Source organism: Magnolia sinica, chromosome 15 (genome assembly GCF_029962835.1).
Source record: "Magnolia sinica isolate HGM2019 chromosome 15, MsV1, whole genome shotgun sequence".
Lineage (NCBI taxonomy): Eukaryota > Viridiplantae > Streptophyta > Magnoliopsida > Magnoliales > Magnoliaceae > Magnolia > Magnolia sinica.
Window position 1 is genome coordinate 69,846,169 of NC_080587.1, and position 51,814 is coordinate 69,897,982.

Sequence of the window (51,814 nt, forward strand, 5' to 3'; positions counted from 1 at the left end):
AGTAGACCACATCACAGAAAAAAGTGGGGAGAATGATTTCCATCGTTGAAACTATTCTAAGGCCCACCGTAATGTTTATTTGAAATCCAACCTATTCAAAAGTTGAAAAATAAAGAAATAAGGGAAAACACAAATACCACGTTAATCTAAAACTTTTGTAGCCTTTAAAAGTTTTTAATGGTGGGCATCACTGTCCAGAAAACTTTCTATATTGGGGTCCGCTGGAGCTTTGGATTTCATTCATTCTTTGGATATTGCCCTGAAATGATCTCTCCAAATGGATGGAAGGTTGGATACATAACATACATCATGGTAGGGCCCAAATAACTTGGTTAAGCCACTTTAATACATACTCCCACAACCTACCGTATTGACTTGTAAAGCAAGTAAACAGCTGTTGCCCGCTATTGACGTGCCGTGCAAGTAACCCATTCTCAAATCTGAGTGAACTCTGCTGGGGCCCACCATGAATGCATGTGGTGTATCCATGCCGTCCATTTGTTTTCTCAGATTATTTTAGCTGTTGAACCCAAAATTGATGAATATTCAAAGCTCAAGTGGACCACACCATAAGAAAAAGTAAAAATATTGATTTTTATTTCGGATCTGGCTGGATTGGAACGGTCCAGATCTATTCAAATCGGGTTTTCGGATCAGAACAGTCCGGATTAACCACTATCCAATCTCGATCCGAAAACTAATCGGATCTCAATGATCTTACTCGATCCTACCCAATCCAAGCCGTCGGTTCGATTCGGAACGGGTCGGATCCACCGGATCGGGTCAAAAATGCCCACCTCTAAGTGAGCCTGATGTAGCGAAACATGATTGGTTGGATTGGCTACTCCCCCTGCCACCCGCCAATGGCTGATGGTCGGTGCTATGTGGGGCCCACCATGGTGTATATGTTACATCCATGCCATCCATATATTTTTCTAGATCATTTTATGGTATGAGACCAAAATTGAGTTATATAGAAATCTCAAGTGGACCACATTACAGGAACCATTGTTGAATGAACGTCAACCATTAAAAATTTTTTGGGGGCCATACAAGTTTTGGATCAAGCTGATCTTTGTTTTTTCCTTCATCTGGGTCTGTATGACCTGATAAACAGATTGGATGTCAGATAAACAGTATATCGGGCCTTAGGAGGATTTTAATGGTGGATATCCAATCACTATTGTTTTCCTGTGCTGTGGTCCACCTGAGATTTATGTTCCTCTCATTTTTTGCATTAAGCCTAAAATGATCTGTAAAAATGGATGAACCGAATGGATGAAACACATACATCATGGTGGGGCCCACGGAGCACCGACCACCAGCCACGGGGCTGGTGGCAGGGGGAGTAGCCAATCCGTTCTCGTATGATAGCTGGGTGACTCAACTTAGTGAAATTTGACTAAGGAGATGTGTCACTGTAAGAGGCATTAGCGAATAACTATTAAAAACTTTCCGTGGGCCACGAAAGCTTTAGATCAAGCCAATCTTTGTATTTATCCTCCATGTAGGTCCATTTGATCTCATCAAAGGGTTGGATGGAAAAAAAAAACATTATAATGGGCAATAAGAAGTTTTTAACGGTGAGCGCTCAATCTCCACTGTTTCCTCTGGTGTGGTCTACCTGAGATTTGTATCTGCTTAATGTTTGGTACCATATCCTAAAATGGGCTGAGAAAACAGTTGGACGGCCTGGATATAAGGAAAATCATCAAGGTGGGCCCATGGTAAGGTTAAAGCCTACTAGGGTGTTACCCATGTAACACCTGGTCCACTCCGATTCTAGATCAGGTCCAGCTCTAGCAAGGGTGCATGCCCAACCCATCGCATCGCATTGGTTCACCAGTTACAGCTGGCCCCGGCCAGATTTTGAACCCTGGCCCACTGGCAGCATAATCCACTTTCATATTTCAGGTATCTAACGGTTGAGAAGGATCACACAACATCCATGCATTAAGGACCATTGGATCATTGCTCTAAATGTCAGGAAAAATACAGAAACGGTCCACATTAACAACCATATAGGAAGTATAGAATCATCAAGTATGAAAAATATTCAGGAAATCACCAATCCACAGTGGGGAAAATATATCAACGGTCTGGATCACTGAAAAATGGGCCATAATTGGGAAAGTGGATGCGTCAGGATAATACTGATGACCTTACGCATCAGGTAATGAAAGTTTGTCCTCCGCTTCTGAGTCCCTATAAAGAGTCCGCCAGCTTGTGGAAAGACATGCAATCAAGTGGGAGAGCAAAATTCGCCGGGAAAAAAAAATGGTGGTGACGACGACGGTAAAGTCAGATTCCGGCGAGTCTCTGCCCTCGACCTTCGCTTCCAGATACGTCCGCACGGTTCTTCCCAGGTGGTTTTTATTATTTTATTATTTTATTATTTTATTATTATTTACTTTCAGTCGCCGGTTCTTGGATTTTCTTTACGACTGGAGTCTGGTGTGCATCTGTGTTAAGTGGTGGTGACTGGATAACCTTACACGCGGCACGTATGCGTGCCAACTGCCAACCTAGGCCATTTATACTGGGCGAGGCTTGGGTGGATCCCCGACTGTGGGGCCCACCTTGATGGATTTTTCTTACATCCACGCCGTCCATCCGTTTTCACAGATCGTTTTAGGGCATGATGCTAAAAATTAAGCAGATCCAAATCTCAGGTGGATGACACCACAGGAAAAGTGATTGACCATTACTAACTTCTTGTGGGCCGCAGAAGTTTTCGATCAAGCTTATATTTGTGTGGTCTCTTCATCCAGGTCTTTGTGATTTTATCAACACGTTGGATGGTAAATAAAACTTTCTGGTGGCTCGCAAGAAGTTTTTGATGGTGTGCATTCAATCACCTCTGTTTCTTGTCGCGTGGTCCACCTAAGCTTTGGATCTGCTTTATTTTCAGGATCCTTATTTTCAGGATCCTTCCGTAAAATGAGCTGTAAAAACGGATGGACGGTGTAGATGTAAGGCACATACATCATGGTGGCCTCACAGTCACGGATCAACCAACCTGGTAGCCGCGTCCGGTTAGTCTGGGAGCGGTTTCAGTCAGGTCGTCACGCGGCGACTCTGTGGCCCACCTTAACATATTTTTTGTATATCCACGCCCTACATCCATTTTTCCAAGCTTATTTTTGGACATGGCTCCAAATTTGAAGCAGATCTAGATCTCAGTTGGAACACACCAAAGGAAACAATGGTGATTGAACGCCTACCGTTAAAAACTTCCAAGGGCCCACCGTAATGTTAATTTGCCATATAACCTGTTGATAAGGTCACAAAGACCAGGTAGAAGGGACCATACAAATATCAGCTTGATCCAAAACTTTTGTAGCCCACAGGAAGTTTTTAATGGTCAATCACCACCTTTTCCTGTGGTGTGGTCCACCTGATATTTGGATCTGCTTCTGTTTTGATCTCACATCCTAAAATTAGCTATAAAACCGGATGGATGGAATGGATATACAACACAGACATCAAAGTGGGACCCACGGTTCCAGCAGGACCGAACTCTGTCTGGCCAATCCCCCTCCTGTTTAGACTAGGGCGTGAGCGTGTGGGCGTGTGTGTGCGTCTGTAAATAAATAAATAAATAAAAATGACTGTTGGGCTGTTTGTTTACCACTTAATATGCCCTTGAAACCTGAAAATCAGATTTCAGCTAATTAATATTCTATTTTGGGTGTTTATTTAACATACTCTCCATCCAACTGGAGAGATAATTTTAGGGCATGAGCTAAAGAATGAGGCAGATCCAAAGCTTAAGTGGACCCCACGAGAAAAAAAAAGAAATGGGGATTGAACGCCTATCACTAAAACTTTCCTAGGGGCTACGTAAGTTTTTTGATCAGGCTGATATTTGGAGTTATGTTCCATCCATAGTTTGGCCACAGTCTGGACGGTCTGGATTGAGGTACATGTACACGTCAGCACCATTTATCATGGTGTGGCAAACATATGGATCACCTCCTTCCCAGCGGAAGAAGTTTGCTAATACGGATTACAGACCACCTTCCCTAACATCTGAATGTGGAATAAGTATGGGTGTGATCGGGACCTTTGATGTGGTGGGACATCACATGGATGCTCCATGGCCCGAAAACAAAGGTGATCAGGCTATAATACCATCTAGTCAGTGGCCTGAGATGAACGGTTGAAAATAGTTGAGAATTAAGGGAGGAGATGTTCCACATTCAACCTGCAAGAATTGCATCTATTATTGTCCATGTGTGGTCCAACAGATCTGGTCTTCATCATTTTCTATGCCCGGTGGATGTAGTCGATCCAGACCGTGGAGATTGTTGACCTGTTTTTGAATCTACATAGCACAAACATGACACTGATTGGATGCTTCCAACTGTTCAATAGCCAGCCATCAGATGGTAACTTAGAAAATTTGCCAACAGTTCAAATTCATCAAGCAAATGTCTGTTAATTGGGCGGTTAGGATCGTCTGATCAATGTGACACGGGATCATAGCCTATCCACAAAGATGCCCACAATTTGGACAGTTTGGATTGACTGAAAGTCTGGCACATGTGCTTGAGGATTTTTTTGCTATGGCCCATCACATTGCTGCCACAAGATCAAGAATCCTGATCATGTGGTTGGATTTTCTCACAAAAAAGTCATGATGGAACCACTTAACCACCTAGTTACTATATGAAAACAAATGGTTGTTGGGAACCATGGAAGCATATAGAGCGGAATCAAGCAAAGCATATGCAATTGCACAAACAAACCCGAACAAAAACATTCATGTTTTTTACGTGCAAAAATCCTTGCTGGAAAAGACCACATCACAAAGTGAGAGTAATGCACTATAAAAGCATAATTACAATAAATAGATGATCTTACCTATTCAAACAAGCCTTGGATCTCTGTCAAATCCTAGCTATGCACTTGAACTCTTAGGAACGTTTTAGAAGTCCCTAATACTACTTCATTCCTCCTAATCCCGATTATACCCAATATATATACTATCACAACCGGAATATGAAATAAATTGCGCACTTACGTAATTTTGCGCGCAACTTCGATGGCATCGACATCCCTCAAGGACCTATCGATGGCATCGTAGCCTCATTCGATGCCATCGAGAAAACATCCAAAATGGTCTAGCAACCAACATGGATTTATTTTGATTTTTTCGATGGGATCGAGCATATGTCAATGGCATCGACATTTGCTTCATGGCATCGAGTGGTTTGTCGTTGGCATTGACAGACCCTATTACTGACAGATTTAAGACATTAACAACAATTGTTAGACTCAAAATTCACCAAAAAATTAGCAACGGCCGACATTCAATGGATAAATCTCAAAATAATTGGATGGTGAGGATTAAATGATCGCTTCGATACTTGGGCCATGATCCATTCATTATGGCCCTCCAAATCAACAGTCCTAATCAGTAATCTCCACATGAGGAGACCATCAAAATAGCATCTCTTTCAAGAATAGATAATCATGATTTTGCCAAGTTAGATGATGCAGTTGTTCAGTCACTCAGGTTCTTATTTATTTATTTATTATTTTTTGAAATTATAGATTTAAGTTGCCAGAAAATTCCATCCCAAAAGAGGCTGCTTATCAGATTATCAGCGACGAGCTTATGTTAGATGGAAATCCAAGGCTGAATTTGGCGTCGTTCGTGACAACATGGATGGAACCCGAATGTGATAAGCTCATCATGGCTTCTGTGAACAAGAATTATGTTGATATGGATGAATACCCGGTCACCACCGAGCTCCAGGCAAGCCATTCTCTCCCTCTCACTGCATCTTATCAGATCAGATGTTAATAGTTGTACATCGGTCCGGCCCGGCTTGGAGATGAGCAAAATAAACCGATGCTACCTAAATAACCAATCTCCTATGTTTTATGTTCTGAATCGTACTATCCGGATTATGGGTCATTTGCAATTACCAATCTGAAATTATGGGTCTATACTCCTAATGTAGATTAACTCATTGTGTCAATCTATATGCAAAACATAGAGATTTATATTGTAGCATATGTGTAATGGTAATATTCATCATTTCGTCCAAATTATGGGTTGTTTGCAATCTGAATTGCTATTTTTTTATCGATCCGAAATCATGGTTGTATACTGCTAGTGTAGATTAACTTATAGTGTCAATCTATATTCAAAACATAAGAGATTTATATGGTTTTAGCTGCAACATGTGTGTGGGGTCGTTTGCAATCAAAATCGCTATTTTTTATTGATCCAAAATCATGGTTCTATACTCCTAGTGTGTGTGTGTGTGTGTGCGTGCTTGTGTAATGGCAATATTCATCTATTCATCCAAATTATGAGTTGTTTGCGATCTGGATCGTTATTTTTACTGGTCCAAAATCATGGTTCTGTGGTCCATGTGTAGATGAATTTGTATTGTCAATCAATTCAAAACATGGAGATTTGTACTTTGATTTATGCAACAACATGCATATGTTGGTAATATTCATCATTTGATCCAAGTTATGGGTTGTTTGCAATCTGAATCGCTATTTTTACCAATCCAAAATCATGGTTCTATGCTCCTAATGTAGATTAATTTGTCTGTCAGTCTTTATTCAAAACATGGAGATTTATTCTTTGATTTATGAAACAACATGTGCATGCGCCTGCGCGTACACACACGTTTATTCACTATTTCATCCAAAGTATGGGTTGTTTACGATCTGAATTGCTATTTTTACTGATCCAAGATCATGGTTCTATTCTCCTAGTGTAAATTAACTTGTCTGTCAATCTTTATTCAAAACATGGAGATTTATACTTTGATTTATGCAATAACACACATGCACGCACACGCACGCACGCGCACACACATGCACGGTTGGCTGATGTCAACTATGAATGACTAAAGTCCCCTTAAAGAGCTGCTAGAGAGAGCCGAAGCGTGGTCGTAAGCAAAGCTTAGTCCATGGTTTTCGGACCCGTCGGTATATGGAATAAGCTTGGTCAGGAGAGAGATCCAAACGTACCACGATAATGGCAATATTCATCATTTTATCCAAATTATGGGTTGTTCCTGACATGGATTACTATTTTTACTTATCCAAAATCATGGTTCTATTGCTCCTAGTGTGGATTAACTTGTTTTGTCAATCTATATTCAGAACATGGAGATTTATACTTTGATTTATGCAACATGCATATATAAAATTCTATGCATGCAGGACCTATTATACTAATATTCATCATTTCATGTATAAATTACACAATCATTTGGTGTATTAAACTTTACTGTACAGGGACTTAGTGCTCCTAGAGCACTATAAATTATAGTAGTCCTTGTTGCATTGGGACACAGTCCAATCCATTCAACTAGACAGTTCATTAGGTCCAACACATTTCATGGTCTACCATGCAAACATTACACCAATTTGACAAATATCAACCATCTGCTCAATGGCGTTTGATATGATTTTTTCGATCTAAATTGAGCAGGTTTTACAGACAATGGTGAAGATTGTTTACAGAAAAATTGGAGCAATTAACGATTTGATCCATCTATTTGGTAGGGCCATCATGGATTGCTTATGATTCTAAAGAATCACTTTTGTTAGGCAATAGTAATCATCCCATCCATCGATTGCTTGGAAAATGGTTAAAATAAGGCTAAATCAAGGATCGATTGGATCATTCGATCAGTGTCATTTTTGAATGGCAGTCCATAAAATGTGTTATGGGCTTAATAAATAGCTCAAATCGATTGACTGGAATGTCCAAGTGAACCAAAGTAATTAGAACACTATAACTTATGATCGAATGCAACATGTATGGTCACAAAAAGCATGGTTATCTCACAAAATTCTCAAAATGCCCTCATCCAATAAGCCTGTTTCGAAACTTTAATATATCCTTCCGGGAAATGGCCAATTTTCAGCTTTCCCAAAATACAATTGTCTTGTTTTTTTTTTGTTATTTATTTAATTCTACTTGTTGTTTTCTCCAGAACCGCTGTGTGAATATAATAGCCAACCTCTTTAATGCGCCAGTCGGCAACGAGGAAACAGCAGTAGGTGTTGGGACGGTGGGATCCTCTGAAGCAATCATGTTGGCTGGATTGGCTTTCAAGAGGAAATGGCAGAACAAGAGAAAGGCTGAGGGGAAGCCCTACGACAAGCCCAACATCGTCACTGGCGCCAATGTCCAGGTATTTTCTGATTACTACAGCATATTGTTCTGATCTCAATAGTTTAAAGAGCTTAGCTCGACGTGTCCCATAAGTCCTGGGGCTTTTGGCGTATCCATTAGTTTCTTACAGTTGCTATCAAAGCCAACACCATGTCCTGTGTTTGAGTCATGGAAGGGACAACCTATGGAAAGGGCTACTTGGACCAGAGTGAAAGCCGTCACGGCTAGAAAAGGCTACTTGGATAACCAAAGTGCAGCCACTATGCCATGGAAAGGGCTTTCTGGAAAAGAGGTCAGAGGGGGCCACTATGGACACTGGCCGTAGAGCGGCGTGGAATGTTATGATACCAAAAATTTAAAAAGCCTAGCTTGACGCAATCCATAAGTCCTGGGGCTTTTGGCCCATTGGTTAGGTTCTTAACACAAATGCTCATTCTAAGTAATGCTAATTGCACACAATCTTATTATGCAACAAATGGAAGATGTGTATGATATGGGGACCTCTTATTTGGTGGGTGGGCCTCAGCATGAATGTCCTTAGCCATGGCCAATAGAACAATTCTGAATGCTTGATCAGAACAAGGCTGAAAATGGTGGTGGTCATTTCTTTCCTCGAATCATTAGGGCAATCCTATCAGCCTTTTTTGGAACGGTGATGAATTTTATTAAGCGGCACTCTCTAGTTGTCAGTAGATGTGGGGCCCACTTGATGCACGCGCAATATTAGGATGGCCTTAATACATCATGTGGGCCCCATGTCTGATGTTAGGCTTCTAGACAGGGTTTTATGACTTAGGACGATTCTGATGCAACCTGCCTGAGTCGACTCAGACTCGGACCTGACTTGGTTCGTTACCATGAGTCACCTCCAACTCAGGCAAATCCCGACTCAACTCAAGATTGAACAAGCTTGTTTGAGTCACCGAGTCTTTTAACCATGCTTCCTGGATTGTGAAACCAGGCCTGTGATTTTTCACTTATGATGAAAGGTGGTATTGGCATAGGTTTGCTGGGAGAAGTTTGCTAGATACTTCGAAGTGGAATTGAAGGAAGTGAAACTGAGAGAGGGATTTTACGTGATGGATCCTGTCAAAGCGGTGGAAATGGTGGATGAGAACACCATCTGTGTGGCTGCGATCTTGGGTTCGACTCTTACCGGAGAGTTCGAAGACGTTAAGCTTCTTAACCAACTCCTTACTGAAAAGAACAAGGAAACAGGGTATCCTACTCTCGTAGTGAATTATTAATGCTATTTACAGAGCTCATTGCTTGAACTGATGGGACCCTTCCATTTTGATTTGGTATCAGTTCAACTAATGGGAGCATGAGGACTAGTGGACTACATTCCTTCTTTAGACTCCAAAAACCATCTTTGAAATGATGTGATCTGCCCTTATTTCTGTGGGACAGCAATCAGAAATGGATGGTTAATGATCAGCCAATGGGAGTCCCACCTATGGATTGCATGAGTTTCCTACTGAAATTGGGTGGGTCTCGTCAGTTCAGCTAATGGTAGTATGAAGACTATATGTAGAATCTACTATGTATTGTATGAGAGTGCCATCAATTCAGGTTAAATGAGTCGATCAGATGGCCATTCAAATTGATAGAAGTGATTGGATCCAATCATGATGAGTGGGTTTCGTTGCTTCGATCAATAGAAGTCGTACATCTGAATAATCATTCAGCAGCCTGGGGACTTGGAAATCAAACCTCTTTATCTTATGCAAGAAATGGTCGCATCCAACTAGTTGGACATACGTTACTGTCCACCCAGTGTATAATTTTCAAGATATCATGTGTGTGCGACATCCAACCTGTCTAGTGTGATTTCCAACCTGTCCAACCGGTTGGCTGCATCATGAGGATTACATTACATAAAAATCAGCCCCATCCAATCATCAGGTGGATAACACTTGCATTTTGCTATTTGTTGACAGTTATACATTTTTTTCTTTGGCGTGGGTCAACTGATTGTTGGATATGGACCTTTAGGGCCCATTTGTGGGCAAATCACTAGTGCGTGGATCCCACACAATTCATCCGTCAGAACATTCTCACTTATATTTCTCTTTTCCTATTCCTCTTCTCTCGAAATTCAAATTCAAACAAGAGAGGATTGTGATAAGGGAGGGAGATTGGATGTGATAGAGATAAGCCCTGTCGTATCCGAACTCCTTCCATTTATCTCGATTCCTCCCTTTATAATAAAGGGAGGCATCTCAGTAAATGCATCCGATTTGAGAGATATCCGAGAAAGAATCGAGAGAGGAATAACATCCGTTATTTAGCAAGCACCTTCTCGATGATCTTAACTAATGATCATGTTTGGTGACTGTCCTAACTGTGGGATTAGAGGGGTGATTAGCTTCCTTCTATTCTCACAGTAGTTAGGTGGATTGTTGGATGTGGGCCGTCCATTTTCAGCCTTATAAAAGGTCCCTAACATCATGTAGATATAGTCAGATCCTGTGGGCACACACATCCAGGCTTTTCACTGATGAGTGGATGGAGCTGATTGTTGCAATAGTAATCCTCGTGGTGGAGCCAACCTATTGAATGGGTTGGATGTTTTTTTTTTAAAAAAAATTTAATTTTTAATTTTACACACGCACACATACCCCCACACACTCACGCCTTAGTGGAATTTCACCACCTATGGGTACTTGAACCCTTGACCAGGGTTGGATGTTGTATGCACGTGATATGTTGAAAAATTGTCCATTGGGTGGACAATAACTTATCATCCAACCGGTTGGATGCGAGCATATCTCATCTTATGCTAGGAACTCTTATATAAATGAATGAAGGAGCTCACATTTGTTAAATGCATGACATATCACATGTTTTTGTGAAGGTGGGATACGCCAATCCATGTTGACGCAGCCAGCGGTGGGTTTATTGCGCCTTTCCTTTACCCGGAGCTGGAATGGGATTTCCGGTTGCCGTTGGTGAAGAGTATCAATGTGAGTGGACACAAATATGGCCTTGTTTACGCTGGTGTTGGCTGGGTTGTATGGAGGAACAAAGAAGACTTGCCTGAAGAGCTCATTTTCCACATAAACTACCTAGGATCTGATCAACCCACCTTCACTCTCAATTTCTCTAAAGGTATGCAAAATGGTTTGAAAATCTAACATGGTGGTGTCTTTGCTTGATCTGAGCTATACAATTAGAGGCATTTTATTCGGACTTATTTTCAGTGGATCACCTAAAATTAGGCATCATGTTTATGGTGGGTTTACTTACAAAACTATTATTATCTTTTCTGATTGAATATGACTACTTAAAATTATTTACCAATTAATCCAATTAAGTGAGTCCAAGAATATAGACTATAAAAGGTAACAACTAAATAGGCAAAGAGTCTATGATGTGATGTAGGAAAATACCAATTGTATGTGCTTTAATCTAAGTACCTAGCATACAATCTCTTTCATGCATTCATATAAACAAATCATTCATAAGCATAAATGGAATTGCATCCACATAAATAATCGTAAAGACAAGGATGTATAGTGGTTTGGCTAAATGCCTACTCTACTCTTGGCGGACGCATTGAAACTCGAGTGTACAGGATTTCACTATCTCAATTGGTTTTCCATAGGTTCACTAAAAACCTTTACAATGGTTTTCAATAAAATTACCACCAAATTATATGTATGCACCTGTGTCAGTGGCTCATTTGGAGACTCACAAGGTTTTCTATGGTTTAACCAAGAACTGATGCGGTCCTACACAAGGACTCATGTATACTCCCGTTGGAGGCGGACCTACACCAGAACTTACACGTACACAGTTGTGTCGATGGCTCCCTCAGAGACTTTAAGGGTTTTCTATAGGCTAACTAATAACCTTCAATTAGTTCTACACAAGAACTAATCTTACTTACACTCCTGCCGGAGACGGTCCTACACAAGGACCTATTTGAGCTTGGGTTTCAAACTTGATGGACTCTAATTAAAACATTATATGTTTTGGATGAGCCCGCTTGATAGTGCCTTATTGAGATTCTCAATCAATCTTGATGCGACTTCTCTTTTTTTCCCCCAATATTTGATGTGGATCTTTTTCATCTCCAACGATTGGCTACCTTGCAATAATCTTTGAGAATGCTAAGGTAATGGGATTATGGTGGAATCTCCTACAACTAAGGGATAGTTGATTTCAACTGGGGATTCACCTAGATGAGCATTCTAGAGGATGATAGACATGGGGATTTACCTATAGGATTGATGTCTAATCTTTAGAGAATGTAAGAGAACATGTATGTCTTCAAATGGAGCTTGGAATGCTCATTATAGTGATGAATAACAAGGAAGATGACATAAATCTCTTTTGTTTTAAAGTCTATAACCATGGGATAAGAGTTGAATGCATAGAGCCTCTAAAAATACTAAAAAACTATCTAAAATGCCAAGGCCCAAGTGTCCATTTTATAAGAAAAAGGCCCCAACTGATCTATAACGACTAGTTTTTCGGTCAGACCTAAGTAGGTTCGGTTCAACCGAAAATAGCCAGGCATGGTCCAAAATGTTGCTACAGAAATTCAACAGATTTCAATTGGATCGAATCGAGAAAAAAATGTTGAGATGTGGAGCCACATCAAGGGGTCGCACGACCGGTCGTGGAGTCCACACGAGCAGTCGTGAGCAGTTGTAGACTGGCTTGACTCAAAGTTCAGCGAGCATCAATTTTTGGGGTCTGAGTTGCTCGACCGGTTGAGGGGTCCGCTCAACCGGTTGTGCAGTCTGCTCGACCAGTCGTAGTTACGTAGATTCGTTTCCGGATTTGATGCGGACTGCGGAAATTTGAGTCGGTTTTCGCAAGGGTGCGAAAGGAAGTTGCCTAAACTATAAATAGGGGTCGCTAGGACTTTTTTAGGTATGATGGGAAATAATTCTAAGGTGTGGACAAAGGGTTTTCTCTGTACTTCTGAGGGAGAGGTTAGTATATTGCCTTGTAATCTTCGTTTTTCTTCATAGTGGAAGTTTGCATCCGTAGTTTTTTACTCTTGTTGGGGTTTTTCCACGTATATCTTGTCTTGTGGTTTGTTTGGAATGCTTTGATTCTATTTTTAGTCTATATTTCTTCTTGTTTATCATTTGTGGGTGAGACCTGAAATTGGATCTCGGTTCATTGCGTTGTTGGCGTGCTGCGCAACAAAAAATTCTCCAGGTTAGCCTGAAAATTCCTGATTTTCTTGATTGCTTATTGGATTGATTTGGTCATTTACGGTTGGACTGAACATGGTTCAGGTCGAACAAAAAATCCCTGGAATATCTCTAAAGCTAAGCTGATCTTGATCAAATTAAATCCCAAGGCTCGGGATCTATTTGATCCAATCATCTAGATATAAGTTGTTTTGGAACTTAAAGGGGTATAGGGCTAGGGTCACCAAGGCACCTCGGTTTACCAGTTTTCTTTAAGCTTTGATGCTTAAAGTCTTCGACTCTTCAGTCTTCAATGTCTTCCAATAGGGGCTCAACCGACTAAAGACACCCTAGCACAAGTCATCAACAGACCGATGCACTTACATCCATCGGGTACCTATTAGGTCCTCGGATCTAGGTTTCAAGTTGGATTTAGGACAAATAAGAGCATTTGCATGGTTAGGCGCACCCAATGGATAAATCTTTTCACACACACGTGCCACTTTGACACTTGCATGGAGTCTAAACCGGCTCTTTTACATTTGTGTGGCTTAGGAAACCTCAATTGTACTATGAAAATTGACCTGACCTGCAGCCAACTAGACCTGACCCAGATGACTTTAATTGAGTCCATGGCGAGGACGATTAGGCCCTACTTTTATATGAGTTCAAAAGGTGAGACAAAAACCTGACCTGATTTCCTAATGGGTCTAAAAAATGGGACCCAGACCTACTAAAATCAGGTTGAGTCTATTGGGTACCTGTGGTTCCGGGTACCCATTGACAACCCTACTGGCTGGAGGACTTCTAAAGGCTACAAATTGGCAATCAGTTAAAAGTCAAACGTACTATCAATGCTTTGTGAGAAGAATGGCACAATTCTTACTAGCAGCTGGCCTATCCTTGGTAGGATGCACGAGATGAACATTTTGGATCATTTGTGTGGTTTCCACTTGTATGGATATTAAATGCTTGATAGGCAGTAGAGATGTGTTCGACACTCAATTCTTGCTTTATCTTTTTGTTCTTTATTTTCATTTGATGAATGTTTGTGGGAGATCATAACATAAATTTTTTTGACTATACAGGTTCCAGTCAGATAATTGCACAATATTATCAATTGATACGTTTGGGCTTTGAGGTAGCTTCAATGCTTTTGTTTTTTTACATTTTCAATGGCATGAAAATCTCACTCAAGAATGCTATAATGTGGATGTTTGGTAACCAAACCCACAAGGATCCCATCCACATCTAGCCTCTAAATAGTATGTGCTAACTAGTGTTCAGAGTATCAGTAAATATATATCGATGACCAGTGATAGGAAAACATCTCTATCAATATCGCTAATATGAACATTGGAGAAATGTGGGGGAAAAGATGGAATTTTTTAGTAAAACTTCAGGAGATGTTCAAAGACAAAGACGCATGTTTACACATGTAGGAATTAAAATATTTTAAAAAACAAATATACATAATAAGTTTTCATTTTATAAGAGTCTAACTATGTGTTGTTGAAAAAAGCAGTAGAAAATAAATATAAAAATTTGTAGACAATCAATAAATTGGCCATCGCCCATTAATATATAAAATTTTCGCATTAATTAACAATGAAGAATACGTATTTACCAATATAAAAATGGAAAAATTAGGATTTCCCTAAAAAAAAAATTCTATTTTTCACTTAAATGTTCATTTTTCGCTAGAAATCGACGTCAATGCATGAGAATTGTGCATAGACATGGACTTCCATTGCAATCCATGGTAATATTTGGAAAACAAATAAATAAATAAGAAAAAAAGAAGAGGAAGTTTTTATGGATTCTTCGTCTCCTTTGAGTTTTGGCTCGTTTTCGTTTCAAATTGAGATTTCTCCTAAATCCAAACTTTGATTCAATAAAAATCCAGAGTGATCGAAATCACTTAAAGAACAAGATTCCAAAAAAAAAAAAAAAACCTCCAAAAATGGAGAATTTTTGGGTTTTTGGAAAATTTTCCATTTTTCTATTAATTTTTGCCTATTTATAGATGTTTCCCTAATATCGGGGATGTTATCTTGGTGCTGCTGATACCAGAGAGCTTTTATAAGGGATTCTTATCTAATTATCACTAGCATCAATAATATTGCAAAGCATCACTAATATTATTGAAAATATCTGTGGTATTTAGAAATTTTTACACTTCCAGCAGTTCCAGTATTGCTGGCCTGATGATACCTGATAATATTGGCGATATTATTGATAATATCACCGATATTTGAAACACGTTGCATTCGAGCTGTGTATCAGGTGGGATCCACCATGCAGACCATGTGCCAGCCTTAAAACTAAAACGGTCCAAGCATCAGCCAGGAAACCTCTATAGCATGCAGGCTAGACTAAAATTTGGTGTATATAAACTGCATCTGTCATTCAGTTGGAGTGCATTCCATCAATCAGGACCGTCCAATCTGTGGATTCCTCTTGTACAGGTGATAGTCCAACGATCACCTTGCGATTGAATGCTGGATCTATCCGAGTTTAGGATTTATGCTCATGTCTATGAGCCAGGCCATTAATTGGATGGTTTAACAACCGGTTTCACATGATATTCGGTTTATGACACGTCGAAAAGTGGCCCATCAATTGGAAGGTTCACATTGATAAGTGGCCCTTCGATTGGAAGGTTTGGATTGATGGTGCTACCCAGTCAGGCAATTTCTTTCCATCTGCAACTAAATTGGGTTGTTGTATGCTTCTCTATAATCTTCAAGGGGTACAAAAACATCATGGAGAACTGCATGGAGAATGCAAAGGCCCTGAAAGAAGGTATAGTGAAGACAGGCCGGTTTGAAATCCTCTCCAAGGATGTAGGTGTGCCCCTGGTAGCATTCGCTCTCAAAGATAGCAGCAAACACAGCGTGTTCGAGATTGCGGAGAGCTTGAGGAGGTTTGGATGGATCATCCCAGCCTATACAATGCCGCGGGATGCTGAACACATTGCAGTCCTCCGAGTGGTGATCAGGGAGGACTTCAGCCGGAGCCTGGTGGAGCGACTTGTTTCGGACATCGAGAAGGTCATGACGGATATGGATAACCTACCATCGAGATTGGTAGCCCACATCACATCTGAGGTGGACAACAGCAATATGGCTGGTCAGGGAGATGGGGTTGTGATCAAGAAGAGTGGGAGGGAGGAGGAGATTTTGAGGCATTGGAGGAGGGTTGTGGATGGAAAGAAGGCTAGTAAGGTTTGTTAGGATCTAGAGTGGGCCATGATCATGTTTTCTGTGTTTGTTCAAAATTTTGGAAGTAAATGATATAATATGCTGTGTATTTTTATTTTATTTTTTTTCTAACATGCACCCTTATTCGACCTTTGGTATTAGAAATTTGGAATAACGATCTTGTTTGTTGGAACGCATGGCTAGTGGGGTTGAATCGATCTTGTTTGTTGGAATGCATGGTCATCAATGGCCTCGTTCCATAACGGCTATCACCTTCTCATTCAGAAGCAGATGAAACCCTTCACCTCTCCTCTTGTAACAGATGCAGTGATTGCACAAAATCCTCTTCTCCGGTGGTAATGGAAGATCCCAAATTTGCTAGAATGCAATTAGGCAGAAGTCCACCAAAAGCAGATGCATGATGGCCCACTGAATCCAACGACAGTGTCTGGTGTCCAGTTCTAAAAAAATGAATCAGCTTGGTGTGGAAAACACTTTCTTGAGTGTTTCAAAACATTGCACATTTCCTCTTTGTTTTCGATGCAAAAATGATTTGAGCACACTCCAAAACGTTTTAACCAAAGCAAGGTTTTGGAATTGGCATTGCTGCCATGTAACAGCAATGTCTTTGGATAATATTTCTTGTCATGATAGAGGTAGAAAAATAGAAAAATTAATCACCTAAAGATAGACTTAATGCATGTTACAATGTCGCTATCTTTAAGGTGATATTTGCATCCTAGTGGTGATTAAACCAATTTGCAAGAGGGTTACAATAAATCCGCCTTCAGGATACAATAAGCCTCTTCTTCAAACCGGAGGAATGTGGGTTTCGGCCTACAAAACCGAAAAACCGCACCCAGAACACACTTTTACAGCTTATATCCTTGACTTCTGTTCTGTTACAATTTACCCCCTGAAAACTGTTTGTAATTTACCGTCCGAAAAACTATTTGCAGTTTAGCGCCCGAAAAATGTAACTTTTCAAAAACCATCCGAAAACGAAAATGGAGAGGAGATTGTTGGAATTGTGATTTCGGATTGACTCAAATATGGGTTTATATAGAATCAGAAGAAATGTTTTAAAACCCTTTTGATGAAAAGACATATTCTTCCATGGTGTCTTTTCAACAATGGTGGTGTCTTTTCAACAATCGCATCCCTCCATTTCAAATTCAAATGATGCTCCATTTACCAAGAGGCATTACCATTTACAAATGAATGGTCACCAACAATCACCAAAAGCTATAACTCTTTTTCCAAAATTTCTTTATATAAATTAAAATTTTTTCCTTCTTATTTTGAAAAAACTCAATAATCCCCTACTCTTTTTCAAAATACAGAGGTCAAGGTATATAAGGAAAATATGTGCATAGGAGAAGGTGTCTTGTGAACTTGAACCTTCATTTAGTGTAAATAAATCAAAGTTGAATCATAATCCTTAGTCATTATGGTCTTGAACTAAGTATTCTATATGACACAACCAGATATATTACACACACATATATTTCAATTGCTATGTGTTCTAAAAATTATAGCATATTAACGGCCTTATGCTCTTTCTTGGATTCATGAGTTCATGAGAGTATGCAAAACTCTTGAACATTAGGAAGTGGCCCCACTTCTAATACTTATATAGGTGAGTTCTTATGAATGCCCTTTGTAATTATAGCACCGTTGAAAGGACTCAGTAAGAGCAATGACTCATCTTCCATTTTATCATTACAAGTACCCAACACTATACATAAATTCAGGAATAAGACAGATAAAAAATATACAGTGCTGCTTCAAACACTTATTGTGAGATATTTTGCCCATTGAAACTATTAACTTAGATTGGGTTTTCCTCATCTGGTTTCTGTGAAATTGTCTTAAGTCTCATTCCTCATGATGTTCTACTGACAATATCCTTTGTCAGTCCCTTGGTAAACGAGTGCATTAGATTCTGGATAGATGTTATAACAGCGTCGCCAAGTAATTGCCGTACAAAACTATGCCTTAGACTGATATGTCTGGATTTTTTATTATAAGTCTTGTTATATGCCTTTGATAGTGTCGCTTCACTATCACAGTAGATAGAGACCGGTGGTAAAGGCCTTACTAATAATGATATTTCTAATAACAGGTTTCTTAACCATTCTGCCTCTTTACTACTAGCTATCAAAGCTATGAATTTAAATTTCATGGTAGAGTGAGATAAGCAAGTTTGCTTATTGGTTCCCCAAGAAATGACAGCTTCTCCAAGTGTAAAAATCTATCTATTGGTAAACTTGAATTTATTAGAATCCGTGACTCAACTTACATCACTATAACTTTTAAGTATACTAGGATAACCAGAAAAATGTAAACCATAGTTAAATGTTTTTCTCAAGTATTTAAGTATTCTAGAGACAGTATTCTAATGATCTAAACTTGGATTACTTGTAAACCTACTCAATTTACTTACTGCAAAAGCAATATCAAGTCGAGTAGAAATTATAGCATACATAAGACTGCCAATTACCTTGGAATTCTCTAATTGAGATACACTATGACCTTTATTTTTAATTAACTTGATATTAGAATCAAAATAAGTAGAAACTAAGTTTTTATCATAGTGATCAAACTTTTTAAGTATCTTTTCAATATAGTGTGATTGAGATAAGGTTATACCATCATTGTTTCTTAATAACTTGATACCTAAAATCACATTAACTTCACCCATTTCTTTCATGTTAAAACTAGATGATAATAATCTTTTAGTGTTATTTATAACTTCTAAACATGTATCAAATATTAACATATCATTTACATAAAGATATATAATTACTTCTTTATTATTAGAGAATTTCGAATATACACATTTATCAAATTCATTAATCTTAAAGCCATATGATGTGACTACTTTATCGAATTTTTCATGCCATTGCTTAGTTGCCTGTTTAAGTCCATATAGTGACTTGATCAATTTACATACTTTATTTTTCTGTCCTGTAACTATAAAACCTTCTGGTTGTTCCATATAAACTTTTTCATCGAGGTCACCATTTAGAAAAGCTGTCTTTACAACCATCTGATAGATTTCTAACTTATGAATGGATGCCAGAGCAACTAAAACTTGGATAGTTGATATCCTTGCTACTGGAGCATGTGTATCAAAAAAATCAATACCCTCTTTTTGTGTAAATCCTCTAATTACTAATCTGGTCTTAAACATTTCTGTAGTTCCATTTGGTCTTAGTTTTCCTTTGAAAATCCATTTACAACTTATTAGTTTTAATCCTGGGGGCAAATCCACAAGTTTATATGTTCCATTTTATAATATATAATCAATCTCATCGTTTATACCTTCCTTCCAAAAAGAAGCATCCTGATATCTAAGGGCATCATCTATTGTTACCGGATCATTTTTTATGTTATATATCAAAATGATTTCCTCTGTCATATTATCTTTATTGCCTTCTATTAGCGGAAGGTAAAAGTCGGGTCCAAAAGATGTATCTGTTTTGATCCTCTTGGTCTTTCTAGGTTCTATGTCCTCTTTATCGAGATTGCTAATATCTCGATCATGTATTTGAGAACAACTGTTTATATTAAGATCTTGAGATCTTATCTGTTTTCTAGTTATAAAAGAGAATAAGTTTTTATAAAACTCGGTATCTCTAGATTCTAATATGGTATTAACCGGAATTGCATGATTAGATTATACAATTAAAAACCTATAAGCCTTACTATTTTGTGCATATCATATGAACCACTCAAGAGATCTCAATCCTATCTTGGGTTTTTTAGACTCAGTAAGCCTAACGAAGGCTCTACAACCCTATACGTTAAAGTATGAGATGTTAGGAATCATATTCTTTCATAGTTCATATAGAGATCTTATGAATTTTAGAGTGTAATATCCTATTAAAGATATGACAGGCAGTCAATAGGGCTTCTCTCCAAAATCCTGAACTTAAACTTGCATTATTTAGCATAGAGTTTACCGTGTTTATGAGAGAACTGTTTTTCCGTTCTGCTATCCCATTTTGTTCAGGTGAATAAGGAGCTATAATTTGGTGAATTATACCATGAGTTTTGCAGCGTGTTACGATGTCGCTATCTTTAAGGCGATATTCGTACCCTACTGGTGATTAAATCAATTTGCAAGAGGGTTACAGTAAATCCGCCTCCAGAATACAATAACCTCTTCTCCAAGACTGGAGAAATGTGGGTTTCGGCCAGCAAAACCGAAAAACCGTACCTTGAACACACTTTTACAGCGTACACCCCTGACTTCTGTGTTGTTACAATCTACCTCCTGAAAACTGTTTGCATTTATTTCTTTCACGAAATGCTCATATTAGCTGCCGTGGACGGCCTTATTCAAAAGCATGTTTGCTTTCACATTTGGATGTGCTCAATCAATATAACTCACGTGGACTGTCTAGCAGATGGTAAATATAGTTTATTAGTTGCAATTATAGCCATCGTAAAGCATTTGAGAACCTTTCTTCCAATCATTGTATTGTCAGCTGCATGGGCGCCATCCAATTTCAATCAAGATTAACCATATGGAACATTGCAATGCATGTTTGGCGATAAAACCCCAAACAAAGCTTCGCTGTAGAATATGTTTATATATGCAAGGAAAATGGAAGAAACAGTGCATGAAACACAGCATCTTGGAATATTTAAAACGAAGGAAATGCATCCATGAAAATGTGAAAAACCAACAAGGGAAATGGCATTTCCACAAATCCAAACAGTTGCAGATAGTGATGGGATACTATCCAGAACTGTAACCAGACAAACAACAAATGCCTGTGAGCAAGAAGAATATGTTGAACTGCATACAGATACAAAGGTACCGAGAGAGAATGTGCGGCAGTTCCACCATCTCCAAGGCAAGCATAGCATCTTCAAATCATGGGAGTTTTGAGGGCATTCCCTGACCTGTGGTAAATCATGAATAAGCAAATTGCATGAGAGGAGAGTTGATTTCAGAAATGAGTAGTGAAGCCAAAGGGCCTGTTTAGAATGTGGTATTAGGTGGTATGGAATTGCATTTGGTTTAATGTAAATTCCATCCAGCGTTTGAAAACGATGGGAAGAACATAACTAATCTAGGTATCATATTATCCAATCCCAGCAGGACATACGATAAGATTTTTGATAGATTTCAAAATCCACTACATCTATGAGCCCCACGTTGATGCATGTGTTTTATACACGGTCCATCCATATTCACCCTCTACGCATGACAATCGAGTTGAATATGCATACAAGTGAGGTGACCGGCATCCGTTGTGAAATCTAGTCCGTCGATTACAATTTCATGGTCCACCAAATGCAAGTTTCATGAAATAGTGTTTTTTCTCAAAGGAAGAATTTGATCTCAAATATAGGATTGAATGGTAAAAACCCATGGTATTTCCATACATATAATCGTTGCGTTATAATTAATGGTGTCAATTCCACCTAATGCAATTCAATACCATTTAATCCTACATTCCAAACAGGCCCAATGAATTGCATTACTTTCCAATTTTGAACCAATACCCAGCACTCATCAACATAAATATGTCATCATATCACATATATATTATATCATGAGATCTTCTTAATATTCATAAGGACATATCACCATTTTGACTTTACTAAACTTCAAATTTCTTACACTTAAACATGAGATACTTTTCAAGTTACAACAATACTTACAATGCTATGTTACTGAGAACAAGGTATGTGGTCTAGACTTGTTACAGGCTTACAGCCGATACAATTTGGAAAAACCTGAAATTCAAGAAGCGTGTGTGGTTCCTTGTGTTTATTACTATCACAAGAGATTGTCCATTACAGAATACACAAGTGTTGAAGCTATACTGATACATGATTCATATACCATACATTAATTATTTTTTGAAAGATGACAGGAACTTATATTGAAAAGCACTGAGATAGTAATGCAGAGACATTATCACACTAGGCTCGAGTGGGGTAGCATGTGGGATGTGGGGACACACTTTGGGTGCGTGACTCGTATGAAGTGGAACCCATGTGAAGTGGGGCTCACGAGGAGGTTCGGTCGAGGTCCTAACCCATGTGATGTGGGGCTCAAGAGGAGGTTCGGCCGAGGTCCTAACCCATGTGGTGTGGGGCATGGGCTATGAGATAAATGGATTGATTCGCCACTCTCTATCAGTTCGAGCTTTTAGAGCAAGTGGTTAATTGTCCTGCATCAGATAGCATCAAAGCAAGAACAACGGAAACAAAAGCAAGAGCAGAAAACAAAACAACAACACAGCAAAAAGAAATTACATACTTCCCATCGAAGCCTTACTCACCGCCCATTCCACAACAAAACCCCACACAACTAGCAGCCCATTCAACGGTTCAAGAGGTGTTACGGAAGCATCTCCCATTCCTATTGCCCCAAATTACCGAGAAACCGGCAAGGAGACAAGTCTCCAAACAGCACATGGCCTCTTGTGGAGGGACACTCCGTGCCAAGCCAAAAGAAGGTCGTTGATGTCAAGGGGTTTTGATCATGCCAAATTGAATCTAGCAATGATAGAAGCCCACAAATGGCTAGCAAAAGTGCAATGAACGACAAGATGGTTAACTGACTCCACATTGGACACACAGAGAAGACAAATATTCCAAATGATCATAGAGCGCTTTTAAAGATTGTCAATGGTCAGAATTCTATTTCTTCCCGCAAGCCAACCAAAAGATAGTGCCAAACATGAGAAGTCTTCCAAAACTCTCCTCTTTTTTTGTTGAAGCGTGAAATAGAACGATCTAACTGTGAAGCGTCCCAACTGCCGTCTTCACCAACCAATGGCCTACCGGGATGCAGCCAATCCAAAAGAGAAGTATACTCTTCCACTCTTCATTATCCCGAAGGAAACAACGGCAAGGAGGACACCAATCAACCATCTCACCACAAAGCTCAAAACATCTATCAATCCTAATGTTTCAATTATGGGCAAGACTAGCTATAGCTGGGAAGCGAACCTGAAGAGGCACATCGCCCCACCACACATCTTCTCATAATCGAATCCACTTCCCAACTCCCAAAGAGAAATCTGCACCTAATGAGAACTTATGCTTTACACTGAGAATACCTTTCCAAACCGACAAAACTTTATAAGCAGAGGATTCCTTAGTTGATGCGGGACAATTAACCACTTGTTTTAAAAGCTTGAACTGATAGAGCATGGCGAATCAATCCTTTTATCTCATAGCCCAGGCCCCACATCCCATGGGTTAGGACCTCAGCCGAACCTCCCTCGTGGGCCCTACGTCACATGGGTTCCGCCTCACACGAGCCACCCACCTCACACGGGCCGCCCACCTCAAGTGTGCCCCTACATCTCACAGGCCACCCCACTCGAGCCTGGTGTGAAAATGCCCTTGCATTATTAGTCCAGCATCCTCTGTATGTACATCCATCTTTGCTAGCAACAACCTCTCTCCAAAGATCTCCCCTTTCTGTACCAAACCGCAGCCACCATTTACCCAAGAAGGTGATTCATATACAATATAATTTTGAAAGTCCAGCTGAATTATACACAACATAGTTGGTATTCGTATATGAGTTAAAGAGGACTGTTGCAAGTTATATGTGGATTGCTAGAGAAGAGTATGACCTGCCACAAGCTACAACAATCTCATCAAATCAACTTTCACCAAATCCATTCCGAAGTTGATGATCCATCTCCCTAATTACTTCAATGTAGCCCCTGAGAAATTTAAAAAAATAATAATAATATATAATAAAAAATAAAAAATAAAAAATAAAAATTGAAAAGGGAAGCAAGAACTGTTATATAATCTTCACACTGTACAGAGAATAGATGAATCAAGCATATACCCTGTTTAAGCATAAGATGAAAGCATATTCCAAGCTGACTAATGTGTGATGGTGAAGGAGAAATAATGTGTGATTGTGAAGGAGAAATACAACCAAAGCCAACATTGTCGAAGCTACTGAATAGAAGAACAAACCAAACCACTTCACTTAAAACTACCAACCAAACAAGGCTGGAGCATGAAAAAAGAAATTTAAAAAAAAAAAAAAACAGGAAAAAAGAAAGAAAGAGCAGTGTCTCCCTATTCTATTCTCCATCCATTTCATCCTTGGCTCTTACAAATATAAAACAAGAAATTAAGATAAGAACATGAAAGTCTGGAAAATGAAAATGTTCTAATGTATTTTGAACAGAAGTTCAACATGATTTTTTTTTAAAAATAATGGTAGAAGTTCAAAATGACATACAAGCCAAAATTTTGAAATAGCAATGAAAATTAAGTCAAGCATATATAAGATTAGTGACCTTTAGTTTCACCTGCGAGTTAAAAAATAAATGAAAATTATTTTTTATTTTTCAAAAGAAGAAGAAAAGAAAAGAAATGGAAAAGAGACCGGAATGTTAACAACATAGCATCAAAAGTAATTGGTTGAAGATTAGATTACAGTTATCTCACAACATCCACAAACACCAAAAGAGTTGGGAGATGAAATTCCAGATATCATCTCTATCAGAGTACAAGACATCCAACAACATAAGCTTGGATAAATTATATGGTCCTGAGACTCATCAAATGTACATTCGCTGATGGTTGGGATTCCATACAGGTTCTAGAACATTGGTCTGATGGGCCCCACAGTGGATGGTTGATGCCCCAAAAACCTCCCAGATTAGGAGATTCTATTGATTGATGTCTTAAATTTGTAAATCAACATGTTCATCGACGACCGTTTGATGCCATCGCAAAAATTCAAAAATTTCCATATTGGTTGCTGGACACTTTGGGTGTCCTGTTTGATGTCATCGAAGGAAGTTTGATGCCATCGAAGGTTGTTCGATGACATCGAAGCCCTGCCTGCTGTCATTGTAAAAATCCAAAATTTTCATGTTTAGTCGATGGACGGTTTTGATGTTTAGTTCGATGCAATCAAAGACTGTTCGATAACCTTGAAGGCCCATCTAAGTGTCATCGAATGATCGCGCAAATTGATGCAGAGTTGCGTATATGCGGGATTTGTTTCCGATTTCAATTGAGCTTCTCCCAAAGGCTATAAATATGAGTGTAATCAGGATTAGGTTGCATTTTGGAGCTTTCTATTTCGTTCTTAGGGTTTTCAAGGGCTTGTAAGGGGAGATTTGAGGCTTGTTCAAATCGAATATTTTCTCGATCTCTTGTAATTTCTTCTTTCATAGTGATTTTGCCGCTTTGTGCCGTGGTTTTTTCCCACAAGGGTTTTCCCATATTAAATTCGGAGTGTTTGTAATTGGACTTGGTTGTGCAATTAGAATACTTTACTTGATTAATCTTTGTGTGCTTATGTGGTTCCCAACAGATTCTAACTCTTCAATGCTTGCTTTTTAACATTGAATGTACACAGTTGATGCATTTGTTTCTTAACCAACTACTTTTAGACCATCAATCAAAGGGTTAGGATGTCTTCCAACCTCGGATACTATTGAGGCATCCCCCATCCATGGTGGGCCCCATCAGGACCAATGGACTAGGTCACCAAATCATGGGCCCCACAAGTACAAAGTCTTGCGGCATTGAACTTTGTCTAGTGAGGCTCAGGACCTTATATTTCCCTCCAAGCTTAAGATAACACATCGGGTGTAAACATTGTGTCTACCTAATTTTTGAACTCCTTTACTACAGTGAGCTTTAGAAATTGACGAAAGGGGTGGATTTTTCAACGGGCATATCTGTGGGTCCCACATAGCTTCCAACCAGGGGGGTTACAAGCAAGTCACGTCCCGCTAGACCCATGCTCCATGGGCCCACCATGATGTATGTCTTATTGGCTAATTAAGTTTTAGTTCAAACTGATACTTCTGTATCATGCAGGTCTGTGACTTTTTTTTTTTAAAACACACACACTCACAATGACATACACCACAATGGGTATTTGAACCTATGACCTCAGTGTTGAAACTCCTGCTAGCCTACCATTGAGTCATGAGTAGGACCCATGTGATATATGTGACCTTATGAACAGGTTAGATGAAAAATAAACATTATGGTCGGCCTTGGGAAGGATAGACATCCTAATCTTTTTTCCTGGTATGGTCCACTAGAACTTTATATTGCCTCATTTTAGTCTCATGACCAAAAAATAAATGAGTTGGCTCCAAAAAGCTTGTGAATAAAGCACATACATCATGGTGGGTTCCATAGAGCTTGGGCCACTTCTCGCTTTATTTTGGGTCACGGGTTGCCCAACCCTGTAAAGTTATAGTGGTCGGAAGCCAGACGGGGCCACCATGATTTTTGTGAGAAATCTACTTGGTCCATTTGTTTTACCTGATTATGTTAGGGCATAAGCCCAAAAATAAGACATGCAAAATTAAACAGGCAACATGATAAGAAAAAGTGGTGAGATGCTTATAGTTGAAACTTTCCTAAGGTCTACTATGATATTTATATTCCATCCAAACAGTTGATAAGGCCATGCTGGCTGAGATGAATTGAAAACACAAATATTAGTCTGATCTAAAACTTCTATGACCCGTGAATGTTTTAACCGTTGGCATTGAATCTTACTGTTGCATGGCTCACTTGAGTTTTGGATTTGCCTTAATTTTGGCATAATGTCCTACCATGACGCGGCAAAATGGATGGAGTGAATTTCTCACACAAATCGTGGCAAAATGGATGGATGAGATGGATTTCGCACACCAATCATAGTGGCCTAGCCTAGCTTCTGACTGCATCCCATCGTGATGTTTGTGAGAAAGCCACTTTGTTCATGTGTTTTGTCCACTCATGTTAGGAAATGACCCAAAAAAATGAGGTAATTCAAAACTAGAGCTAGGCAAATGGAAAAAGTGGAGAGAGAACCATTGAAGTCTTTTGGAGGTCCACCGTATGTCTATATGCTATCCAAACCGTTTATAAGTCTTTTTCATTGGAATGAGCTAAATACACAAAATATTTGCCTGATTCAAAAGTTTTATGCTCCACGCATGTTTCAACGGTGAGCATTCAATCTTCACTGAGTGTTCAGTAGCGACAGCTTCCTCTCGTGTAGCCCACTTGAGTTTTGGAATAGTTTATTTTTTAACTTATGTCCAAAAATAAGATAGCAAAATAAATGAATGGATGGGATGATTTTCTCACAAACATCGCGGTGGGCGCTTGCAGTCGGGAAGCACAGGTCATCGGTCAAGCAGGTAGGAAACGTGGTTTCGTTGGATCCCTGGCTGTGGAGCCCACCCTGATGTTTGTCTTATATCCACGCCGTCCATACGTTTCACCTGGTCATTTTTGGGCTATGCAGCTGATCCAAATCTAAGGTGGACCACACCACATGAAACAGTGGTGATTGAACGTCCACCGTTAAAAACTTCTTGGGGCCGCTGAAATGTTTATTTACCATCCATCCTTCTGATAAGGTCACACAAATCCGGATGAAAGGACCACATAAATATCAGTTTGATTTAAAACTTTCGTATCCCACCATTTTTTTAATGGTCAACTAACACTGTTTCCTGTGGTGTGGTCCACCTGAGATTTAGGTCTGCTGCATGTTTGAGTTCATGCCTTTAAAATAATCTGCTGAGACATATGAACGGCATGGATATACTCCAAAACTTTTGTGGCCCACAAATTTTTTAATGGTCAATTAACACTGTTTCCTATGGTGTGGTCCACCTAAGATTTGATTTGGAACTGCCGCCTGTGTGGGTCTCAGGTCCTAAAATAATCTGACGAAATATATGGACGACGTGGATATAATACAGATACATCAAGGTGAGCCCCACAGTCAACGATCTACCCAAGCCGCGTTTGCAGGCGGAGACGGATTGGCTGCTCCCCCGACACCATCCGCGTGGCTTGTCGTCGGTGCTCTGTGGGCCCCACCATGATGTTCCGTTCATCCGTTTTCAAGAATCATTTTATCATCAATCCAAAAAATTATTGGGATATAAATCTTAGGTGGGCCACACCATAGCAGAAAAATAATGAATGGATATTTACCGTTAAAATCCTCCTAAGGCCCACTGTACTGTTTATTTGATATCCAATCTGTTGATTTGGTTATAAAGACCCAGATGAAGTGAAATAATAAATATCAGTTTAATCCAAAACTTTTATGGCCCCTAAAACGTTTTTAATGGTCAAAATTCATTTAACACTGTTTCCTGTAATGTGGTCCACTTGAGATTTAGATATAATTCATTTTTTTTTCTAATATTATAAAATGATATATAAAAATAGATGGACAGCATGGATGATACACATACATCATAGTGGGCCTCACAGAGCACCAACCATCAGCTAATGGCCGGTGTAAGGGGGAGTAGCCAATCCGTTACCTTTGCAGGAAGGGGCGGCAGCAATCTGCTTCGCGGCCACGTGGTTCGCTACTGCCACGTCTAGACCCACTACGAGGGAAACGGATTGGTTACTCCCCTGACACCAGCCGCCCCGAGTTCGTGCTCGGTGCTCTGTGAGCCCATCATGATGTATGTGCTTCATCCATTTCGTCTATCTATATTTTAGATCAATTTATGGTAATACATAAAAAATGAGGTATATACCAATCTCAAGTGGACCTCATTACAGGAAATAGTATTGAATGAACTTTGACCGTTAAAAACATTTTGGGGTCATAAAAGTATTGGATCAAGTTGATCTTTGTTTTCTCCCTTCAACTGGGTCTTTAATACCTAATTAACGGATTGGATTTCAAATAAATAGTACATTAGGCCTTAGGAGGATTTAAATGATGGATATTCAATCGCTATTTTTTACCTGTGGTGTGATCCATTTGAGATTTATATCCCTCTCATTTTTGGAATAAAGACATAAAATGATATTTTAAAATGGATGAACGAAATGAATGAAACACATACATCATGGTGGGGCTCACAGAGCACCGAACATCAGCTCCGGGCTTAGTGTCAGGGGGAGTAGCCAATCCGTTTTCCACCAGGAGGCACTTTCTTAGGGAAATGGATTGGCTACTCCCCCGCCACCAGCCCGTGGCTGGTGGTCGGTGCTCTGTAGGCCCCATTATAATGTATGTGTTTCATTCAATCCGTGGGCTGGTGGTCGGTGCTCTGTAAGCCCCATTATAATGTATGTATTTCATTCAATCCGTTCATTCATTTTTATAGATCATTTTAGGGCTTGAGCCCAACAATGAGAGGGATATAAATCTCAGGAGGAGCACACCACGTGAAAACAATAGTAAAAGGATATCCACGATTAAAATCCTACTAAGGCTCACTGTACGGTTTATTTGACATCTAATCTGTTTATTAGGTCATAAAGTCCCAGATGAAGGGAAAAAACAAAGATCAGCTTGATCCAAAACTCTTATGGTCCCCAAAAGGTTTTTAATGGTCTACGCTCATTAAACACTGTTTCTGTAATATGGTCCACTTGAGATTGGAATATACTTCATTTTTGGTCTCGTACCATAAAATGATCTGGAAAAATAGATGGACGGCATGGATGGAACACATACACCATTGTGGGGCCCACAAAGCACCGACCACCAGCCATTGGCTGGTGGCAGGGGGAGTAGCCAATCCGTTTCCTTTTCTTAGCGGCTCAGCGGTTTCGATTCTTCGCGACATCAAGGACGTTCTGGAAAGAAAACATCCTTAATGCTCTGACGGAGTACGGTGGATGATACACAGGCACTTAAAAGTTACTCATAATATACATGGTAAATACGTATTTTAAACCAGACTGTCCACGTTATAAGTCCGACTTACGCTAGCTTACTGGTGGGATTGACTGAACATTACAAAATGAAAATATTAAACGGGTCCTCTTTCTACAGACATGTGTCCATGAATCAACGGTCAGGATTGTCCAATCAATTTTATTTTGGAAATAACACTTACCGACAGTGATTTCCACAACCTAGTCAGTTCAACAGATGTGTGTATATGCCACGTGTAAGTTCTGGAGTGCGTGCGTACCAAGCACGTCATCTGCAGTCGGAGCATCAATTGATCTAGCACAAGATCGTGACCATGAATGAGTGCCTGGACATGTGGGGCCCATATTTAAAGTATCCAGATGGTTGAACTGAAGTGACCCGAAAAATATGGGTGATCCTCATACATATATCTATTAAGGACCATTGGATCAGTGTCATAACTGACAGGAAAATGCGGGAACGGTCCAAATTAGCAACCATATAGAAAGAATAGAACGGTCGATTATGGAAAATATTTTTTAAATCAACAATCTACTGTGGAAAAAATTACGTCAACGGCCTGGATCACTGAAAAATGGGCCATAAGTGTAGAAAGTGGATGCGTCAGGATACTATTAACGTCCATATGCGTCAGGACCTTAAAGTTCGTCCTCCGGTTTTGACTCATTTTAAGGGTCCGGAACCTTGTGCAGTAGTAAATACATGCAGGTGAGCAAAATTCGCCGGGAAAAATGGTGGTGACGACGGCGAAGTCAGATTCCGGTGAGTATCTGCACTCGACATTCGCTTCCAGATACGTCCGTACTCCTCTTCCCAGAATCCCAGGTGAGTTTTATTATTTATTTATTTAAGCTGGAGTCTGGTGTGCGTCCCAATGATGTGTTAAGTGGTGATGGACGCGGATTTCCTGCGAAAGGCATTCGCAGGAAGTTCCTGCCTAGGAACTTAGGTGGGGCCCACCGTGATGTTTGTGAGAAATCCAAAACGTCCATCCGTTTTGTGAGCTCATTTTAGGACATTAGACAAAAACTGAGCCGGATACGGTACTCAAGTGGGCCGAAGACGTGAGGATTGAACGTCCACGGTGGAAATATTCGTGGGGCCACAGAAGTTTTGAATCAGGATAATATTTGTGTTTTCAGTTCATCCCAGTAGGAATGAAGCTATGAACGGTATGGATGGCATGTAAACATCACTGTCGATCACAGGAAGCTTCAACGGTAGGAATTTCCCTACTCACGTTTTCCTTTAGTGCGGCTCAGTTGAGTCTCGGATGCTTCTCGCTTTTTGTATCACATCCTAAAATGATCTCACAAAACGGATGAACGGGGTGGATTTATCACAAACATCACGGTGGGCCCCACCTAGGTTTCCAGCGCAGGAACTTACTGTTAAAGGCTTTCGCAGGAAATCCGCATGACTTGACAACGTTACACGTGGCATGCCTGTGTACCAACCTAGGCCGTTTAGACTGTGAGTCCTATCATGGATGGAGCATGGCTTGTTCACTGATTGGACAATCTTGACCATCTGATTTATTGTGTTGGATTTGGGCCGTTGATTGGATTCGTTATTTTTTTCTTCTCCATTTGATGATTAGGATTGATCGATGAGTGTAATTTTGGGGTTATGTTCCGTATGTTAGTGGGCCACGGTCTGGATGGTCTGGATTGAGGTACGTGTATGCGTCCCCACCATTTAATACGGTATGGCAAACATGGTAGTGTATGCATGGAAGAAGTTTGCTAATACGGCTCCCGTGGGGTACAGAAAACCGTGGCCCACCAGCTTCTGCACCATCTGATTGTGGAGCAAGTATGGATGTGAACGGGGTCCCTACTCATGTCTCATGGTAGACTCACATGAGTTTCAACACGGAGGTCATGGGTTCGAGTACCCATATGGGTGTGTGTGGGTGTGAGTGTGAGTGTGCGTGTGTAAGAAAAAAAAAAAGAAAAAGGTATAGGTGTGACACCTTTGATGTGGTGGGAGATCAGGTGGATAGGCCATGGCCCGAAAAGAAAGGTGATCAGGCTATATCACTGTCCATTCAGTGGCCTGGAGATGAACGGTTGAAAATAGTTGAGAATTAAGCGACGAAATGTTCCATATTCGACCTGCAACAATTGCAAGTGCTATTGTCCACATATGGTCCAACAGATCTGCGCGAGATGAACAATGGCCATTGAATGGACATTCGTGTGACCACAGCCCACAGAAGTTTTATATAAGGCTAAGTTTTTTGTGTTTTCAATTCATCTCAGTGGACACGACCTTATAAATGGTTTAGAATGGCATATGAACATCAAGGTGGACCTCGGGAAGGTTTCAATGGTAGGCATTCTTTCCACACTTTTCTCTCTCATATGGCTCACTTGAGTTTGGGATGTACCACATTTTTTGTCTCATCTCCTAAACTGAGCTATTATTTGCATTTTTGTTACTACGAGAAGTTTTTAAATTTATTTATTTTATTAATTGACAATGATTAATTTTAATATAAAATTGAGGTAATGCAAACTTGTTAGACCCGACCAGACCCAGGTTTGGTTCAGGGTCTAGATCTGGATATCCCTCAACCAGACTCATTAAACCCGACCCATCTATAAATGGGTCTGTGTGGTTCTCCCTCTACCAAACGCAGACCTAGACCCATTTATAAATGGGTCTGATGGGGTTGACTCAAACCCGACCCAAACCTAAGGGTCTGGGTCTTTAGACCTATACCCATTAGGCAAATGGGCGGGTCTGCTTTTGGCTAAACTCGCTCCAAAGCCAACCATTTACAGCCCTAATCAACAGTCATAATCAGTAATCCCATGATGGTATGCCAAGAGAATAGATTAGGTGAGACCTTGGCCTCACCTACCTAAGATAGTGCGGTCCTTACCATGGGGCCCACCTTGATGTGTGTATTTTGTATCCACACCGTCCATCCATTTTTATAGATCATTTTAGGGCAGTATCCAAAAAATGAAGTAGATCCAATTATCAGGTGTACGATACCATAGGAAAAGTGGTGATTGAACATCCTACCACTACCTTAATGTTTCCATAGTGTTTGTTTGCCATCCAATCCGTTGATAAGGTCACATAAGCCTGGATGGAGGGAAAAACAAATATCACCATAATCCAAAATTTTTGTAGCCTATTAATGGTCAATCACCATTGTTTCCTATGGTATGGTCCACCTGATGATTGGATCTGCTTCATTTTTTGCATAATGCCCTAAAAATGATTTCTAAAAATGGATGGACAGTGTTGATACAGAATTCGTACATCAAAGTGTGCCCCACAGTAAGGGCCGCACCGTCTTAGGTGTGGCTGGGGTCTCACCTAATCCACTCCTGCATGCCGAAACAGCCATAACGACCGTTACGTAATAGGAACAGTGGTAACCATTACGTGTTATGGGCTGAAATGGCCGTTATAGAAAAAATGACTCATAACAGTTTTTCTTTTCTTAAGAAAATAAAAGGATCAGATGGCTATTATGGCCACTCTTACTGTTATGGAACACCTTGATCTCGACATGAGAGGCCATCAAAATAGCATCCCTTTCATGGATAGATAATCATGAATTTGCTGAGTTCGATGATGCAGATGTGTTGATTAGTCACTCTGTTTCTTTCTTTTTATTAATTTTTTTAAAAGATTTGAGTTTTCAGAAAATTCAATCCCAAAGGAGGCTGATTATCAGATTATCAATGTCGAGCTTTGATTTTTTATTTTAAAGATTTAAGTTGCCAGGAAATCCAATCCCAAAGGAGGCTGCTTATCAGATTATCAATGATGAGCTTCTGTTGGATGGAAATCCGAGATGAACTTGGCGTCATTCGTGACAACATGGATGGAACCCGAATGTGATGAGCTCATCATGGCTTCCGTTAACAAGAATTATGTTGATATGGATGAATACCCAGTCACCACTGAGCTCCAGGCAAGCCATTCTCTCCCTCTCACTTCATCTTATCAAATCAGATGTTAATAGCTATATGTTGGCTGAGCCAGCCGTGGAGCTGAGCAAAATAAACCAATGCTGCCTAAATCACCAATCTCCTATGTTTCTTGTTCTGAATTGTGTGATCCACATTATGGGTTGTTTAATCGAATGGGTTGTTTAATCTAGATCACTATGTTTTCCTATCCGAAATTATGGTTCTAAACCCAGCTTGTTACAAATTTCAGCACTTGTATATGGAAGACCCTTAGTGAAAATATCTGCCAAATGATTTTTGGATGATACATGCTTCATAGCAATTTCATGTATGCGGGGCCTATAATAGTAACATTCATCATTTCATGTATAAATTACACAATCATTTGGTATATTAAACTTTATTGTATAGTGACTACATTGCTCTCAAAGCACCTATGAGTTATTGTGCTCCTTGTTGCATTGGGACACTTAGTCCGATTCATTCATCTAGTCCAATTCATTCATCTAGACTGTTCATTAGGTCCAATGCATATTTCATGGGCTACCATGCAAACATCACACTAATTTGACAAATATTAGCCATTTGATCAATGGCCTTTAATATGAATGGTCATGATTGTTTATAGAAAATAGGTCCAATCAACATTTTGATCCATCTATCTGGTAGGGCCATCATTGATTGCTTATGTTTCTAAAGAATCATTTTTGTTAGGCAATATTAACCATCCCATCCAAGGCTTGGAAAACGATTAAAATAAGGCCAAATCAAGGATGGATTGGATCATCTGGTCAGTGTCATTTTTGAATGGCAGTCCATGAAATGTGCTTTGTACTTGAGAAATAGCTCAGATCGATTGATTGAAATGCCCAAGTGAACCCATGTAACTAGGCACACCTGCGCCACATGCACATTCAGCACATGTGCCAACATGACAGGTGTGTTGGACTTTTCAGAGTGCATAAGGTGGGTACCACCTTGAATATAGACCTAGTTCAAAGTCCAAACCAGTCCACTCATCATGCAGTCCAACTTCAATGCTTGTCTATTGGCTGCCTTTATGAGTCGATCCGACCAATTTCTGCATCAGGTCATCTTCACCATGGGACCAAACTTTTGCACTGTTCATATTTCCCACAAATGTGCCAAATTGGCATGTTGGCTAAGTGTAAAGATTGTGTGTGAGATGAGTCCCTAATGCAGGGGCATTTTCACACTGGGCTCAAGTGGGGTTGCCAGTGGGATGCGGGGGCACACTCGGGGTGGGCGGCCCGTGTGAGGCGGGCCCCACCCATGTGAGGTGGGTGGCTCATGTGAAGCAGTACCCATGTGAAGTGGGGCCCATGAGGGGGGTTCGGCTGAGGTCCCAACCTATGCGTTGTAGGGCCTGGGCTATGAGATAAAGAGATTAATTCGCCATGCTCTATCAATTCAAGCTTTTAGAGCAAGTGGTTAATTGTCCTGCATCAGTCCCACCTTGAATGTAGACTTGGTGGAAAGCCAATCTGGTCCACTCGTCAAGTGGTCAAGCTTCAATAACATTCTGTAGCCTTCCTAATCAGTGGACTGGACTAACTTCCGCATCACTTCATCTTCACTAAGGGACCCATGTTATGTATGGTCACATAAAGCATGGTTATATCACAAAAGCCCTCATACCATAAGCTCATTTCAGCATTTTCATATATCCTTCTAGGAGAAAGGCCAATTTCAGCTTCCCCCACAATACAATTGTCTTGATTTTTTTCTAAAAATTCTAGTTGTTTTTTTCTCCAGAACCGTTGCGTGAATATGATAGCCAACCTCTTTAATGTGCCAGTTGGTGAGGACAAAGCTGCTGTTGGTGTTGGGACAGTCGGATCATCGGAAGCAATCATGTTGGCTGGATTGGCTTTCAAGAGGAAATGGCAGAACAAGAGAAAGGCCGAGGGGAAGCCCTACGACAAGCCCGACATCGTCGCCGGCGCCAATGTCCAGGTATTTTCCGAGTACTACAGTGGATGCTCCTTGTGAGGAATGCTAATTGCACGCAATCTTGTTATGAAACAAATGGAAGATGTGTATGATATGGGGACCTCTTATTTGGTGGGTGGGCCACGGCATGAAATGTCCTTAGCTATGGCCAATTGAACAATCCTGAACATTCGATCAGAATATGGCTGGCCATTTCTTTCCTCAAATCAAGCAATAGTTAGAACCATCCTATCAGCCTTTTTTTCTTTGGAATGGTGATGAATTTTATTAAGGGAGCGCCCTCCGGTGGTAGGTAGATGTGGGGCCCATGCGATGCATGCATAGAACCAACCCATCCATTATATGCGCCTGTGCATGTTACCACCAAGGCCCTAAATTCAGTCTGAGCCATGAATCAATAGGTTCACACCACATGGAACAAGTTGTGAGGGAACATCCACCCTGGATTCGCATGGAGGGCCATATTGTTTATATGAGAACCAGGACATTCAGACACTTCATCTGGTCTGGATGAACGGGCAGGATGAAAATTAGGTTGTTTCAAAATTTTAGATGGGCCATGTAAATCAGGGGTGGATACCCCCTATCACATTGTTCCCGTTTTGTGGCCCACTTGCATATTGGGATCGTGCTGAGTTTTGGCACCTGGGGTTATTATGAGGTGACGCATCTAATGGACAGGTTGGATGGCCTCAATACATCACGTGGACCCCACATCTGATGTTAGGCTTCTAGACATGGTTTTAAGACTAGGATGATTCCGATGCAACTCGCCCGAGTCAACTCAGACTCAGTTGGACCTGACTTGGTTCATTACCACGAGTCACCTCTAACTCGGGCGAGTCCTGACTCGAATCGGGATTGAACGAGACAGTCCAAGTCACCGAGTCTTTTAACCATGCTTCCTGGATTGTGAAACCAGGCCTGCGACTTTTCAGTTATGATGAAAGGTGGTATTGGCATAGGTTTGCTGGGAGAAGTTCGCTAGATATTTCGAAGTGGAATTGAAGGAAGTGAAGCTGAGAGAGGGATTTTACGTGATGGATCCTGTGAAAGCAGTGGAAATGGTGGATGAGAACACTATCTGCGTGGCCGCGATCTTGGGTTCGATTCTTACCGGAGAGTTTGAAGATGTTAAGCTTCTCAACCAACTCCTTACTGAAAAGAACAAGGAAACAGGGTATCCTACTCTCTTATGGGTGCTAGTTACAGAGCTTGTTGGTTGAAAAGATGGGACCCATCCATTTTCATTTGAGGATCCAACTGAAAATGGATATTAGTTCAGCTAATTGTAGCATGAGGACTACATTCCTTCTTTAGACTCCAAAAACCATCTTTGAAATAATGTGGTCCACACTTATTTCTGTGGGACATCAATCAGAAATGGATGGGTATGATCAGCCAATGGGAGTCCCACCCATTGATTGCATGAGTTTTGTTGAGGGTCAAATATTGCATATCAGACCCAGTTGTTGCATAGATTTACACGCATGATACCGCTTAATGGCCTGATTAATCGTGTTTGTAATGCAGAGTGTATGTACAAGCCTGGACCGAAAAGGGTGTTTAAAGCATGGACTTAACGCTCTAATGACACCAAAGCATGGGACGGACTCCAGAGACCCAAGATCAACAGAATTACACATCAGGGACCCAAGAAAATTGAGGAATTGAAGCTCAAGTGGCCTGAAAAGTGTCCAGAATGCAAGATCATAGGGTTCCCACCATCTGATCAGTTCGAAACTTCATACGTGGCTTGAGGACCATAAATAAACCGTACACGTAAAATTTCAGCCCCTGGATCACTGTGGAAGTGGCCCAACGGACAGATCAGCCCCTTTAATCATTATGTGGGGCCCGCCTGATATCCGGATATGCTTCAAAATTGTTCTAGACTGTTTAAACCACGTGACAAAGCGGATGGACGGAGCGGATTTCTCACGATCATCACAGTGGACTCCGTATGCACAGCGCGTGTACATAGTGCACCGCTGCCCGCGCCGCACCGGACGGTCAGCCCGGTCAAAGACGGGCTGACCCGTCTTCTTCTTCCGCATCAACAGCGGACGGACGCTGTCCGTCCGTTTTTCATTAGTGGGCCCCATCCATCACAGGTATCGGAAATCAGAACCGTCCATATGCTCTGTAAGGTGACTAACACCGTCACCTAGCTTTCTTTTTTGGCCCATGCACACACACAAAGGCAGATTACCTGATAAATGTCAGATGGACGGCGGAGTAAGCAAGCTTATGGACCACACCGATTTTCTCCAAAAAAATACTCATTTTTCGGAGGGTTTTTCGTCCTGAACCTAGTGGACGGAATGGATTTCTCAAAATACATCACTGTGGGGTCCACCGACCATCACAGCGCTCAAACGCGCAGGCTCTGTTTCGCAACAGAGCCTGCGGCGGATTGTGGGCCACTCTCTGAGGCGATCGGTTCAATCTGGACCATCTAGTGGATTCCAAAGAAGCCTGGAACCATCACCTAGGTGGAAGTTTTCTAGGAATCAACGTGTAGCGGATTTCGACCGCCGAAACTCATGATGAACGGCGGAATACAATATCCAGTAGGCCATACAAGAACCTGCCAAAATCACTCTTTCCTGACTGGATTTCCACGAGGATTCCAATGGACGGCATGGATTTCGTTGACAAAACCGATTATGGGCCCCATCAGCAGCTCAGCGCAAGTTTTACGCAGACAAAGTCTCCAAGGAGAACACGGACGCTGCCGTGCGTAAATGGGTCTTTGGCACTCTCCGTCTGCAGGAAGGATAAAAGGAGAGAGGAAGTTTGGAGGGCTGGCATCGAGAGAGAGCAGGGTGTGCTCGGTCTTGGGTTTTGAACGTGAGGAAGAAAAGGAAGAAAAGGAAGAAAGGAAGAAAAGTGAAAGAAGAAGACGTGGCTAAGGCAGCAGGGAAGGTGCGGGAGAATACAGGAAGCTCGTCTTCGGTTGCTGCTGCACGGCTGGAGAGAGAAGCATTCAAGGGAGAAGAAACGGGTATCCAAATAGAGGTGGCTGACGTGAGGCTGGGTCTGTCCTTCTCTTTCCTCCTCGTTCTTTTCTATTTTTTTCTGTTTATTTACTTTGTCTAAGGGGTTCTAGCATGATCATGCTAGGCTAAACCTCTTAGCTAGGGCTAAGAGGTGAAGCTTGTAGTGAGATGGGGGATTTTATTCATTGCCTTTAATTTGATTTCAATTCATGAACTGAATTTGATTTTCGTTTAATTAAAGGAATACTTTCAGTTTTTAATGGTGTGTTGTGACTGAAATTACAATAGATCTGCAATGGCTTTGAGTATTTACTCCCCTTTTGATGTTTATGATGTCAAGAGGCCCTGTTGTTCACCATCGTCTCCTGGGCATGGTTGGATGATAGTACTCTTCCTAACTTTCATGTACTTTCGATTGGTTAGCAATTAGTTTAATCCAGTTATTTGCTTTGTCTCCTGGGCATGGTAGGATGATGGAATCCATTCTAATTCATATACCTTTCATCTCTTGAAAACCAGATCAAGTAAGTTCAGTTTGAATCCTTGATGCAGGCATAAGATCTCCCTGATCTCTACAAGTGGATCCTTTGAATCCCTAGTTTCCTTCCTCTGAATTTCTTAAAGTTTTAGATAATTATTCCACAATTATTTCTTAAATTCTAGTTGGTTTAGATCACATCTTAGTCTAGTTCTAGTTCTACTTGGTTTCAGATAACGTACAGGTATCAGTCCCTGTGGATTCGACCTCGGTCTTACCGAGTTTATTACTACATCACAACCCTATACTTGGGGAGTGAACAAGTTTCCTACTGAAATTGGGTGGGTCCCATCAGTTCAGCTAATGTTAGTATGAGGACTACATGTAGAATCCTCCATGTATTGCATGAGTGTGCTTTCAATTCAGCTTAAATGAGTCCATCACATGGCCATTTAAACTGATAGAAGTGATCAGATCCAATCATGATATGGGCTCCATTACTTCAGTCAATAGAAATTGTACATTTGAATATTCATATAGCAGCCTGCAGACTACAGAACCAAGACTCTTTATCTTGCATGAGAAATGGTCACATCCAGCCAGTTGGACATACGTTACTGTCCACCCAGCATCTAACTTTCATGATATCATGTGTGTGCGACATCCAACCCCAACCCGTCAAACTGATTGGTCCCATCATGCGGTTTATGTTACGTGAAAATCAGCCTCATCCAATCATCAGGCAGACAACATTTGTATTTTGCTATTTTTCAATAACTACACAGTATTTCCTTTGGTCTGGCCCACCTGATTGTTGGATATGGACCTGGGGAACCCACTTGTGGGCGAACCACTAGTGGGTGGGTCCCACACAATTATCCCTCAGAACATTCCTGGTTGGATATCCTTTTTCCCGATCCCCTTCTCTCAAAATTCAAATGAGAGAGGATTGTAATAAGGGAGAGATTGGATGTTATAGGGATGAGCACTATTGTATCCCAACTCTTCCAAATCCTCTTGATTCTTCCCTTTTTATCAAGGGAGGCATTCTCTCAATAAATGCATCCCATCCGAGAGAGATTCCTTAAGAGATAATCGAGAGGAACAACATCTGTTGTCCATCAGGCTCATAGACAATCTAAACTTAAATTGTTGATCATGTCCGACACTATCCTAACCGTAGGATCAGACGGGCGATTAGCTTCTTCCCGTTCCTGGAGTAGCTAGGCGAGTCATTGGAGATACTATTAGATCCTGTGAGCATACCTGTTCGGGCCCTTCACTGATGAGTGGATGGAGCTCAATGTTGCCAAAAGTAATCCTCATCGTGGGGCCAACCTATCGGATGGCTTCGATGTTGCACACTTGATATGTTGAAAATTATCAGACGATAAGTTATAATCCAATCAGTTGGATGTGAGCATATATCATCTTATGCTAGGAAATCTTATATAAATGAATGAAGTAGCTCACATTTGTTAACTGCATGACATATCACATATCACATGTTTTTGTGCAGGTGGGATACACCGATCCATGTCGATGCAGCGAGCAGTGGGTTTATCGCACCTTTCCTTTAGCCGGAGCTGGAATGGGATTTCCGGTTGCCGTTGGTGAAGAGCATCAACGTGAGCGGGCACAAGTATGGCCTTGTGTATGCTGGTGTTGGTTGGGTCGTATGGAGGAGCAAAGAAGACTTGCCTGAAGAGCTCATTTTCTACATCAACTACCTAGGATCTGATCAGCCCACCTTCACTCTCAATTTCTCTAGAGGTATGCAAAATGGTTTGAAAATCTAACATGCTGGTATCTTTGCTTGATCTGAGCCATACAATACAAGGCATTCTTTTCGTACTTCTTTTTTTTTCAGTGCATCACCTAAACTTAGGCATCCATTCAATATCCTCACACTTTGTTGTACCCATGAATAAGATCCGAATCTTTTGTCTGCTGTGCCTACATTGAATGGACACACTTGAAAAATCATATTGGTCAGGTGATCTTACAAGGCTACAACTGATTGGTAGTGCTGTCGGGTTCGGGTTGGGTCTTATAGTATCATACGTGGGATAACCAGGTTAGGGTCTTGCTGGGTCTAGGTCTAGTTCTTCAAGACCTTGACCCAAATCCAATTGGGTTCATGTATCCGTTGGGTACCTTTCGGGTCTTTGGATCTTTTTTTTAAAAGGTAACATGGGCTTGAACCCATGACCTCAATGTTGAAATGCATTATGTCTACCACTTGGCCATGATTTGGAACCCACCCAATGGACAAATAAGAGTGGGGGTGTCAATGGGCCAGGATCGGGCCTGAAATCAGAATTTTGAATTGCACCGGCCCTACAACCCAGCCCAAAATAGTTCAAAATCCCGGCCAAGACCTACTCCAGGCCCGGCCCGTTGACAGCCCTAAATAAGAGCGTTTACATGGTTGGGCCCACCCAATGGACATATCAGATCTCATTCTAAACTGGCTCTTTTACATGCATGTGGCTTTAAAAACCCTCATATATGATTAAGTCTAACCTGACCCAAACCCGACTAGACCCTACACACCTAACTTTAACCAGGTCCATCAAAATAATGACTGGACTGTATTTTTAAATGAGTTCGAAAATTGAGACACAAACCCCACCTGATTTCCTAATGGGTTTGAAAAATGGGACCTGGGCCTACTAAAATCAGCTTGGATCTATTGCGTACCCACGGGTCTGGGTACCCATCGATATCCCTACTTACTGGTGAACTTCTAAAAGCTCCAAATAGGGGATCAGTAAAAGTCCAACCAACGGTCAGTACTTTGTGAGAAAGAATGGCTAGGATAATCTGAATGGTGCCATTCTTGCCAGCATATGGCTATCCAATAGTTTAGATCGTTTGCGTGGGTGCCAACTTGTATAGAATATTAAATGCTTGATGGCATTACATATGTTCAGCACTCATTCTTGTTTCTTCTTTTTATTCTTTATTTTCATTTGATAAATGTTTGCAGGAGAACATGACATTAAAATTTTTTGATTATATATAGGTTCCAGTCAGATAATTGCACAATATTATCAATTCATACGCCTGGGAGGTAACTTCTTTTTCTTTTCTTTTTTTCCTTTTTTTTTTTAATGGCATGCAAATCTCGCTCGATAGTCGATAATGCTATAATATGGAAGTATGGCAACCAAACCTACAAGGATCCATCCACATGTTGGCATTCCAGCTCTGTATCAGGCGGGACCCACAATGTAGACCATATGCCTTAAAACTCAGGATGGTCCAAGCATCAGGTAGGCCATCATAAATGATGTAGAGCGGGTCGCAGACAGTTACATGGCCAAGATGGATCAGAAAAGGCCCGGTCGACGACAGAAGTGATCCAGACCATCGAACCTTAAATCGGGCATATCTTGCAATCCGGAATGAGTTACCTGACGTAAAATATATGATTTTGGGGTAGAACGAGCTACTGAAGCCAACCAACCCGGCTATGCCGGGTTGTGCAGCCCGGAATTGCGAAAAACCCCTGGATCGACGGTCGTTTCCCTGTTTTAATTTCGTTTTTACTATAAATAGTAAGTTTTAGTTTGATTATAACTCTTCATCTGTCGGGCTTTGGGAGTTGCGCCCAACATGAAAAGAGCTTAGAATAATTAGGAGAACGGTTTGGTGAAGCCAAATAGGACACTTACTATTTTTGGCCGAAAACCTTGCGCACTAGTAGACATCACGACCGTCTATAAATAGTAAGTTTACTATTTATAGTAAGTCGCTGATTCTAGGAGTTTGAGTTGTAGTTTGATTCTGATTTCTTTCCCATTGCTTGGCACCCCTATTTAAAGGGTTGTGAACTCGTTTTTATTCATCAATTAATCAATTTCGAATTTATTAGAATTTATTTCTATTTTCTGCTTTCTTTCCTCGTGGATTCGAGAAGTCTCTGTGAGGAGTCCAGAGAAGCTCCGTGGATTCGGATTAGTTATCCTCATCACGTTCATCCCTGCGTCAATAAACAAGAATCATGTATGGTCCAAAAAAACACTTGCAACTAGAAGGGTAGCATCATGCCTCTACTTCTGATTGCAAAAGCAATAGACTGTCCACTGTTTTCGCTCATGTGTGGGCCACATTGTACTTGATTGGCCTGATATATCTCGCCAAACGATCTCCAGTGTTTCCCACCTGATATTTGGATTGAATAGCATGCATATCTGCCAGTTTGGAAAGTGTATAGATGCATGTATAGGGGTCCATTTTGGGGTAGGAAACCTCTATAGCATGCAGCCTAGGCACTAAAAGTTGGTATGTAAACCGCATCTGTCAGTCGGTGTGAATTCCATCAATCAGGACCGTCCAATCTGTGAATACCTCTTATACAGGTGATGGTCTAACAATCACCATAGGATTGAATGCTAGATCTGAGTCAAGGCTTTATGTTCATGTTTGTGAGGCAGGCCATTTATTGGGTGGTTTAACAACCAGTTTCATATGATATTTGGTTTATGACACACCCAAAAAGTGGCCCATAAATTGGAAGGATCAGATTGGTGAGTGGTTCATCAGTCGGAAGGTTTGGATTGATGGGTGTGTTACTCAACTGGGTTGCTGTATGCTTGTCTATAATCTTCAAGGGATACAAGAACATCATGGAGAGCTGCATGGAGAATGCAAAGGCCCTGAAAGAAGGTATAGAAAAGACGGGCCGGTTTGAAATCGTCTCCAAGGATGTAGGTGTGCCCCTGGTAGCATTTGCTCTCAAAGATAGCAGCACATACAGCGTGTTCGAGATCTCGGAGAGCTTGAGGAGGTTTGGATGGATCATCCCAGCCTATACAATGCCGTCGGATGCTGAACACGCCGCAGTCCTCCGAGTGGTGATCAGGGAGGACTTCAGCCGGAGCCTGGCAGAACGACTCGTGTCGCACATCGGGAAGGTCAAGAAGGAGATGGACAGCCTCCCGTTGAGATCAGTGGCCCGTGTCACAGCTGAGGTGGACAGCAGCCAGGAGGCTGGTAAGAGAGATGAGGTTGTGATCAAGAAGGGTGTGAGGGATACCCAAGAGGAGATTACTAGGTATTGGAGGAGGCTTGTGGATGGCGAGAAGACTACTGAGGTTTGTTAGATGTAGAGTGGGCCATGATCATGTTTACTATGTTTCTTGTAAATATGGGAAGCCTTTGTGAATTAGATAATGGGAAAAATGATATCATACACCCTGTTTGTTTGTTGTTTTTTTATAACATGCACCCCTTATTAGACTTTTGGTATTAAAAATTTAGAATGTATGTAGCTGTGAGAGTGGTGTAAACATCAGTTCCTTAGACATGGTAGTATATGTATCTCCTCTTATGGTAATTGTATATTCTTTTGCTTTAAGGTCTTTAAGGTTACTTTCGTGTAACAATTTTCTAGCAGTTTTTTGTTTTTTCAAATCTTGCAATTGGTGAAATGGGAGATGGTCTGAATGCCTGGGATAGAGCTATGATGATGTTTCAGTACTGTGCTTTGATTTTCGTTTCAGTACATATTCACAGATGATGCAGTGGATCTATCAGATGGCAGATGTAGTGTATTAGCGGCAACTATAGCCGTTGTAAAGCATTTGAGAACCTATCTTCTGATTGTTGTATCGTTAGTTGCATGGCCCCATCACATTCCAATCAAGATTAACCCAGATGGAACGTTGTGATGTGTGTTTGGCAATAGGAATCCAAACAAAATTTCCACGTGGTAGCTGTTTGTATTTGTGGGGAAAATGGAGGAAACGGTGCTTGAAATACATTATCCAGGAAATTTTGGAATAAAGGAAAATGTGAAAAACAAAGGAAATGGAATTTCCATAGAAACAGGGTTTCTACAAATCCAAGCAGGCGCAGATAGTGATGAGATATTATCCAAACTTGGTCACCCAAAGGCCAACGGGTATGGGAGAAACAACAAATGCATGTGGTGGCTAAACGATTGACGAGCGGGAAGAATATGTGGAACTCCATGCAGATTACAAAAGTACAGATAATTCTACTGTCTCGAAGGCACGCGTAGCATCTTCAAATCATGGGAGTTCTGAGGCATTCCATGATATGAGACGTTGATCTCCTGACCCAGAGAGGATCACCAAATGTGATGTAGGACATGGCACTTGGATTAAAAGAAGGCCAAATGGAAGCGGAAGTAATCTGCCAGATCTAGGCTCAATCCTACATAAGGCACGATATAATTAGGTCCCATGTATGTCCGGTTCGAAGAAATTTAATCCAAATGGGGAGAAATTGCCGTTTCAAGTGTGAACTATAAATTGGCCATGACTTTTGATCCGGGTATTGTTACGGAACACAAACCTATCAATCTTTATCGTAATGGGCCATTCGGGGTCAACTGACCTACAAAGTGGGTTGTGTCCGTCCGTTTTGTGAGAAGACGCACGTTTCTAGTTCGAAAACAGAATTTTAAAGAAAATTTACTATTTTTATTAATTCCCATTTTTGTCATATTTTCTTATTTTAAGAGTATTATAATTTTATTTTTATTTTTAGAAATTACTTGTAATCATGCTAAAACTCCTCCGGTAAGGTTTATCTAAACTTCTTATTTTTGGCAAATTAAGCTTTAGATGAGTTCTACCATTTCAAGTAACTTTCAATTAGGGATAGAATTTTGTTATTTTGGGTTTCTTTATTAACGGTGTAATCAAGAATCATAGACATATAGACATTAGACATTATTTAATAAAATTATTTGATTTTTTTTTCTCTCTTTTTCTTGTGGATTCAAGGTTTTAATCACTTGTGGAAGACGGTGATCTTCCTCCTCACCTCTTCACGCCCTTCCTGCGGCAAAATGGCTTGCACGTAGGCCTGGCAATGAGTCCGGTTCAGTCCAGGTTAGGGTCATCCCAAACACAATAATGAACAGCTCAAGCAATCTGACCCTAACCCAACCATCTACCCATTGTCCAGTGAGTCCATCCAACCCGCCTACAACTACTAGAGTCAAAATGCAACCTGACCCAGCCCATTTTATTGCTGGACCCGCCGGACCTGACCGGTATACTACCTGTAATCTCTTATATTCTACCTTCTGGCTCTTATTGGAGTTTTGGTGTGTATGGCTCACTTTTACACACTCATAGCCCATCCATGGACCATGGTGGATCCATCATGGTTTGAATTTCTAAACCATGGGCCCACTTGAATTGTTAAACATCCATTAGTTCTCTACATCCTAAACAAAAGAAAAGGAAATAGACACAAAGCCAATAACATATGTTGTGGTTCAAGTGGATTGGGTCAGGTCATTTAGCCCGGCCTCAGCCCCGGCCCCCGGCACATTGATTCAATATATGGGCAGGTTGATTGAGAAGCCCAACCCATTAATATAAATGGCTATGTTGGCCAGCCCTAGCTCAACCCATAGTCCAGCCTGACCTGACCTGAACCCAGCTTAGAAGACCCGTGGGTTGACCCAACCCATTGTCACCCCTAGTTGCATGTAAACTTGGGTGAATCAATAAATAACTAAGCACTATGGAATGCATGGGCCAAGAGCTTGTGCAGTTTTTTTTTTTGTACAAGTAGGATTCATTGCCTAATGATCCAAACCACTGATACGATGAGCCTCAATATGGTGGCCCACACAACTTTTCACCACCTGTTATTGTTGGGGATTTGTGTTGCGGAATCACACAGATTTAGATCTAGGACAGCAATCCAATGGCACCAAGCACACATAAGAGAACACAAAGATTTAACGTGGAAAACCCTTGCGGGAAAAAACCACGGCACAAAGCGACAGAAATCCACTATGAAAGCATAAATTACAAAGAAAGAAGACTTATCTGATTTGAACAATCTCGAATATCACCCTTGCTACACCCTTTGATAACCCTAGAACCCTTTAGAATACATTTAGGAAGCCTTAGAATACTTTAAGATAGCCCTAGGGACCCCTATTTATAGTTTAGAAAACTCCACTTACGCACCTCATTTGGAAAAGTTTGAAAACCGCTTCAAATTTACGCAGTTCGCGCAGGATTTGCGTAACCTCGACTGGTCGAGAGAGCCCCTTGACCGGTCGAGCCATCCCCTCGACTGGTCGAGCGGCCCAGACACCAAAAATAATAGCACGTTGGACTTTGAGTCGAGCAGTGCTCGACCGGTCGAGCCAAGCTCTCAACCAGTCAAGCAGCGCAAATATGCCGGATTAAAGGCATCTGACAACAATTTCCACCATGCCTTCAATCTTCAACCGTGTATCTTGCTACTCTCTTCTCTCATCTTTGCATCATATCATAGCTTTAATCAACGCTTCTCGTGCACACTCCGTGTTTCTTTTACGCTATCACCAAGCCCAGAGAAGTTGCATAGAACTTGAACTTCTCTACAGGAATGATCTAGGTGAATATGTCTGCCGGATCTGAATCCACGTGCCTAACCATTTTTGCTCCTGTCTTCTTAAAAGGAAAGACGTAGTCTTCTTACCATCTCACCGCTACCCAATATTGCTTGTCGGGGTACTTGCTCACAACATTGATAGCCTGCAAAATAATCAGTCTAATCCAGACTATAACATACACTGCCAATCGCATTCGAATAAGGCTCATGAGATATCCTGCTTTTCCTCATCTATTTTAGTACATGTCCTGAGGAAAACTTGAGGAGAGACGCGTAGAGAACGCTCTCCGGCTTTACATGGTTCATCACATCCTTGATCAATACTTACCCAAGATATTCTTCCCGAGATAACCAAAGCTTACTTCTCTTCCAGTCTCAATGCCGAGAACCATCTTTGCAGCCCCCGATCCTTCATCCTAAATGTCCCACTTAATCGAGTCTTCAATACATTGATTTCAGACATGTCATACTTGGCGATCTACATGTCATCAATTCTTGACTCACCATGAAGGAATCAAAGCACTGCCTAGGCGACGAGTCGTACCACAACCTCCTGCAAAGTCTTTTCTTAGCCCCTTTAACTTCGAACCGCTCTGGTTGTTTCATGTAGATTTGTTCTTCCAATTTTCCTTGTAGAAGTGCAGACTCCACATCCATCCTTCTAGCTCAAGATTACATTGGCCAACCAGCGTCAATCACGGATCTAATAGACACCTATTATACTGTCGGCGCGAATATCTCTGAGAAATCGATCCATTCTCTCTGAGCATAACCCTTCACCACCAACCTCGCCCCGTATCTATGTTGTATCCTCCTAAAGATCCACTTGCATCCAACCACTTTCCGACCGACTGGAAGTTCCATCAGCTCCCATATGTCAGTCTGGTACAATGAGTCCATCACATGGCGTATAATCACCTTCCACTTCTTAGCACCAGGCTCACCTAGAGCCGTCTGAATAGAAGACAAATCCCCTGCGACATTTAGAGTCGTCCATGCACCTCGTCGATGTCATGCGATTATGTCGTGTGATTCTTCCCACAGGTAGCTGCTCCACCTGCTCTGTATCTCTGTCTGCGTGTCTCAGCCTTTCTGCCCTGCCCGCTCAGCATGCCACACACGTGCAAAAGTGAAATCCGCTACAGTCATTGCAGCTCCACCTTTTGAAGTGCTCTCAATCAACCTGTAAACATGATTGAGTTGTTGCGCTTTCATGACCACCCATGCCCCCTTAAATACCTTAAGATCATCATCAATACCTGTGTACTTGCATCATTTTGCCTCAAGTACACCAAGAGAAATCAGATTCTGCTTCGAATCAGGAACGTGCCTGACATCAGTCAAGGTACGCTCCACCCCATTAAACATCCTGATGAGCACTGAACCAATAACTACAACATTATAGGAAATATCATTGCCCATAAATACCTATACACCATTGCACTCCCTATAGCTGGCGAACCAGCTCCGCTGAGGAGTCATGTGAAAAGATGCACCTATGTCTAGCATCCTCTCGTCCTTACGATCATCATATGGTCATCTGATCGTAGACACAGACAAAACATTACCATCACATCCACTTGATCCATCTGATGTGGCAGCATTGGCCTCCCTGTACGAAGCCTCAGAATCTTCTCTCTTAGATTTAGGATTTTCACAATCCTTCTTCACATGTCATTCCATCCAACAATTTCAACACTTTACCTTTCCTTTGCCCTTGCCCCTGAATTTGGATCTAGAAGCTGAAGAACCTGTACCTTGTTCAGAATTCCTATCCGTCGTAATTAATGCCTCAGAAGTATCTCAATGTCGATGTTAAGCTTTCCATGGCCTTCCCTTGAAGGGCTGCGATAACAGTGTCAACACTCAGGGTTTTATTCGTGCTTCACATAGTATCCTTGAATGACTCATATGATGTCAGAAGAGAATTCAGCAACATACATCCTTATTCTTCATCTTTTATCACTTACTTCATATCCAGTAATTTGCAAACCAATTTATTAAAGTTGTTGATGTGAGCCTCCAGATCTCCACCCTCTACCATCTTGAAGTTATACCACTGCCGCTTCAAGTGTATGCAATTTTCAGAGGATTTTTTCGCATAGACATCCTCTAATTTCGCCCATAACTTAGCCGCAGTTTTCTCTCTCATGACATTGTAGAGAACCTCATCCGTGAGACACAAACGGATCGATGATAAAGCATTCTTATCAAGAGTATTCCATTCATCATCAGTCATAGTAGACTTTCGCTCCTCAAGAGCATCATCTTCGCCTTGCTTGATTAAAGAACTGATCATCTTGATCTTCCATAACTCAAAATTATTTTTCCCTAAGTACTTCTCAATATCATACCCAGTGCTTGCCATTATTACTAATCCCTCAGATTCAGATCTGTGCCCCAACGATTGCTCTGATACCACTTGTTGGGGATTTGTGCTGCGGAATCACACAGATCTAGATCTAAGATAGCAATCCAATGGCACCAAGCACACACAAGAGAACACAAAGATTTAACATGGAAAACCCTTGCGGGAAAAAAACCACGACACAAAGCGACAGAAATCCACTATGAAAGCATAAATTACAAAGAGAAAGGACTTACCCGATTCGAACAATCTTAAATCTCACCCTTGCTATACCCTTTGATAATCCTAGAACCCTTTAGAATACCTTTAGGAAGCTTTAGAATAGTCCTAGGGACCCCTATTTATAGTTTAGGAAACTCCACTTACACACCTCCTTTGGAAAAGTCCAAAAACCGCCTCAAATTTACACAGTCAGGACAGGATCTGCGTAACCTCGACTGGTCGAGGGACCCCTTCGACTGGTCGAGCCATCCCCTTAACTGGTCGAGCGGCCCAGACACCAAAAATAATAGCACGCTGGACTTTGAGTCAAGCGGCTCACTCGACCGGTCGAGCAGCACAAATATGCCCGATTAAAGGCATCTGACAACAGTTATCCTCACCATCTAATTCCTATACAAGAGAAATTTTACAATACAGATGCGCTCATGTACAGTTCTTCGCAAACAAAGAGCACCCTGTAACTGAAAACAGGTAATTACTATTTTTTTTCTTGAGAACTCTTGCTACAACCCGATGATTTTATTGCTAAAAATGGAACATGTTGGGGTGCTTTTCTAGAACATCTTTCCAACACCATCCTTCCTTGGAACAGATTCGTGGATGTCCATCCGACGCCAGTTCCCCACCATTGTGCCCATTTGATCAGTTTTGTCAAACAGCCCAAGGAGACCGCCTGTGTGTATAAAGAGAACTTTTCTTCCTTGCCACTTCGTTGGATTCTCAGCCATGTCTTCCAACATTCCACGGGCAGCCTTTCCACTGCAAGAATGCAACAACCCAATTAAAAGACAAATCAAATAAACCATTCCAAGTGGGTCATCAAAAACTCAAAGGTCTCAAATCCCTCATGCTGCCCAACTTCAGAGGCATGGATGGAATCAAAGAAACCATCCCATAGGCGGCCATCAAAAACGCAATGCCTCAAAAGCCATTGTTTTCTGTGGCTGTCAACTTCAATGACATGGAAATCAAAGAAACCTCCCATAGGTTATCGAAAATCCTACGCCTCAACTCATTTGCTCCCTATTACATTTATAGATGTAAAAAGGGAGAGGAATGATCTCCATAACTAGTTTGCACCCTGATATAGTGCGAATGAGTTGTATCAGACACACGGAGTATCTAGCCTACTTCTAATTGACCACCGTGCTGAAACCATACTAAATGGATGTTCCTAACCATCCAAACGAGGACCCTTTTTGTTATGTCCATTCACTTTCAAAGACATTGATTAGAAGGTTGCGGTTGATGGATCAAAGTGGTC

The 51,814-nt window shown here is 41.0% G+C and overlaps 2 protein-coding genes and 1 pseudogene across 4 annotated transcripts in view; 2 read left to right on the forward strand and 1 right to left on the reverse strand.

Moving 5' to 3' along the window:
• Positions 1-2,207: 2,207 nt before the first annotated feature.
• Positions 2,208-16,707, forward strand: LOC131227965 (glutamate decarboxylase-like). Of its 2 annotated transcripts, XM_058223777.1 has the most exons (7): positions 2,208-2,366; positions 5,560-5,764; positions 7,977-8,177; positions 9,163-9,377; positions 11,016-11,269; positions 14,400-14,452; positions 16,062-16,707. In XM_058223777.1, the coding sequence occupies exons 1-7, from the start codon at positions 2,278-2,280 to the stop codon at positions 16,545-16,547; spliced, it is 1,503 nt and encodes a 500-aa protein (XP_058079760.1). In that variant the 5' UTR covers positions 2,208-2,277; the 3' UTR covers positions 16,548-16,707. The 2 variants fall into 2 exon arrangements, with proteins under 2 accessions (XP_058079760.1, XP_058079761.1); XM_058223778.1 differs by lacking the exon at positions 5,560-5,764 and having other exon boundaries at positions 2,255-2,366.
• A 14,187-nt stretch (positions 16,708-30,894) lies between these two features.
• On the forward strand, positions 30,895-44,960 carry LOC131227967 (glutamate decarboxylase 5-like; annotated as a pseudogene).
• Positions 44,961-50,914: 5,954 nt separating this feature from the next.
• Positions 50,915-51,814, reverse strand: part of LOC131227966 (putative D-cysteine desulfhydrase 1, mitochondrial) — a 16,734-nt gene continuing 15,834 nt past the window's right edge. For both annotated transcript variants that reach the window (XM_058223781.1, XM_058223780.1), the window contains one exon: positions 50,915-51,309. In XM_058223781.1, the coding sequence (XP_058079764.1) occupies positions 51,105-51,309 (205 nt within the window). In that variant the 3' untranslated portion in view covers positions 50,915-51,104. The remainder of the gene's footprint in view (positions 51,310-51,814) is intronic.

Bases quoted from the DNA above. Each gene is read 5' to 3' on its own strand.
- LOC131227965 (XM_058223777.1), top strand. From the start codon at position 2,278: ATGGTGGTGACGACGACGGTAAAGTCAGATTCCGGCGAGTCTCTGCCC. The intron at 11,270-14,399 runs GTATGCAAAATG...TTGACTATACAG, and splicing joins CACTCTCAATTTCTCTAAAG to GTTCCAGTCAGATAATTGCA. The intron at 14,453-16,061 runs GTAGCTTCAATG...ATAATCTTCAAG, and splicing joins TGATACGTTTGGGCTTTGAG to GGGTACAAAAACATCATGGA.